Here is a 72089-nt window from a genome sequence, read left to right on the forward strand (position 1 = left end):
AAGGTTCTCAATTGGTGGAAATACAACTCATTGCGCTTTCCTGTTCTTTCAAGAATGGCTCGCGACATATTAGCAATTCCTATTTCAACCATTGCTTCCGAATCAGCTTTTAGTACTAGTGGGCGTATTCTTGATGGCTTTGGAAGCTCCTTGACTCCGATGACACTCCAAGCCTTGATTTGTACACAAGATTGGCTTCGTTGTAAGCATATCAACATTGAGGCTGATCTAGAGGAGTTGTCTAAACTAGAAGAAGGTACTAATTATACGCATAAACCATGAAGCACACCTTGCTATTACTGAGTACTAACCATTATATTGTGTTTTTCATGTAGGGGTTCTAGATCTCCCAGCCTCAAGGGAGAATGAGGATCTCTTTATCATTGACTGATGTGTCCTTGAAGCAACAAAGCTATTTTATTTTGGGTAATTAGGCTGATGGCAATTGTTGAAGGTTCAAACTACTTTTGGTAATTAGGCGGCTGGCATGGTAGTTTAAGCCTGAAACAATGTTGGTGAATATGTTGGTAAATAGTTGCCCTAGGGCAGCACTACACAACCTGAAAAACTGCAGTTATGCACATGTTCTGTACTGAACTAGTGACTAATGTGTAAATCTTCTATATATGCTTGTGTATTAATTATGATATGCTAAGGTACACTATGCTTGTTCTGCTCTATGCGTGATGGGATGAATATGACGGCCCTGATGGATGAATGTTGATGCTCTTTGCTCTGTACTAAGTTTGAACATGTACAGCCGTGTGAGCTTGGTTGTCTACTTGTCTCGTATATGTGAACCTGTGATGGCCCTGCCCCTGATGATTGAATGGTGAATTGCTGATGCTATTTACACTCAAGTTAGATCATGTACAAAATATTTACTCATCGAAATATGTAACCAGAACTTAAAAATTGTTGCCTTATTTTCAAATTCGCGTCAACTTTGGTTATTTTGGTATGTACCGAAACCATACCGAAATATTTTGGTATATACCGAAACCGAACCGTATTTTATTTTCAAACCGTATTTACCGAAGTATAAATACCGTACAAACCGATAAATCGTATTTACCGAACCATGTAAACTGAATAAACCGAACGCACAGAGTGACGTCCTCCTTCACTGGTCAAGGATCAACCCAAGACGAGTAGCTGGCCCGGACGGATGATGCAGCACGCTGCTGATAATATACTGCCGCACTGCCGGGCCACGTCGCCATCCGGAAGGAGCCAACTCGGGGGACACCATCTCTCTGATTGAGTGCGACAGGGTCTTCACGTACAAACGAAAAGAGAGGATCTGGTGGGTGGACACAGTGTCCTCCCTAATCTGCTTCATTGTCGTAGTCGTCTTCTTCTTGAACACCGTGCATTGCATTAACTAGTGGACTCTGCAATATCGCCGACCACAACACCAAGTACGGGTGGCAGGTTAGTGATCCATATGCTATCACTACCAGAGCCAACCAAGAACATAAGGGCATCTCCAGCCGCGCCCCCAGGAAGGTCTTCCCAGGCGTTTTTTCGCGCCGGCGCTGAAAAAACGGCCCAGTCGCGTCCCAGGAGCCCGATTTTCGCCGGCTTGGGCCGAAAACAGCGCCGGCAGACCCAACCCGAACCCGGCGCGCTGGGGGGCGCCCGGGGGCGCCGGGCGAACTGTTTTGGCGCGAAAAAGCCGCGGGCCCGCCGCGTCAGCGACACGGCTCTCTTCTCGGCCCTTCGTCGTCCTCATCGCCTTGTTTCCCGCGGCGAATCAATGCCAAAGCCGCCGCGCTGCCGCGCCGGTCAGCCTGCACCATTGATGCCTCACGGGCGGCGCAGTGAAGACCGGACGACGCGCGTCCCTCGCCCTCCCTCGCCCCGCCACGCGTACACACGGTGACACGCGCGCCTTGGCCTATATATGAAGCGCCCCGGCGCACTCGGCGACTCACACTCTCCCGCCGCCGTCGTTTCCTCCTTCTCCTCTCCTCTCTTTCGCCGTCCCCAGTTCACAGCCATGGCCGAGCGCTTCCCAGGCGACGGCGTGGCGGCGAACGGCTTCGGCTGCCGCCATGTTCACGAAGACGAGGCTCGCCTCCTTTACGAGGCCGAGTACCCGGTCCCGCCGGACATGCGGGTGCCCGGGACGTGGAGGATCAGCGCGGGCGGCGTGCCGGTGCCCCCGGTGCCGACCGGCGCGGCACGGCGTGCGGAGATCGCACGCATCCGCTCGAACCTGCCGCGTGCGGCGAGGGAGGCGCCACGGTACACCCCCGACAGCCCGCTTTGGGAACCGTACTTCCGCCGCCGTCAGGCCGAGCAGCTCGAGGCCACCAACGGCCTCGTGCCCTCCGGCAGGCTCAACGCCACCGGCGAGCGTCTGTGGTGGGGCGTGCCCAGGCGCACGTTGGAGGCTGTCCTCGAGCACATCGAGGGCGGCAACACGCTGCGCCTGGAGTACCCCGCTCCTCCTTCCTTCTCACGCCGCCGGGGGAGCTCATGGACCCCGAGGCGCATGGAGACCAGGGGGTCCTCTTCCTCGTCCGGCGGCTCGCCCTGCCTCCGCCCTGTCAAGCCGGAGCCCCAGGACACGCCGATCAGCGCGCGCACCCGCAGCTCCGGCGGCGCCAACGCCTCTCCACCAACCGGCCGCTTCGTCCTCGCCGAGCCCAAGCCGGAGCCCGTCCTCCCCGCGGAGTACGAGGAGATAGCCCGGCGCGGCTTCTCCGACGAGGACGCCATGCGGTGGGCGCGGGACGACTACTTCCGCGACGAGATGGTCCGGCAGCGCCGGGCCCTGGAGGAGATCGCCGCCCGCAAGCGTGGGCGCGAGGACGAGCACGGCGTCGTGGTCCTCGACAGCGACGATGACGACGACGCCACCGGACCGTCCAACCCGCCGCGTCAACCGGGGGAGGGATGCAGCAGGGACGGCGAAGGCGGTGACGACGACGACGACGGTGATGACGACGACGGCGGTGACTACACGCGGTTCTACCGCCTCCTCGGCATGTAGAACCGCGTGGGCGGGCGGCGAGGGAGACGGCGGGCGGCGAGGGAGACGGCAGGGGTAGCCCGCGTAGTTTTTCTTTTTTTGTAAAATATGTTTAAGTTTGAATGAACTCGCCGATGTTTGCGTTAAATTTGAGTCGTTTTTGCGCCGTGTTTGACTTTTTTGACTAACCGTGGGCGCCGCGACTGGGGGGCATCACGCCCCCAGTGCGCGGTTTAGCGCCGGTGCGCCCCCAGGGGGCGGTTTTTTGCCCCTCCTGGGGGGCCAACGGCTGAAGATGCCCTAACAAGCTAGCAAATGAGTTGGGGACAATTGCATTCATGGCAATAAAAACTAATTTATACTCCATGCGTCTCAAAATAAGTGTCTCAATCTTAGTATAATTTTGTATTAGAGCTAGTACAAAGTTGAGACACTTATTTTGGGACGAAGGGAGTACTCTATAAATCTTGTTTGGAGATGAAACTTGGACTCCCGGAAGATGCTCTCGAGCTGGCTTCGATCTATCATACTTGATTCGATGGCCTGCTTCAGTGGAAGGCAATCAGTCATGAAGATCACTCGGCCCATTCCAAAACCCTCGGCTAGACTAATAGCTTTCATGAAGGCCGCGGCTTCGGCATAGAGCGGCGCCGATTGGTGCATGAGGATGCCAGCAGCGGCAAATAGGACGTCGCATGTTGCATCCCTGGCAATACACCCAGCCTCCGGATCCCGTGGACACCATGAAAGAAGCATCGAAATTCAGCATGACCAAATCTTGTGGCGGGGGCTTCCATTTGCATGGAATGACAGCCGGGACTCGGGCATGAGGTGCATGGAATTGCAACCATTCAACTGTCAAAGTGGTGACCTGGCTCGCAAATTCTTGCGTTGTCATCTTCCTCTCACCATGTCTGATACGGTTCCTCTCCACCAGCGCCACAAAAGACAGACGACCTGAAGCTTCTGTGTGTTTGGTAAGGCTAGGACCTTCTTCAGCACTTCCAGGGGCGAAGATGCCCCCATAAGTTTGATCCGTTCACATCGAGGCCTATTTCGCGCCATACTGCCTTAACAAGCTTGCATCGAAAGAAGAAATGGCCACCATCCTCAAAGAAACAGTTGCATGCCGCACAACGTGTACCCAAAACAACACCTCTTCATTCAATGTTCATATGCAAAGGGTGACTGGTATGCCCAAATTGATACAAAAAGTGTCGGACGTTGCCCGGGCAGTTGGTCTTTCAAATACCAGACCAAACCTTCTTACGCTAGTCTAGCCGATCGCTTCCCTCTCCCTATGGTCTATTGCTTTGTTGTCTGACCATGTTAATGTGCACCCGGTACGTTGATTTCACAGAGAAGAGGCCCCGAGAATCATAGTGCCATGCAACAAAATCCTCATGCTGCCCAATGACGGGAATAGGGAGAATAAGATTTGCATCTTCGCCTTGAAAGGTGATGTAGGGTAGAACCCTAGATCCCCGATATTTCACGATTGGAGCGGATCCCGCGATGAACACAAAGAACACGAGGGAAAACACGAGGAGAGAAAACACTCAAACCAACAAGATTCAATTACACATGTGCTAGATCCTCGAAACACAAAGAGATATACGATCCACGATCAACAAAGGACGATACAAGTAGCACGTTCTTCTCCGTGAGGAGGTCTTGAAGGTCTTCCCGTGAGGGGTCTTGAATCCAAGATGGATCTTCTCCGTAGAGGCCGCGGTCTCTCTCGATGGAGTAGATCCGGATGGATGAGCAAACCTCTATCTCTCAAATGAGCTAAACCAATGTTAACCCTAATAAGAGCGAGGAGGAGGAGTATATATAGTCTAAGTGGGCGAAGGGGTACATGGGCCTCGGCCCAACACGCTGTGCACAGACAGACGTCGGTCGTCCGGCAGCTACCGGACGTCCGGTGACTAGCGAGGGTCCGGTCGTCCGGTATGTGTCGGACGTTCGACGTTTTGGCTCTGATCAGGCGACGTCGGATTTCCGGAGGCCGTCGGTCGTCCGGAGGTTCCAGACTTCCGAGAATTTCCCTTTTGTTGGGTGACACCGGATGTCCGGAGGGACTTGGTCGTCCGGTCGCTGGGGTGTGTCGGGCGTCTGGTCGGGGTCGGACGTCCGGCCGCTGTAGCGTTCGTTGGCTGGCTCTTCGGGGTGGTGGAGTCTCTAGGTGTCGGACGTCCGGTCCGGACCGGTCGTCTGGTGGTTGTAGGCTTTTGGCAACGCTTCTTCTTGTTCCTTGTACTTGGTGTCCTCGCCGCCTAGTCCATTGGGTGTAGCTGATCTGTGGCCTTCTACCAAGCACCTGATCACACATAGGGTTTCCGCTTGAGGTAGTAGCCATGTCTCATATGTAGAAAGTGGTAGTTCGGAGAGGAGCGAGTTCACCTTATCTTCGATAGCCTTTGCTTGAGCCCTTGTCATTGGTCCAAGTGGCGTCGTGGGAGACGTAGGTAGGTCCATGGGGATGACCATAGGATGCTCCGCATCATCTCCCCCCTTGCAAAAGATCTGACCTTGGATCGAAAGTTTCATCACCATGGTAGGGAGAGAGATCCTTGATGTTGAAGACGTCGCTCACGTTGTACTTGTCACGCGGGAGATCGATCTTGTATGCATTGTTGTTGTAGCGTGCTAGCACCTTCAAGGGTTCGTCGGCTCATGGTAGGAGTTTGGACTTGCGTTCATTGGGGAAGCGGTCTTTGTGAAGGTGTAGCCACACGAGATCCCCAGCGTCGAATATCGTGGGCTTCTTGTTGATGTTGAACTTGGTCGCGAGTCGTTGTACTTGGCGCTCGATGGTGTGCCGTGTATCTTCATGCATCTTCTTGAGGTAGTTGACTGATACGTCTCCAACATATATATAATTTTTTATTGTTCCATGCTGTTATATTATCATTCTTGGATGTTTTACAATCATTTTATAGTCATTTTATATCATTTTTTGGTACTAAACTATTAACATAGTGCCCAGTGCCAGTTGTTGTTTTCTGCATGTTTTTTACATCGCAGGAAGTCAATACTGTCATGGAATTGTCACGACAGATGCCCTAGCATGAGGACTTAGGTGTGGAGCCATCGCGATGTAGTTAGCTTGAAGGGGTTAAAAGAGACAAGGGACACAGAGAGTTTATACTGGTTCAGCCCCTCGCGATGGAGGCAAAGGCCTACTCCAGTTTAGGGTTGTATTGTTTGGGCTCGATTACCAGGGAGCGAATACGCTTGGCCTAGTTCTCGATCTCTTCTTTCTTGATCTAACTCGCCGCCGGGTCACCCCTTTATATACATAGGCTGATGCCCGACGGCTTACAGAGTCCCGGCCGGCTCATACACAACGTGTACGGCTCGGTGACAGAACTATATTTTCCTTATCATACAAGTTAACATATGGCAGTTTACGCCCGTGGGCCTCAAGTCGCCTTTGGGTCTTGGGCATTCAGTAAGCTTGCTTCGTGAACCGCCATCTTCAACATCTTCATGGGCCTTCTTGTTATGAACCGTCAGTGATATGAACCGGCCCCTCCTGGGCGGGTCATACCCAATAGCTATATCCCCAACATTAGGCCCCAGGTTGATGTGAACTTGTTCATATCAATCTTCAACACTTAGAAAAAAAATCCTTGCTCATCTGTCCTTGCGGGATCTTGTAACCCGCCATGACGTCATCTCCTAGCAATTGTGGTAACCCGCCGTGACGCCACCTCACATTAATATCACACGAGGCCCAAATCTTAATATGCCTTCACTTTTAATGTATCTTCGAAAATCGAAGCGTCTGTGCTGTCACATATCCATTTTTCAGTCTCCTCGATTCCCGTGCATGCCACTTATCCTTTCTGCCTTATAAACAAGGCCAGGGGTCCCTTTCACTTTCCCCCTTTGCCTTCTCGTCTCCATCTTCTTCCTCACGATGCCTCAGTCCCCGAGCTCCGCCGCCGCCGTCGACCTTCGCCACTGCCTCAACCACGACTGCTGCATCAACCTGAATCGACCAGAATCCGTCCGCGCGCCTCCGCTGTTCAACAACTCCGGTAAGTTCTTCTCCTTTCCTCACCGTAGATCCCATTAGGGTTTTCTCGAGTTCTTCGGAGTTCATCTCCATTCCTCTTAATTCATCCCTGTCCTTTACGATTTTGATCCAAACTTAGTGCTCCTCCTGTGCAACATTAGTTGTAGTACTCATTTTTGATACTTGAACACCTCCTCTGCATGAGAGATCCAATCTGGACATATGAACTGCTCAGCTGCCACAACTTAGGTTTAGAAATTTTTCCATTACTTGAACTGCCGTAGATCCAAAACTATAGCATCGGTGTGCGAAAGCTGTTTGTCAAATACTTAGCATTTTTTCCATTCACAGACCTGAAAATCGATAACTGTGTGGGCGACTTAACTCGTAAAACCGTAACCTGCCAGGACCATTAGTCCCCTCTTAAGCCGCCAATAGTTTACCTTTATAACTCCAATGCTATCCTCCGGCTTAACACATTTGTATGCATGTTTCATCATTGTTTACCCTTAAACCAAGCAGCCAGTTTAACCACATAATCTTAAACCGGCATAATCTTCTTTTCAGATCATCAAAAATGACTAAGACGTTCACTGCTTGCAACTGGGTCCCATCCCGGGTCACTAAGGAAGACCTGAACAACTTCGTTGCAACTGGCACCTTAGCCAAGAAAGAGGACATCCACTGGAGGGTCCGGGGTCTTGAAAATCCTCCTGAGCCCAAGGACGGAGAAGTGATTGTTTTCACTGATCACATGATCCAGGGGTTTAGCCCGGCCGGCTCAAAGTTCTTCCGAGACGTACTTCATTTTTTCCAACTTCATCCTCAAGACATTGGGCCCAACCCCGTGTCCAATATTTGCTTCCAAGTATTCTGTGAAGCTTATCTTCAAGAGGAGCCCACAGTTGAATGGTTTAGAGAGTTTTACTACTTAAAACGTCAGACAGAGTTTACTGACAGGCCTAGTTTGGAACTCGGTGGAGTTTCAATTCAGAAGAGAAAGGAAGCCGGTTTTCCTTATGCCAAGCCGCCCAGCCATCCCAAGGACTAGAACCAAACTTGGTTCTATTGTCAAAACACATCTCCAGCCGACAAGAATCCTCTGCCGGGTTACCGTGACCACCGGCTTAGCAACACACATTCACTTCCACCATGGATCAGCACCAAGGAGCGGGCCAAGTATGCGCCCACGTTTTCTAAGCTCAGAGCTTTCATGGCCAATGGCTTAACCGACATTGACCTTGTTCGGTGCTGGGTCTCTTGGAGGATCTTGCCATTAAGCCGTCACCCCAGCTTAATGTGCGAATATACTGGCGATTTAAAATATCCCCAACGCCACTGCGACATTCAACTATCTGACGCAGAAATCACTGAAGCCACCAAAGCGTTGCTGAACGAAACTTGGGCGGAATTCAGTAAAACGGGACTTAGTCCTTTCTGCACCTTCAACAAGTCGCCAGCTATAAGTGTTGCACGCCCTGCGTTTAATCTCAATCATATTTGTGTTAATATTGTCCACTTATGATCATTTAACCTCAACAGGCCGACTCTCCATTTTGGAAGAAGAAGCCGCAAGATAAGCCGGAAAACCGACCCGTACCAAGACCAAGGCCACAAAAAGGCCTGCCAAGAAGAAGACCACCAATCCCTCCGAGTTAAACTTGGATGACGACGGTGATCATGATGAGTCGAAGGTAGAACTTGACTCTCTTGGCTCATTTTTTGTACATCTCATTGACAATGATTGCTATCAGGAGGAAGCCGAAGCCAGCCGTGCGGGTGACGAAGAGGTAATTGTTCTTTCCTCCGGCTCAGAATCTGTACCAAAACAGAAAAGTCGCCAAGCAAGCCAGAAAGTAAGGTTTTCTCATCCTTTGGCTTATTTGGATCCCAACTTTATTTTGAAGAAGCAACAACATGAAGCTCGCCGCACAACCTGGAACAGTGGAAGCGGGATCCTTTCCTCCGTCTTACCAAACACCCCAGCTCCTCGCAAGCGTCGTCCAGGTTTCAACAAACTCTGACTTAACTTATCCTAGGGCCGGTATTTTTCGACAACCACTTAATCCTTCCAATTCAAATTATCAGGGGACGCCTGACTCTTCCTCTAGCGACTCAACGGGGACTCATGTCCCGGCCTTCAAACCAGTGCCTGGGTATGACGGTCAAATCTTTGCTTTCAGTTATATACTCAACTGTTGTATTAACATTATCTTGTGTTTCATTCACATGGCCATGGCAAAGCCCAGCAAGAAGACGAAGGTGACAAAAACTCCTGAAAACCCTTCTGAGCCGGAGCAGCAGTCAGCAGAGACCTCTCATCAAGCCCCTGAAGCCACAGTTGATGAACCGCCACTAGTTGATCACAATATTGACATTGACCAAATGGATGTTGACCCAGCCATCACCAATCCGCCGAGCCCCACTAAGCCGCCAAGCCCTATCAAGCCGGCTGAAGAAAAATATGATGATGTTACCATCATTGGGCATGGTTATGCATAGCTGGGCAAGCCTAATGTCTTGTCAAAGCACAACGCCAAAGAGGAGATTTTTGTTGCTGACAAAGGCAAGTGGTCAGCTAATCTGGACAGCTACACCCACTTTAGTGCCCAAGAGATTCACTCTGGGTACCTGAACCGTCTTTATGCAAGCCATGACTATGAAGCCGGCTTAGTAAACTTGATGAAGGAGCGTTTTGAGGTAAACACGATGACTCTCTTCATATAAATACACTTCCATTAGCCGCCAAGTTTATTGGACATAATAGAATAGAATGTGTTGTAAACTTCAAATAGCTTTATAGATCAATTCCAGTAGCCCCCAAGGGCCGGTTTATACTTTCAAGATAAACCAGGACTTCCAATAGTGGTTCTTCAACTTTGCATGCGTATCCCCCATGGGTCGGCTTAATCTGTCAAGATGAGCCGAGACTTTAGATCGTAATGATTTAATTTCACATCTGTAGCCCTCAAGGGCCGGCTTAATCTGTCAAGCTAAGCCGGGTCTCATTACCACATGTGTATAGAAACTTGAAGCATATAGCCCCCATGAACCGGCTATAAGCATCATATAACAACCCGGTCATCATAAAGTTGTCTTGAAAAAGAGCAAGGTGCATTAGCCCCCAAGTGCCAAGTAAAATACTTGTATTGTGCTTGGGACTTCCAAATAAGATGACTTTAACCCAGCTATTGTTTATATCCTGCAGGCTGAACTCACTGCCAAAGACTCCCAAGTCGCTGATCTTCAAGAAAACATCAAGTCTCAGCAATCTGAAACCTCCAAGGCGAAAACTGAACTAACCACCTCCTTGGCAGAGATAGAAAAGCTGAAGAAAGACTTCAAGATCGATCAAGCCGGCTGGGAGATAGAAAAATCAGCTCTGTTGAAAAGAGCAGAAGATGCTAAAGTAGCTCTTAAACCAGTGGCTGAAGAGCTCGCCGGTTTAAAACATCAAGTCAACGCCATGACTGCTGCCATCTTCGGTAAGTAACGTTATCTCAATTGTTGCTTTGAATGCATTGTAATCACTATGCACTCAACTTATAAATTTTTCTTGATTACGCAGGCTCCAGAGTTGCCCACCTTGGCTCAGATATGTGCAAGAAATTGAAAGCCGCCTACACGCTCATAGAACAACTATATACTGGCGCGCAACAAGCCATCTGCATAGCTGCTCACAAGAAATAGCCGCCAACTCTCATCAAGGATACTTTGGAGAAACTTTGTGTGCTACCCCCGCGGATTGAGGAACTGAAGAAATTAGCTGCAAGAGCTGGCGCACTCACCGCGCTAACCCGGGCCCAGGCATGGCAAGCAGATCTTGAACCGGCGGACTTAGCGACCGGCTTCCCGAGCGTGAAAGAGGACGGGTCTCTTTTTAGCGCAGAAGACTTCGCTTCAATAGCGAGGGAAATGCGTCCTCTAGCAAGCAAGCTGGCTGAAGATACCAATCTGTCACATTACCAGCCGGTTTACGACACTGATAACAAGAAGGTCAAGGTGCCGATTCATGATTCACATGACCTGACTCCTCCGATCCGTAAGCACACTTGCCCCTGATATTGACCCGTCAATACTTATAAGTGACGAAGCTGTATTTAGAGCTTTGACTGGGATCAACTGGGCCACTTCTGACTTCTAGCCAATGGGTGAAGAGGAGCAGGATGAACCGGTGCTGGATGACCCACAACCTTCAACTCGCCAAGGCCGAGACGAGTGAACCGCAGGCCGGCTTAGCATCTGCTCTCTGATACTTTGCCAAAACAATTATTCTTTTGGGCTATCAGTTGCCTTGTAATAGGCTAGCTTTAAACAATTATATATCATGCAATCACGCATGTTTGATCTGCATAACACTTGATGAGTTGTTTTGATCTTCTTTGATGATCCAATTTTTAATGCTCATATTCATTATCAATTTTGCCTAAGCATATTGTCCTAAACACTGCATACAAACAAAGTACAAGCACCTTGGCGGTTTACCCCAAGGCGGGTCAAAAAGCCCCATATAACAAACCACTGGTGACTAACGTCCATAACCAGGGCCAGTTTATCAATACCTCATATAATTATAACAAGATAAATATCATACCTGTGATTCTTATGTGTATTGCCGGCTTACCAGGCCATATGCAATAAGGGCAACAATCCCAGTACAAAGCGCAGCAGTCTGTGTAATTTATTCACGCTACGGACTTACAACTCCTTAACCAGCAAAGGGTAACACCCCCCAAAATTTGAGAGTACAGGACTCCATAGATATAAACATCATACACTGGCGACTTAGCATCCAAAGCCAGACCGGGTTATCAAAACACTGGATTTTATCCAATAAAGATCAAGGCATCATGACCTGAATCGAATTTTGACCATATATCAATATGGCACAAATATAAGTCAACAAAAATATTCAAAGGCAAAAGAAAACAGAAAATCAAGGCATTTAAAGGCTGCCAGGCCTCAAAATCAAGTGTTATTCAAGGGCTGCACAACCACTGAGTTACTCATTAATTCAAACCTGTAAGTCGGGCCTTGAAGGAAATATGCCCTAGAGGCAATAATAAAGTTATTATTTATTTCCTTATATCATGATAAATGTTTATTATTCGCGCTAGAATTGTATTAACCGGAAACATAATACATGTGTGAATACATAGACAAACATAGTGTCACTAGTATGCCTCTACTTGACTAGCTCGTTTATCAAAGATGGTTATGTTTCCTAGCCATGGACAAAAGAGTTTTCATTTGATTAACGAGATCACATCATTAGGAGAATGATGTGATTGACTTGACCCATTCCGTTAGCTTAGCACTTGATTGTTTAGTATGTTGCTATTGCTTTCTTCATGACTTATACATGTTCCTATGACTATGAGATTATGCAATTCCCGTTTACCGGAGGAACACTTTGTGTGCTACCAAAAGTCACAACGTAACTGGGTGATTATAAAGGAGCTCTACAGGTGTCTCTGAAGGTACATGTTGGGTTGGCGTATTTTGAGATTAGGATTTGTCACTCCGATTGTCGGAGAGGTATCTCTGGGCCCACTCGGTAATGCACATCACTATAAGCCTTGCAAGCATTGCAACTAATTAGTTAGTTGTGGGATGATGTATTACGGAACGAGTAAAGAGACTTGCCGGTAACGAGATTGAACTAGGTATTGAGATACCGACGATCGAATCTCGGGCAAGTAACATACCGATGACAAAGGGAACAACGTATATTGTTATGCGGTCTGACCGATAAAGATCTTCGTAGAATATGTGGGAGCCAATATGAGCATCCAGGTTCCGCTATTGGTTATTGACCGGAAACATGTTTCGGTCATGTCTACATTGTTCTCGAACCTGTAGGGTCCGCACGCTTAAGGTTTCGATGACAGTTATATTATGAGTTTATGAGTTTTGATGTACCGAAAGAGTTCGGAGTCCCGGATGAGATCGGGGACATGACGAGGAGTCTCAAAATGGTCGAGACGTAAAGATCTATATATTGGACGACTATATTCGGACTTCGGAAAGGTTCCGAGTGATTCGGGTATTTTTCAGAGTACCGGAGAGTTACGGGAATTCGCCGGGGAGTATATGGGCCTTATTGGGCCATACTGGAATAGAGGAGAGAGGCCAAAAGGAAGGAGGCCTGTGCCCCCCTTCTGGTCCGAATTGGACAAGGGGCACAGCCCCCTTTTCCTTATTCCTCTTCCCCTCTTTCCCCTTCTCCTACTCCAACAAGGAAGGAGGGAGTCCTACTCCCGGTGGGAGTAGGACTCCCCTTGGCGCGCCCCTCCTAGGCCGGCCGCCCCTTCCCCTTGCTCCTTTATATATGGGGGCAGGGGGCACCTCTAGGACAACAAAAATTGATCCCTTGGATCTCTTAGCCGTGTGCGGTCCCCCCCTCCATCATAGTCCTCCTCGATAATATTGTAGCGGTGCTTAGGCGAAGCCCTGCGACGGTAGAACATCAAGATCGTCACCACACCGTCGTGCTAACGGAACTCTCCCTCGACACTCGGCTGGATCAGAGTTCGAGGGACGTCATCGAGCTGAACGTGTGCTAGAACTCGGAGGTGTCGTAGTTTCGGTGCTTGATCGGTCGGGCCGTGAAGACGTACGACTACATCAACCGCGTTGTTCTAATGCTTCCGCTTTCGGTCTACGAGGGTACGTGGACAACACTCTCCCCTCTCGTTGCTATGCATCACCATGATCTTGCGTGTGCGTAGGAAAATTTTGAAATTACTACGTTCCCCAACAGTGGCATCCGAGCCTAGGTTTTATGCGTTGATGTTATATGCACGAGTAGAACACAAGTGAGTTGTGGGCGATACAAGTCATACTGCTTACCAGCAAGTCATACTTTGGTTCGGCGATATTGTTGGATGAAGTGGCCCGGACCGACATTACGCGTACGCTTACGCGAGACTGGTTCTACCGACGTGCTTTGCACACAGGTGGCTGGCGGGTGTCAGTTTCTCCAACTTTAGTTGAACTGAGTGTGGCTACGCCCGGTCCTTGAGAAGGTTAAAACAACACTAACTTGACGAACTATCGTTGTGGTTTTGATGCGTACGTAAGAACGGTTCTTTACTCAGCCCATAGCAGCCACGTAAAATTTGCAACAACAAAGTAGAGGACGTCTAACTTGTTTTTGCAGGGCATGTTGTGATGTGATATGGTCAAGACGTGATGAGATATAAGTTGTTGTATGAGATGATCATGTTTTGTTGAAGTTATCGGCAACTAGCAGAAGCCCTATGGTTGTCTCTTTGTTGCATAAGATGCAAGTGCCAAATAATTGCTTTACTTTATCGCTATGCGATAGCAATAGTTGCAAGAGCAATAGTTGGCGAGACGACCATGTGACGACACATTGATATAGATCAAGATGATGAAGATCATGGTGTCGTGCCGGTGACGATAGAGATCAGGACAGTACTTTGGAGATGGAGATCAAAGGCGAAAGATGATCATGGCCATATCATGTCACATATTTTGATTGCATATGATGTTTATCTGTTATACATCTTATTCTGTTTTGTTTGACGGTAGCATTTTAAGATGATCTCTCACTAATTACCAAGAAGTGTTCTCCCTGGGTATGCACCATTGCGAAAGTTCTTCGTGCTGAGACACCACGTGATGATCGTGTGTGATAGGCTCTACGTTCAAATACAACGGGTGCAAAACAGTTGCACACGCGGAATACTCAGGTTAAACTTGACGAGCCTAGCATATACAGATATGGCCTCGGAACACGGAGACCGAAAGGTCGAACGTGAATCATATAGTAGATATGATCAACATAGTGATGTTCACCATTGAAAACTACTCCATCTCACGTTATGATCGGACATGATTTAGTTGATTTGGATCACGTGATCACTTAGATGCCTGAGAGATGTCTGTCTAAGTGGGAGTTCTTTAGTAATATGATTAATTGAACTTAAATTTATCATGAACTTAGTCCTGGTAGTATTTTGCAAATTATGTTGCAGATCAATAGCTTGCGTTGTTGCTTTCATATGTTTATTTTGATATGTTCCTAGAGAAAATTGTGTTGAAAGATGTTAGTAGCAATGATGCAGATTGGATCCATGATCTGAGGTTTATCCTCATTGCTGCACAGAAGAATTATGTCCTTAATGCACCGCTAGGTGACATACCTATTGCAGGAGCAGATGCAGACGTTATGAACGTTTGGCTAGCTCAGTATGATGACTACTTGATAGTTTAGTGCACCATGCTTAACGGCTTAGAATCGGGACTTCAAAGACGTTTTGAACGTCATGGACCATATGAGATGTTCCAGGAGTTGAAGGTAATATTTCAAGCAAATACCCGAGTTGAGAGATACGAAGTCTCCAACAAGTTCTATGGCTGAAAGATGGAGGAGAATCGCTCAACTAGTGAGCATGTGCTCAAATTGTCTGGGTACTACAATCGCTTGAATCAAGTGGGAGTTAATCTTCCAAATAAGATAGTGATTGACAGAGTTCTCTAGTCACCATCACCAAGTTAGTAGAACTTTGTGATGAACTATAGTATGCAAGGGATGACGAAAACGATTCCCGAGCTCTTCATGATGTTGAAATCGACGAAGGTAGAAATCAAGAAAGAGCATCAAGTGTTGATGGTTGACAAGATCACTAGTTTCAAGAAAAAGGGCAAAGGGAAAGAAAGGGAACTTCAAGTAGAATGACAAGCAAGTTGTCACTCCCGCGAAGAATCCCAAAGCTGGACCAAAGCCTGAAACTGAGTGCTTACACTGCAAAGGAAATAGTCACTGGAAGCGGAAATGCCCTGAATATTTGGTGGATAAGAAGGATGAAAAAGTGAACAAGGGTATATTTGATATACATATTATTGATGTGTACCTTACTAGTGTTTATAGTAGCCCCTGAGTATTTGATACTTGTTCGGTTGCTAAAAATTAGTAACTCGAAACAGGAGTTACAGAATAATCAGAGACTAGTTGAGGGCGAAGTGGCGATGAGTGTTGGAAGTAGTTCCAAGATTGATATGATCATCATCGCACGCTCTCTATACTTTCGGGATTAGTGTTAAACCTAAATAAATGTTATTTGGCATTTGCGTTGAGCATGAATATGATTTGATCATGTTTATTGCAATACGGTTATTCATTTAAAGTCAGAGAATAATTGTTGCTCTGTTTACATGAATAAAACCTTCAATGGTCATACACCCAATGAAAATAGTTTGTTGGATCTCGATTGTAGTGATACACATATTCATAATATTGATGCCAAAAGATGCAAAGTTGATAATGATAGTGCAACTTATTTGTGGCACTGCCGTTTGGGTCATATCAGTGTAAAGCACATGAAGAAACTCCATGCTGATGGGTTTTTGGAATCACTTGATTATGAATCATTTGATGCTTGCGAACCATGCCTTTTGGGAAAGATGACTAAAACTCTGTTTTTCGGAACAATGGAACGAGCTACTGATTTATTGGAAATAATACATACTGATGTATGCGATCCAATGAGTGTTGATGCTCGTGGCGAGTATCGTTATTTTCTGACCTTCACAGATGACTTGAGAAGATATGGGTATATCTACTTAATGAAACACAAGTCTGAAACATTTGAAAAGTTCAAAGAATTTCAGAGTGAAGTGGAGAATCATCATAACAAGAAAATAAAGTTTCTACGATCTGATCGTGGAGGAGAATATTTGAGTTATGAGTTTGGCCTTCATATAAAACAATGTGGAATAGTTTCACAGCTCACGCCACATGGAACACCACAGCGTAATGGTGTGTCCGAACGGCATAACCGCACTTTATTGGATATGGTGCGATCTATGATGTATCTTACCGATTTACCACTATCGCGTTGGGGTTATGCATTAGAGACAGTTGCATTCACTTTAAAAATGGCACCATCAAAATCCGTTGAGACGACGCCTTATGAACTATGGTTTGGCAAGAAACCAAAGTTGCCGTTTCTTAAATTTTGGGGATGCGATGCTTATGTGAAAAAGTTTCAACCTGATAAGCTCGAACCCAAATCGGAGAAGTGCGTCTTCATAGAATACTCAAAGGTAACTATTGGGTACACCTTCTATCACAGATCTGAAGGCAAGTTATTCGTTGCTAAGAATGGATCCTTTCTAGAGAAGGAGTTTCTCTCGAAAGAAGTGAGTGGGAGGAAAGTAGAACTTGATGAGGTAACTGTACCTGCTCCCTTATTGGAAATTAGTTCATCACAGAAATCAGTTCCTGTGATTCCTACACCAATTAGTGAGGAAGCTAATGATGATGATCATGAAGCTTGAGATCAAGTTACTACCGAACCTCGTAGGTCTTTCAGAATAAGATCCGCACCAAAGTGGTATGGTAATCCTGTTCTAGAAGTCATGTTACTAGACCATGATGAACCTACAAACTATGAGGAAGCAATGATGAGCCCAGATTCCGCAAAATGGCTTGAGGCCATAAAATCTGAGATAGATTCCATATATGAGAGCAAAGTGTGGACTTTGGTTGACTTGCTCGATGATCAGCAAGTCAAGTTAAATAAATGGATCTTCAGGAAGACGGACACTGATAGTAGTGTTACTATCTGCAAAGCTCGACTTGTTGCAAAACGTTTTCGACAAGTTCAAGGTGTTGAATACGATGAGATTTTCTCACTCGTAACGATGCTTAAGTCTGTCCGAATCATGTTAGCAATTGCCACATTTTATGAAATCTGGCAAATAGATGTCAAAACTGCATTTCTTAATGGATTTATTAAAGAAGAGTTGCATATGATGCAACGAGAAGGTTTTGTCAATCCTAAAGATGCTAACAAAATGTGCAAGCTCCAGCGATCCATCTATGGACTGATGCAAGCATCTCAGAGTTGGAATATACGCTTTGATAAGTTGATCAAAGCATATAGTTTTATACAGACTTGTGGTGAAGCCTGTATTTACAATAAAGTGAGTGGGAGCACTACCGCCTTTCTGATAAATATATGTGAGTAACATATTTTTGATCATAAATGATGTAAATTTTTCTGGAAAGCATAAAGGAGTATTTGAATGGAGTTCTTTTAAAAGAAATACCTCAGTAAAGCTACTTACATATTGAGCATCAAGATCTATTGAGATAGATCAAGACGCTTGATAAGTTTTTCAATAAGTACATACCTTGTCAAGATTTTGAAATAGTTCAAAATGGAACAGTCAAAGAAAGAGTTCTTGCCTGTGTTGCAAAGGTGTGAAATTGAGTAAGACTCAAATCCCGACCACGGCAGAAAATAGAAAAGAAGAATGAAAGTCATTCCCTATGCCTCAGTCATAGGTTCTATAAAGTATGCTATGCTGTATACCAGACCCATTGTATACCTTGCTCTGAGTTTGGCAAAGGAATACAATTTTGATCTAATAGTAGATCACTGGACAGCGGTCAAGAATATCCTTAGTGAGGACTAAGGAGATGTTTCTCGATTATGGAGGTGATAAAAGAGTTCGTCGTAAAAGTTACATTGATGCAAACTTTTACACTGATCTAGATGACTCTAAGTCTCAATCTGGATACATATTGAAAGTGGGAGCAATTAGCTAGAGTATCTCCGTGCAGAGCATTGAAGACATAGAATATTTGCAAAATACATACGGCTCTGAATGTGACAGACCCGTTGACTAAACTTCTCTCACGAGCAAAACATGATCATACCTTAGTACTCTTTGGGTGTTAATCACATAGAGATGTGAACTAGATTATTGACTCTAGTGAACCCTTTGGGTGTCGATCACATGATGATGTGAACTATGGGTATTAATCACATACAGATGTGAATATTGGTGTTAAATCACATGATAATGTGAACTAGATTATTGACTCTAGTGCAAGTGGGAGACTGAAGGAAATATGCCCTAGAGGCAATAATAAAGTTATTATTTATTTCATTATATCATGATAAATGTTTATTATTCATGCTAGAATTGTATTAACCGGAAACATAATACATGTGTGAATACATAGACAAACATAGTGTCACTAGTATGCCTCTACTTGACTAGCTCGTTTATCAAAGATGGTTATGTTTCCTAGCCATGGACAAAATAGTTGTCATTTGATTAACGAGATCACATCATTAGGAGAATGATGTGATTGACTTAACCATTCCGTTAGCTTAGCACTTGATCGTTTAGTATGTTGCTATTGCTTTTTCATGACTTATACATGTTCCTATGACTATGAGATTATGCAACTCTCGTTTACCGGAGGAACACTTTGTGTGCTATCAAACGTCACAACGTAACTGGGTGATTATAAAGGAGCTCTATAGGTGTCTCCGAAGGTACATGTTGGGTTGGCGTATTTCGAGATTAGGATTTGTCACTCCGATTGTCGGAGAGGTATCTCTAGGCCCACTCGGTAATGCACATCACTATAAGCCTTGCAAGCATTGCAACTAATTAGTTAGTTGCGGATGATGTATTACGGAACGAGTAAAGAGACCTGCCGGTAACGAGATTGAACTAGGTATTGAGATACCGACGATCGAATCTCAGGCAAGTAACATACTGATGACAAAGGGAACAACGTATGTTGTTATGCGGTCTGACCGATAAAGATCTTCGTAGAATATGTGGGAGCCAATATGAGCATCCAGGTTCTGCTATTGGTTATTGACCGGAAACATGTTTCGGTCATGTCTACATTGTTCTCGAACCCGTAGGGTCCACACGCTTAAGGTTTCGATGACAATTATATTATGAGTTTATGAGTTTTGATGTATCGAAGGAGTTTGGAGTCCCGGATGAGATCGGGGACATGACGAGGAGTCTCGAAATGGTCGAGACGTAAAGATCGATATATTGAACGACTATAATCGGACTTTGGAAAGGTTCCGAGTGATTCGGGTATTTTTCAGAGTACCGGAGAGTTACGGGAATTCGCCGGGGAGTATATGGGCCTTATTGGGCCATACGGGAATAGAGGAGAGAGGCCAAAAGGAAGGAGGCCTGCGCCCCCCTTCTGGTCCGAATTGGACAAGGGGCGCAGCCCCCTTTTCCTTATTCCTCTCCCCCTCTTTCCCCTTCTCCTACTCCAACAAGGAAGGAGGGAGTCCTACTCCCGGTGGGAGTAGGACTCCCCTTGGCGCGCCCCTCCTAGGCCGGCCGCCCCCTCCCCCTTGCTCCTTTATATACGGGGGCAGGGGGCACCTCTAGGACAACAACAATTGATCCCTTGGATCTCTTAGCCGTGTGCGGTGCCCCCCTCCATCATAGTCCTCCTCGATAATATTGTAGCGGTGCTTAGGCGAAGCCCTGCGACGATAGAACATCAAGATCATCACCACACCGTCGTGCTGACGGAACTCTCCCTCGACACTTGGCTGGATCGGAGTTCGAGGGACGTCATCGAGCTGAACGTGTGCTAGAACTCAGAGGTGCCGTAGTTTCGGTGCTTGATCGGTCGGGCCATGAAGGCGTACGACTACATCAACCGCGTTGTTCTAACGCTTCCGCTTTCGGTCTACGAGGGTACGTGGACAACACTCTCCCCTCTCATTGCTATGCATCACCATGATCTTGCGTGTGCGTAGGAAATTTTTGAAATTACTACGTTCCCCAACAGGCCTCACATGACCAAATCGTCGTTTTAACTTTGACAAGTTCAGGGTCTTTAAAAGATTAACTGCCAAGAGCACGATGAGTCATTCCAGGATTACCTGGTCAGAGTGGCAAACTTACAAAGGCAGGATAACCCGGATTTTTGGTGAATACACCTGGCGTCCAAGCCTATTACGCGAGACAACAAAGCTTTTGTTCATTTAACAAAAAGCCCCCAAGTAAAATTGTGATCCGGATCAGTAGGGTAGTCACAGCTATGCTCAATGAGCAGGAAGCCCATAAATTTTTGTAATCAAGGCGTACAAGCCGGATCAAAAGGGTCATAGCTATGCTCAATGAGCAGGAAGGCCCCAAGTGACCTTTTGAAGTAAATAAAGACTCAGATGCTCAGAAATGAAATGACTGAGGCCCTGAATCATCAGGGATGCCGGCTTTATTATACTAATCATAATATATACACTGATAAAAGTATGTACATCACAAGAGCCAGTGGTTCAGGTGTAATAAGGCTGAAAATGAGCAATATTCCACGGCCGTGGGTCTCCTCCTCCGACGTGCGCGAGTCCTTGTGGTCTCGAACATCGATAAGGTAGTATGACCCGTTGTTCAGATTCTTGCTAACCACAAACGGTCCTTCCCAAGGTGGGGATAGATTGTGCATGTCGGTTTGATCCTGGATGAGCCAGAGCACCAAATCACCTTCTTGAAAAGTTCTGGTTTTAACCCGGCGACTGTGATAACGACGCAGATCTTGCTGGTAAATCGCTGAACGAGCCGCCGCAAGGTCACGCTCTTCATCCAACAGGTCAATAGCATCCTGACGTGCCTTCTCATTATCAGCTTCAACATAAGCTGCCACAGGAGGCGAATCGTGACATATGTCACTAGGGAGAACCGCCTCAGCTCCGTAAACCATGAAGAAAGGCGTGTAACCCGTAGATCTTTTGGGGGTGGTATTGGTACTCCAAAGCACTGAGGACAACTCCTCCACCCAACAACTCGGTGTCCTCTGCAAAGGGACCATAAGCCGGGGCTTGATACCTGTCAAAATTTCTTGATTAGCTCATTCAACTTGGTCATTAGACTGGGGGTGAGCCACTGATGATACATCAAGCCGGATCTGCTCTTGTTAACAGAATTCTTTTATTGCCCCCTTAGACAGATTAGTACCATTTATCAGTAATGATACTATGAGGATATCCAAAACTAAAGATCACCTTTTTGATGAATTGAACCGTCGTGGCTGCATCACATTTGCTGACCAGCTCAGCCTCAACCCACTTTGTAAACTTGTCAGCTGCTACCAAGAGATGAGTCTTTTTATCCTTAGACCTTTTGAAAGGCCCAACCATATCCAGCCCTCAGACTGCAAACAACCAAGTAACATGAATCATCCTCAATTCTTGAGCTAGCACATGAGCTCGTCGTGAAATTTTCTGACAACCATCACACTTACTGACCAGATCTTCTGCATCAGCATGAGCCGCCAGCCAATAAAACCCATGACGAAAAGCCTTATCAACGAGAGACTTAGAGCTGGCATGATGACCACAATCTCCTTCATGAATCGCCCTTAAAATTTCACGGCCCTCCTCAGGAGAAACGCATCGTTGAAACACCCCTATAACATTGCATCTGTGAAGCTCACCATTAACAATACTCATTGACTTAGACCTCTGGGTTATTTGCCTGGCCAAAGTTTCATCCTTAGGTAACTCGCCCCGGGTCATATAAGCCAAATATGGAACAGTCCGATCAGGGATAACATGCAGAGCCGCCACCAACTTTGCCTCCAGGTCAGGAACTGGCAAGTCCTCCTCTGCAGGCAACTTTACTGATGGGTTATGCAAAATATCAAGAAAAATATTAGTGGGGACTGGCTTACACTGAGACCCTAGCCAGCTTAAAGCCCCAACAGCCTCATTTTTCCTGCGATCAACATGCTCCACTTGATATCCTTTGAAATGACCAGCAATAGCATCAACCTCTCGGTGATAAGCCGCCATGAGTGGATCCTTTGAATCCCAAGTTCCTGACACTTGCTGAGCCACCAAATCTGAGTCGCCGAAGCACCGTACCCGGCTTAGATTCATCTCTTTAGCCATACGAAGACCATGGAGTAAGGCTTCGTACTCAGCTGCATTGTTAGTACAAGGGAACATCAACCTTAAAACATAACAAATTTTGTCACCTCGTGGGGAAGTCAATATAAATCTAGCTCCCTAGCCTTCCAACTGACTGGACCCATAAAAATGAATAGTCCAATATGTATTGCCCAGCTTATCCTCAAGCATCTGTAGCTCTATCCAATCATTGATAAAGTTCACAAGTGCTTGAGATTTTATAGCCGTCCGAGGCACATACTTCAAGCCATGGGGTCCAAGCTCAATGGCCCACTTAGCTACCCAACATGTGGCTTCTCTGTTTTGAATAATATCCCCTAATGGAGCAGAACTAACCACAGTGATGGGATGACCAAGGAAATATTGCTTCAACTTGCCACTGGCCATGAACACGCCGTAAACCAGTTTCTGCCAATGTGGGTATCTCTGCTTAGACTCAATGAGTACCACTAACATAGTAAACCGGCCTTTGAACCGGATACTCCTTGCCTGACTCCTTCCTTTCAACCACAACTGCCACACTGACAGCCATGTTGTTTGCAGCCACATATAACGTCAAGGGCTCCTTCTCAATAGGAGCTGCAAGAACCGGTGGCTCAGCCAGTTGTTTCTTAAGCGCCTCAAACGCCTCATTAGCAGCATCGCTCCAGACAAAGTCATCTATCTTCTTCATCATCTGATTCAAAGGGATAGCCTTCTCTCCCAGGCGGCTTATAAACCGGCTCAAAGCCGCAATACGACCCGCCAAGCGTTGAACATCATTGATACATGCCGGTTTGGCCAAGGAAGTGATATACTTGATCTTCTCCGGGTTAGCTTCAATGCCCCTCTCAGGAACCAGGAACCCCAATAACTTGCCTGCTGGCATGCCAAAAACACACTTGGCCAGGTTAAGCATCATTTTATAGACCCGAAGATTGTCAAAAGGTCACTTTCAGATCCTCAATCAAGGTCTCCTTCTTCCTGGATTTCACAACAATATCATCCACATAAGCGTGAACATTGCGCCCAATCTGGCCATGGAGGCAATTCTGAACACACCATTGGTAAGTCGCCTGGGCACTCTTTAGCCCAAAAGGCATAGACACATAGCAGAAGGCTCCAAAGGGAGTGATGAAAGTTGTCTTCTCTTGCTCCTTAACTGCCATCTTGATCTGATGATAACCAGAGTAAGCATCCAAAAAACTCAAACGCTCACAACCCGCCGTAGCATCGATAATCTGATCAATACGAGGGAGAGAAAAAGGATCAGCCGGACATGCTTTATAAAGGTCTGTATAATCCACACACATACGCCAAGTGCCATTTTTCTTAAGTACTAGCACCGGGTTAGCCAACCACTCAGGATGAAAAACTTCAATGATGAACCCTGCCGCCAAGAGCCGGGCCACCTCTTCACCAATTGCCTTGCGCCTCTCCTCATTAAAACAACGAAGAAACTGCTTGACTGGCTTAAACTTGGGATCCACATTAAGAGTGTGCTCAGCGAGTTCCCTCGGTACACCTGGCATGTCAGAAGGCTTCCATGCAAAGATGTCCCGGTTCTCACGGATGAACTCGATGAGCGCGCTTTCCTATTTCTGATCCATATTAGCACATATGCTAAACTACTTTGATGAGTCGCCAGGGACAAAATCAACCATCTTCGTATCATCTGCCAATTTAAACTTCAATAGGGGGTCATTCTCTGTGGTTGGCTTCTTCAAAGGCGTCATATCTGTCGGGTCAATATTGTCTTTATAAAACTTCAACTCCTCAGTGGCACAAGCCGACACAACACACGCAGCATCACCTTCTTCACAATACAGGGAAATTTTTCTATTACCATGCACCATGATGGTGCCCTTATAACCCGACATCTTAAGCTGCAAATAAACATAACATGACCGCGCCATAAACCTGGCATAAGCCGGCCGCCTGAACAAAGCATGGTATGGGCTTTTGATCTTTACCACCTCAAAGGTCAACTTCTCAGCTCTAGAATCATTGTCGTCTCCAAAAGCTATGTCCAGTGTTTTCTTACCCCTGGATACGCCGACTTACCGGGCACCACCCCATGGAAAATAGTTGAAGATGCCTTAAGATCTTTGTCAGTCAAATTCATACGACAAAAAGTTTCATAGTAAAGGATATTGATGCTGCTGCCCCCATCCATGAGCACCTTTGTAAGCTTATATCCTCCTACCCGTGGAGCAACCACCAATGCCAACTGACCTGGATTGTCAACCCGAGGCGGGTGATCCTCATGACTCCATACAATAGGCTGCTTAGACCACCTTAAATAACGAGGCACCGTCGGCTCAACAGAGTTCACCGCCCGCTTATGGATTTTCTGATCTCGCTTGCACAGGCTCGTGGTGAACACATGATACTGACCACCCACTACAAGAAATATGTCAACTTGTGACCTTGACTATTGGTCACCAAAAGGTCATTGTTTTTCATTTGCGACCCTTTTTTGACCAAAAACAGAAGGTCAAAAGCTGACGGTCGTAAACTGACTATAGCGACCTTCTCTGTGAGAAGGTCGTGGACGTTTACGACCAAAATATGCCTACTGTCTTGTTTTGGTCACTAGCAGCCTCCCCAGGCCACGTAGGCATCCAGCATGGCAAGCTGATGTGGCACAAGATTCAGCCCGGTCCAATTTGGTTTTCTACATGGGCCTAGCCCATTAATTCAACCCATTTATATTGTTTTCCTATGAATTTTTTGTCAGCTTCATGGACCAAGCCCAACATTGCAGCCTTTTTATTTTTGGCCCATGGTCTTCATTGCAGCCTTTTTATTTTTGGCCCATGGCCTTCATTGCAACATTATAGCCTTTTTATTTTGGGTCGTGGCCTTTTTAGTCCATAGATTTCTAGTTTTGCCCATTATATATTGGAGCTGGTCCCACACGTCAAATATTTCAACATTGCTCAGATTATTTTGATAAGTGGATCCCACTTGTGAGGTTTCCATTTCACACATTTTTAAATCACTATTTCAAACAAAACAGAACAAACATAATTTGTTAAATAACAGTAAATCTGTTCCGATGTCACAATTTATTACAGTCAAGCGGAATAAACAAATCTCTGGCAAGTGAATACAAATAACAGTAAATCCGTTCCAATGTCACAATCTCTATAGTATCACAATGCATCACAGCTTTGCACTTGGCTTCATGGATTTGCACTTCAAATTTGTCCTGGCTCTCCTGTAAAAGAGTGAACACAAAGGCTACCAGCATTAGTGTACTGCTGCTGAGGCCAGAACCAAACAATTGCAATGGCAACACTAATGTAAACAACAAAGTAGATCTACCCACTCGTACGTTCCAGCCTCACCTTTCCCTTCCTGATTTTGGACACTATCATGCAATACTATAAAGGGCAAATAAAACAATAGACTTGCATAGTGAAATGTTTGCTTTTACAGATCTTATAGAATAATTTGTTTATGCCAAAAATGCATCAGTTTGTACAATACTAGAAAGGGCAAATAAAACAACAGACTTGCATACGGCAAATAACACACATTAACCTGCTGTTGTTCTACACTTCAACTACCACATTCAAGCTCATGTTAGGCACCACCAACACTAACCTACAGGTACCAGCATGGTATATTGGTACAAGTGCAGGTCATGCAATGAACATCACTGTAATACATTCACCGATCTGAATTGTGATGAAATGCATAGGTCCAACCGATGACTACACAGCACCAACTACTTCAGACATTTGCCGGAGAAATGTTCATCTTTTTTATTCTTCAAAGATGTAAAAAGAAATGACTACACAACACCAACAACAATAGACTCTCACCCACCTAGAACTAGATCAACCAAGCATCCGTTTTTAAAAGCTCATTTTAAGATACTTCAACGACGAAAAATCTTAGTAGCATCTCCTTTAACACCATATGCTCAGTTGACAAAAGATTGACATGCAACTCCTCTACATTATATCACACCAACACAGAGAGATGCATATCTAGATGAGGAGAAAAAACACGTTGATGGCATCCTAGGCATCAGTTTTAAAAAAGCTCGATTTTAGATCATCAAAGACCAGAAAGGCCGCAACAGTCTAAATGTTTAACATCCTCTGCCCAGCATGACATCATCATCATCACAGAAATTCCCTAAACAGTCAGCTATCCATGCAGGAACATTAATTATCCTTAGAGCTAGAGGTGCATCTTGAAGGATGCATGCCAACAGCTAGCAAAGTGTAGCATATTGAAGCATGCTTGTCGTGTACCTTCCATTGGAGCAGCAACCCATAAGAAGCCCTTCATCGTCTGTCAACAATAGTGGATTCCCTGTAGTAAGCAACAACCAAGACAATGAGAGATTCAGGGCCTGCAGAGAAACAGAGTTCAGACCATAGCAAATAAGCATACAACTACAACAAACCAGGGCATAATTCAATTATAATCTGCATGACAATAACAGTAATACCAATTGTAGTAGTAAGTATACAGTTCTCTAAAATGAGTAGGTAACAAAGCCTCAAAGTATGCAGTGGACAAACTGGCAACCTATTAGTCCAGTATTTGATATACATGTCGCAGCAAATACATTATGCAAACAATAAAGACAAATTTGCAAGTGGGTTTTAGTAGCTGAAGCTTAGAAGTCAACCACTTAGTCCACTAACTAAACTAAGGACCAATTCAATTAGCAGCAGATATATAGCTACCAAACCATATTTTGCAAAGATGTCTCTCCCAGAAAACCATATCCCCTACTCTCGAGCATCCAACAAACAAAGAATAATTCTATAGAGGCAGTCATGTAGATAGATATTCCTTTACCTAAGGTTCAGGTAAGTGCAAGAAGCATGAAAGAAACATTTTCAGAGCATCATTACCCAGTCATACTCTCCGCGGACCCTTTCCACTCCATACTCCGTGCCTACATACACTCCAGCAACAACACCTATAGATTAACAAAAGAAGCATCCGAATGTGTCAGCAACAGCACCTGCAGATTAACAGATGTCTGAATCGGGAAGAACATGTTTGAATGGAGAAGACGGAAACAGGACTCAAGCGAACAAGACAGAGGAAAGGAGAGGACCTTCCATGGCCCTCCTCTTGAATCGACATCAGCATCGGCATCCCCAGCAGCTTCTCTCTCCATGGCCTCCTTCCTTCACTGCGCAAGGAGGGAGATGAGATGGGAGGGCAGCAGCTTCCGTCTCCATGGACTCCTTCCTTCACCACCAAGGGAGATGAGATGGGAGGACAGTGCCTGCACACGACCGAACGCACACACGCCTACATCAGATGAGATGCGGAGAGGAAAAAAACTAGAGATAGAAGAAGAAGAAGAGAATTAGAGGAGGGGTCTGACCTCCTACAGTCTCACCCTGGCCATATAGGGTTCCTGGATCCGTCGAGGAGGGAGGGAGGGAGCGAGGCCTGCAGCTTGTCGAGCGACTCCTGCACCTGGTCAGAGTAGCGGACGCCGACGAGCCACTGGTCCAGCTGGTGGTGGTGGTGCATCATGGCGGCGCCCTGGATCGGATTAGATCTGCCCCGCGAGGACGGATTTGAATCGGAACGCGAGGGCGGAGGGAGGCGGCGCAGGGGAGGAGGTCGTCCGCCACAGCGACCCCACGAGCCCCGCGAGCAGCGCCTCCAGCGCGATGACCAACCGCTCTAGGAACCGCTCGCAGTCGGTGGTGGCGGCCCGGTGGCTCAGCCAGATGCCGCCGCCGAGGACGACGAGGGAGAGGACGGTGGTGGCGACCATGTCCACGACGGCCTCCGTCTTGGGCCAGTTGGATCTGAGAGTGGGGAGGGGAGGGATCTGGATTGGGAGCGCGATGGGGAGGGCCGAGCGGTGACCGTATGGGAGGAACATCGGAGGAGTGGGGTGGGGGCGGCGACACGTCGAGATCCAGAGGGAGGGAGTGAGGTTGGGGGCGGCGGTGGGGGATCCAGAAGGAGGAGTGGTGTGCGGCGGCGGTGGATCCAGAAGGGAGAGAGGGAGAGAAGGTGGAGAAGGTTGCGGTGGGGAAGTGGGGGCGTGGGGGTTGTTAGGGCTAGGTGGGTGAAAGGGTGGGGGCGAGGGCTACCGTTGGATCCACGAGCATCCAACGGTGCTTGATGCATGATCCGCGTGAGATGGCTATGGCCCAATTAGAACGCAGCATGCGTGTATAACGTTATGACCATTTAGTATTGGACGTTATGACCATTCAAAATTGGTCGTGGTCAAAAAAAAGTGTAAAATCATGTCAGCATTTTAATTTTTATGTTTTGAGTGTCCAAAATGAATTTTTTTGTGAAGAAGCTATCAAATATTTGCACGAGGTGCATCTTGGAACTCCAAACAATGTTAATTTGGGGAGTTTTCACTTTCATTGCACAAAAGAGCCATTTTTCATTTTTCGAGTGCTCGAAATGACTTTTTTTGTGAAGAACCTACCAAATAATTATTGCAAAATTGGACCGAATTATTTTTCTAAAATACTAGGCCATATTTAATGCACAATTGACCAAATGGTTGGGTGTAAAAAGTTTTGATCCACCTCTGGTGAAAAAGACAATTTTCCGCCGATTCGGTTGGAAGCGGGTCAAATTTGAACTGCAACTACCTCATAGTTTGCTCTTTATTTTTTTCAAAAAATCATTTATAGGTACATAAGTGTCTATTTAATTAGAGAAACACCAAAAAAATATAAGATTCAACCACTAGCTAGGAACGGTCATTCCCGTCGTTTTGACCGCATTTTGAAATGGGCATAAAAAATTCAAAAAAAATCAAAAAATTAGAAAACCTTCGCATTGTGTCATTATATATGACCAAGTTTCCAGGAAAAATAATAAACTTGTAATACGGAAATTATTTTTAAAAAGTGTTCTCAGAAATGAGCTATCATGCGTGAAGATTCATGGCTTTCAAGCCAAATGATCAATCTTATGGTCACATTCATGGCATAGTTTGTTCAAATGATCTCATATTGTGCAAAAGGGTGCATATTGGAATGGCAAACAATGTTGATTTGGGGAGTTTTCACTTTCATTGCACAAAAGAGTCATTTTTCATTTTTCGAGTGCCCGAAATGAGTTTTTTTTGTGAAGAACCTACCAAATAATTATTGCAAAATTGGACCAAATTATTTTTCTAAAATACTAGGCCATATTTAATGCACAATTGACCAAATGGTTGGGTGTAAAAAGTTTTGATCCACCTCTGGTGAAAAAGACAATTTTCCGCCGATTCGGTTGGAAGCGGGTCAAATTTGAACTGCAGCTACCTCATAGTTTGCTCTTTATTTTTTCAAAAAATCATTTATAGGTACATAAGTGTCTATTTAATCAGAGAAACACCAAAAAAAATATAAGATTCAACCACTAGCTAGGAACGGTCATTCCCGTCGTTTTGACCGCATTTTGAAATGGGCATAAAAAATTCAACAAAAATCAAAAAATTGGAAAACCTTCGCGTTGTGTCATTATATATGACCAAGTTTCCGAGAAAAATAATAAACTTGTAATACGGAAATTATTTTTAAAAAGTGTTCTCAGAAATGAGTTATCATGCGTGAAGATTCATGGCTTTCAAGCCAAATGATCAATCTTATGGCCACATTCATGGCATAGTTTGTTCAAATGATCTCATATTGTGCAAAAGGGTGCATATTGGAATGGCAAACAATGTTGATTTGGGGAGTTTTCACTTTCATTGCACAAAAGAGTCATTTTTCATTTTTCGAGTGCCCGAAATGAGGGTTTTTTTGTGAAGAACCAACAAATAATTATTGCAAAATTGGACCAAATTATTTTTCTAAAATACTGGGCCATATTTAATGCACAATTGACCAAATGGTTGGGTGTAAAAAGTTTTGATCCACCTCTGGTAAAAAAGACAAATTTCCGTCGATTCACTTGGAAGCGGGTCAAATTTGAACTGCAACTACCTCACAGTTTGCTCTTTATTTTTTCAAAAAATCATTTCTAGGTACATAAGTGTCTATTTAATCACAGAAACACCAAAAAAATATAAGATTCAACCACTAGCTAGGAACGGTCATTCCCGCCGTTTTGACCGCATTTTGAAATGGGCATAAAAAATTCAAAAAAATCAAAAATTGGAAAACCTTCGCATTGTGTAATTATATATGACCAAGTTTCCAGGAAAAATAATAAACTTGTAATATGAAAATTATTTTTAAAAAGTGTTCTCAGAAATGAGCTATCATGCGTGAAGATTCAAGGCTTTCAAGCCAAATGATCAATCTTATGGCCACATTCATGGCATAGTTTGTTTAAATGATCTCATATTGTGCAAAAGGGTGCATATTGGAATGGCAAACAATGTTCATTTGGGGAGTTTTCACTTTCATTGCACAAAAGAGTCATTTTTCATTTTTCGAGTGCCCGAAATGAGGTTTTTTTGTGAAGAACCAACAAATAATTATTGCAAAATTGGACCAAATTATTTTTCTAAAATACTAGGCCATATTTAATGCCCAATTGACCAAATGGTTGGGTGTAAAAAGTTTTGATCCACCTCTGGTAAAAAAGACAAATTTCCGCCGATTCAGTTGGAAGCGGGTCAAATTTGAACTGCAGCTACCTCACAGTTTGCTCTTTATTTTTTCAAAAAATCATTTCTAGGTACATAAGTGTCTATTTAATCAGAGAAACACCAAAAAAATATAAGATTCAACCACTAGCTAGGAACGGTCATTCCCGCCGTTTTGACCGCATTTTGAAATGGGCATAAAAAATTCAAAAAAAAAATCAAAAAATTGGAAAATCTTCGCATTATGTCATTATATATGACCAAGTTTCCAGGAAAAATAATAAACTTGTAATACGGGAATTATTTTTAAAAAGTGTTCTCAGAAATGAGCTATCATGCGTGAAGATTCATGGCTTTCAAGTCAAATGATCAATCTTATGGCCACATTCATGGCATAGTTTGTTCAAATGATCTCATATTGTTTAAAAGGGTGCATATTGGAATGGCAAACAATGTTCATTTGGGGAGTTTTCACTTTCATTGCACAAAAGAGTCATTTTCATTTTTCGAGTGCCCGAAATGAGGTTTTTTTGTGAAGAACCTACCAAATAATTATTGCAAAATTGGACCAAATTATTTTTCTAAAATACTAGGCCATATTTAATGCACAATTGACCAAATGGTTGGGTGTAAAAAGTTTTGATCCACCTCTGGTAAAAAAGACAAATTTCTGCCGATTCAGTTGGAAGCGGGTCAAATTTGAACTGCAGCTACCTCATAGTTTGCTCTTTATTTTTTCAAAAAATCATTTCTAGGTACATAAGTGTCTATTTAATCAGAGAAACACCAAAAAAAATATAAGATTCAACCACTAGCTAGGAACGGTCATTCCCGCCGTTTTGACCGCATTTTGAAATGGGCATAAAAAATTCAAAAAAAAATCAAAAATTTGGGAAACCTTCGCATTGCGTCATTATATGTGGCCAAGTTCTCAGAAAAAATAACAAACTTGTAATACGGAAAATATTTTAAAAAAGTGTTCTCAGAAACGAGCTATCACGTGTGGAGATCAATGTCTTTCAAGCCAAATGATCAATCTTATGGCCACATTCATGGCATAGTTTGTTCAAATGATCCCATATTGTGCACAAGGGTGCATATTGGAATGGCCGATAATGTTGCCTAAGGAAGTTTTCATTTTCTTTGGACGAAAAAACCATTTTCCATTTTTCGAGTGCCCAAAGGGAGGTTTTTTTGTGAAGGACCTCCCAAATAATTGTTGCGAACTTGGACCAAATCAATTTTATCAAATACTAGGACATATTTAATGCAGAATTGACAAAATGGTTGGGTGCAAAAAGTTTTGATCCAACTCTCATGAAAAAGACAAATTTCTGCCGATTCCGCTGGAAGCGGGTCAAATTTGAACTGCAACTGCCTCATAGTTTGCTATTTATTTTTTCCAAAAGTCATTTCTAGTTACATAAGTACCTATTTAATCAGAAATACATGGTTTGGTGGTGGTACGTCGAGGTTTGGGCGGTGGCCGAGGGCCCCAACTCTAGAGCGCGTAAACTCGCATGCCCGCCGCGTGGTCACCGCGTGACCGTGGCGTTGCCATGTTTTCTGGGCGGCGTAGGCATGTCTAGTGGGTTGGGCACTCCCCAGGTAGGTGCTACAAAGAAAATTACAACATAAGATTCTCACGAGGAGACCGATCGCTACTCAAAGATGAATTATCAGCCAAGTGTTTGATTAGCGGTACGGGAAATGTACATGGCTAATGGGCATGAGTTTTGGCTGAGGATGATCAGTTACTAAGAAGACCGTCTTCACAAATTTTTAGCTCAAAAGGAGGAGCCTAGGTGGTACTTGCTTTGCAAACTACCACACTGGACATAAATACGAATGTTGAAGCTCAACTCAAAATAATGAATGGATTGAGCTGGCATTTGGTGGAGGATGGTTATTTGGGCATAGGAAAGCACTGTAGAAAATGGATACTATTCGGACATGCCAAAGTGGTACTTCCTTCACAAACTCTTGTTTTGAACAGAATAGGAAAATGAATATTTTTGAATTATTTTTGAACTAGGCAAGGAAGGTTTTTACATATTTGACGAAGATATGACCCAAAGAATTTATGAGATTTTTTTGGGAATTTTGGGAATGACAGAAATATAGGTTGCTTCACAACCTAGGGCAAAAACTGCCATAGGGACATGACATATAGGCAAAACTGATGAGGTGGCGCCTAGTCATAGCAACCCACCACAATTTACAAGGCTATGACCATCTATATTGGTCGTTAACAACTAGAAATAGGGCAGCGGACTAGCGCTATTTGCTTTATGACCTTTTCGTGTAAGGAAATTACGACCTTTCTGACCAAAATGGTCGCAATGGTTTAGGGTTTGGAGCCCCCCGAACAGCTTTTGGCCAATTGGTCTGAAATGGTCATAGATCTATGACCAATTCTTCCAGGGTCACTGACAGAAGGTCACTAGTTGACATATTTCTTGTAGTGACCATTCAGCTGCTTTGTATTACTCTGATAACTAGACTGTTGCTGCTGATTCCCTTGACTAGATTGCTGATTGAAACCACCTTGATTACCTTGGCCCTGAAAGCCAAAGTTTGAACCGCCGCCTCCAAAACTACGTCCATGAGAGCTGAACCCTGAACCGCCATGCGGGCCATGATTATTCTGAAAAAAGTTAGAGTTTCTATACTCCCTCATGATGAAGCAATCCTTCCACATGACTGGCCGTCTTATCCCGGGTTCCATGTTTTGGGCAAGGCTGATTCATCATGGCCTCAAGGTTGAACTTTGGCCCTCCAAACTGGGGTGCTTGCACTTTCCCCTTGCGACGTTGGTTATTACTCTGCGTGTCGCCGTCCGCCTTACGCTTACCATTACCACCTTGACCCGCCGTGTTATGCAGTCCCTTTGCATTGCCACCCGTCTTCCCCTTCTCAGTCTTCTCCTCATCAGACTCAGGATCTTTAGTGCTATCAGAGTCGGCATACTTGACGAGAGCCGCCATGAGCTCCCCCATATCATTGCAATTACGCTTAAGCCGCCCCAATTTCCGTTTAAGGGGAAGGAAGCGACAATTCTTCCCTAACATCAGGACTGCTAACCGGCGTTGATACCGCCCGATGAGTGTATAACAGCTAAAATCCGGCGCACCCTGGTTGTTGACTCGCCTTCACCTTGAACGCATGAATCCAGATCCAGAATTGACATAGGCTTCTTGCATGTGTCTTTAAAATTTTGAATAAATCGCCTTTTCAACTCCGCCCATGACCCAATAGAATTAGTGAGCAGGCTTTTCAACCAAGTACGAGCCAGCCCATCCAACATAATGGTGAAATACTTAGCACATGCAGCATCACTGACATCCAGCATCTCCATAGCCATCTCATAACTCTCAATCCAAGCTTCTGGGGGCTAATCCGCCGTGTAGTTAGGCACCTTACGGGGGCCCTTGAAATCCTTAGGTAAGCACTTGTTGCATAGAGCCAGCACTAAACATGGCACACCCAAGGTTCTAGAGGTCACTCATGCCTCCATAAACGCTGATGGATAAACCGGAGATTGTTGCTGAGCCGCCAACTGAGCTGCCAGCTTTGCTTCATGTCGCGCTCGGCCCTGGTCCACCAAAGCATGAGCATCATTACCAGCACGCGGCGGGTCAGGCCTACAGGGTTGATTGCCGTTCACTGCTTGACACGGTTGGTTCATCAATATTCCTGCTATAACTTCGGCTTGGACATGGTGTTGAATGGATACGATCACGACTATATGAATAAGCCGCCTACTGGGCCACATCCATCGAAAGAAGCTCTCCGGCTCTCCGTATTTCCATTGTCGCTGGCGACTCATTGTGAGCTGGGAGAGCTGCCAGTCGAATAGCCGCAGCTATCATGTTATCCAAGGGGTTAGAAAAATGCCCGAGGGTGTCGGAACATGTTGACGAGGGGTCAAGTTCAAACGTGGGGGGGGGGGGGTCTGTAGCACGTGCTGAATCGGTTCTCCAGCCGCCGCTGCCTCAGCGGCCCGATCCACACCAGGCGGGTTACTGGTTCTTGCCCTAGGCGTGTTGAAAAGATTCCTCACATCGTAAGCCGGGGGTAATCGACTCACATGCCTTCTGTTAAAGACCATGTTTGATGCGTCCTGGTCCAGGCTTAAGCGGAAGCTCTCTGCCTGAATCCGTTCCGCCTCCCTCTGCAAGGAGGCTCGCTCCATTGCCATCCGGGTGTTCCCCGTGTTTAGCTCCTCCTTGGCTTGGGTTATCTCATCTCATAATTTTGCAACATCTGCGTTGTGCTGAGTTTTGATTCGCCGGGTTAACCTCCGCTGTCAACAACGTTGCCAGGGCATCCAATAGATCAGATAAAACTTGAGCCGGCGGGCGCACAGGACCTCCTGACCCGGGAGCCGTCGTCGTTGCTGACCCAGAGATCATTGCTGCTGCCGTGGAAGAATCATGTCCTGGCTGTGTACCGGCCATGAAGATCGCGACCCGATGTGGCGGCTCATAGGGGTCCGGAATATTGTCACCATCGAAACAGCCCCCAAGCCCACCATCCTGCACCTGATAGTTGGAGTTGGTCTCACCAGTTGAGGACTCATCGCCTGAGTAGACAACCGTCTCACCACCAGGTTCAGATCCTCCTTCCAACTCCGCTCCGTGAACGAAACCAACAAAGACATGCTTCGGGGCGGCTTGAACCTTGGCGGGTCGCGCGCGCCGAGCGATTTCGACAATGTCGGTGCAGATGTCCGGCTCAGCTTCCGGCTCACCAATGAAGATGTGGATTCCGCCAAAGGGGACCCGGTACCCATGCTTGATTGAGTCGGCCTCGGGGCCCCAGCCCTCGTCATCAATGTAGAGCTTTCCGCGACGACTCTTAGTCATCCGGCCCACAGCGTATCCCTTGAGCCCTGCGATGCTGCCCTTCAAGAACTCAAAACCACCGTGCACTGGCCCCATGGTGGGCACCAACTGTCGTGGAATTGTCATGGCAGATGCCCTAGCATGAGGACTTGCGTGTGGAGCCATCGCGACGTAGTTAGCTTGAAGGGGTTAAATGGGACAAGGGACACAACGAGTTTATACTGGTTCAGCCCCTCGCGGTGGAGGTAAAGGCCTACTCTAGTTTAGGGTTGTATTGCTTGGGCTTCGATTACCAGGGAGTGAATGCGCTTGACCGAGTTCTCGATCTCTTCTTTCTTGCCCTAAACCGCCGCCGGGTCACCCCTCTATATACACAGGCTGATGCTCGATGGCTTACAGAGTCCCGACCGGCTCATACACAACGTGTCTGGCTCAGTGACAAAACTACACTTTCCTTATCATACAAGTTAACATATGGCGGTTTACGCCCGTGGGCCTCAAGTCGCCTTTGGGTCTTGGGCCTTCAGTAAGCTTGCTTCGTGAACCGCCATCTTCAACATCTTCCTAGGCCTTCTTGTTATGAACCGCTAGTGGTATGACCCACCCGGCCCCTCCTGGCGGGTCATACCCAATAGCTATATCCCCAACAAATACCAAACGGAGTCCAAACGCGGCGAAACTTTTTGTGGATTTTTTGGGCCAGGAACGCACTTGAGGGGAGCTCCAAGGGGAGCACAACCAACCAGGGCGTGCCTGGGTGACCAGGCGCCCCCCGATGGGTTGTGCCCTCCTTGTTGGCCTCCCGCACCACCTCTTTGCTCTATAAACTAGACCATTACTGGCGCGCGTTGCCGCGCCCATCTATTTTTGCGATAGAATGATAAGAATTCCATAACTACAAGGACATACATAGAAATTATCATACATGCTAAATAAATGCATATATTGTTGGTAATGGATAAAGGGAGAACGTTACATTTGAGAGAAGATACATGATAAAAATAGAGGCCTTATAATCATCATCGTGTGAATGTGAGCAGATAAAAGCTAGAGCTATACCACAGATTCAGTGTTTTTTTAGAATATATCTACTCATATATGGTTCAATTTATATACAAATGCACTAAGAGAAAGTTCTGATCACAATGTAACCTACAGCTAGACTGCATATGAATCATTTTGACTTGGTACGTACACATGTTCCCAGTAATACTGCACCTCTCGGTTCATCTTTTCCTTTTCACAAATAGTGAATGTAACTTCGCAGGGAATAACAAAAGCTCTATGCTGCAGAGCCTGCAAACATGAATAATTTAAAAAATGAATTACTTATCAAAATAATCCAAAGCGATTGATCTATGGATCAACATCTGAACAGAATCAGATTGTTTGATGTATGTAGTACACAAAGTTGACCATTGTGTGTACTACATCGCACGGACCGCCAATATGTTTAACCCGGAGGATCAGTGATTGAGTCTGTATAATCAGCAACCTGCAACAAGACATGGACAAACTGAAAAAGATAATGCACGCGATAAACAATAGAAAATTGGCCAAACCATAGAGGGGCAACAAACCTCACTAACAGTATATACTTCGTTGAGAGAAGATACAAGCCAAGCAAAGTTGTGTACTCCTCACAAGCATTACCGTCCCTGAAAATAACACGAAACAACATGCATCAATACTCCAATGACATACATCACACAAACCAGACCAAATTTCCGGGAATATGAAAATGTGTAGCTTGCAGGTTCACAGTCGCAACAAGTAGGAAATGATGATCCGTATATCAGCAAAAATACAGATGATAAGAAAACCAGCACCAGCTCTGTTTATCAGTCAAACAAGCCTGACTCTTACCTACTCCCTCCGTTCTGAATTACTTGTCACACGTATGGATGTATCTAGATGTATTTTAATTCTAGATACATTCATTTTAGCGACGAGTAATTTGGAACGGAGGGAGTATATATCAAGCAATCGCATGGGTTTGGGGAAGCCCTGATTCTCTCCATGGTGGTGGGCAGAATTGTGTGGCGGCTGACTTGGATGGTGCACATCGCCCTGGCGAGGAAGAGCAGGTCTACCACAAGAGTAACATCGGTGATGTTGTTTACGCTGGCACGTTGTCTTCGCCGCTACCCGTGGACATCTAACATATAAAGCCTGCTAGGCTACCCGCCAACCTGAGGCCTCCGCGCGCGCGAAGCTCGTTGGCCGTGCGATCTTTTTACTGTAGCAGTGTTTTGGCTGCTGGCAGCAGCCCCGCCGTTAGTTTTTTTCCACTTCCGGCTAGCAGTCCACCCCGATGACCATTGGGCCCGGGTGTATGTGGGGTTGCTTGTTTGAGAAGGTGGGTATCTGAGGTCCCGTCGCTCCAGAAAACGAACACGGTGAAAATCCTAGCCTACAGAGAGCCTCATCTCATCCCCAATCCCCTGCCTCCTCTTCTCCCTCAATCCCTATCCTCTCCTTCTCCCAAATCCGCCGCCTCCTCTTCTCCTCCCCAATCCGCCGCCTCCTCTTTTCCTCCGCAATCCGTGAGCCCTCACCACCAAGAAGCCACGGGTGCGCCGCCGCTGGAAGAAAAAAAGAAGAGGAGGTGGCACGGGGACCAGCGGCGGCGACGGCCTGGGAACCACCCTGGAGCAGGTGGAGATGCGGGGCGGCGATGAAGGCGTGTGAGAAGATGGCCTGAGCGTCCTCGTCAAGGGCAGTTTTGGCTACCTCCTCCCGCCTCGGCTTGTTTTTCTCTCCTCCACCGTTGCTACTTCCTCGCTGCTCTCCAATGAGTGTCTCTGTCTCCTCTTATCATTGCCATTTTCTGATTGTATTGAAATTAATTCAAAAGAAAATCAGTTTGTTTGCTGCCAGTTAGTTTGATCTATTCATGTTTTCTTGTTCCCCATAGGATTGGGTTTGTCCGCTTGGTGGAGCAGGCAGGGAGCAAGTAGGCAAATATGGGAGAAGGAGAATGACCCTGACGAGATGGCTGCCATAGGGTCGTGACCTTCTTTAGCATGCACATCGGCACCGTCCCCGCGTCCGCAGCAGGGGGACGACAATGGCTGCAAGTGACGGCACAGGAGCCCATCTTAGTCGAGCACCCTCCCAGGTTCGTGTTTCTCCCTATAGTTCTCTTAATTTTCTTGCACACATTTTTTTAGGTTTGCATATATTCTTGCATATGTGCATTTTTTTAGTTTTGCCTCACTGCACAAGCCTTGACTGGGCCATGTCCTTTATGAACCTCCACAGGGAACCCCCACAGTTATTTTGTTCTTTTGATTTAATTGAGTTCAGTAGATTAGCAAAGGGTCTTTTGATTTTGTTGAGTTTAGTATATTAGTAAAGGGTCTTTTGATTTCGTTGGCCATATAGGATTTTACTACTGTTATGGCAAAAGAAGGCTAAAGCTGGGAAAGACAACAATGTCAGGAGCCGGCCGAGGTAAAGAGACCTAAGTTGACAAGCAGGGTTGTGCAGTTATTTTTCTCTGCTATTCATTGAGCATATCAGGAGATTGATAGACAGTGTGAGAACTGGTACATAAAATAATTTCTTCTGAATCACATAGTGGTTCCTAACATTTAGCATTTCTAAAATTTGCCATTTTTAGCTAGATCCAAAATGCAGAGAGGCAAGGTTTATTTTCCTGGAGGTCCTATATTGCAGCTGGTGCTATTTTGTTATGTCAAATTGTGTATTTTTCCAGCTTCCCTTCCTCATGTATGAGGTGAGTACTAATTTCACTTCATTTCCCCGCCTATGATTAATCCTCTTTGTAACCCCAATAGGGTTCTTATTTATTGTCTATATGTATTTACAATATTTGATTACGACCCCAATGAGGATAAAGCGATTTTAATATTTTTTGTGGGTGTGTGCAGCTTGTCTATGGTGGGATGGGGATTCGGAGGATAAATGTTATGGCAGTAAGGAGGTCAAGCGTGAGACGTCACATGTCAAGGGGATTTACTATTTAGTCTCTTCTAATCAGGTGAAGAGATACTGCTGGTTTAAACGGAATCCATACTTTAACATGATTTCTCCCAATTCAACAAAGTCAGGTACTACTCATGTTCTTTCATGGTATGGCTTATGTGACTACGAAGTATAATACTTTCTGTTATTTCTTTGATCCCCCAATACAGGTACTACTCATGTTCTTTCATGGTATGGCTTATGTGACTATGAAGTATAATACTTTCTGTTATTTCTTTTATCCCCCAATACTGTTAGCTTTCTAGATAAATTCAAAATTCACTGACCTGGAGATCTCTCACTTAATTTGCAGCTATGGAGCTACTCGAGGCAGCAGAACATTATCCCACACGGAGATGGGGATGGCCATGCCCGTGCTGATGCCGTCGGCCGTCGGTGAGAGCATCACCGTCAACAACGGCTCCAGCTACCTCTCCAGGAGCTTCTCCATGAGCTCCTCGGGTGACACCAACTCCAACATCATGTTCTTCATGCCCGGAAGCAAAAAAGCGAAGGTGCTCATCGACAGCGACGATGGCATGGTCACCAGCCTCAGCAAAATCGAATCCCAAGTAGGACAAGCTTCACATGTATACACTTCACATCCATCCGCACTCTGCTCCCCGTCAATTGTTTAATGCTACAGTTCTAACCTTGGACCAAATTCAGTTTGGCATGTCAACCACGTCTTTAGACATGTCCGGCATGGACGACTATCTGCAGCTGCAGCAATACTTCATCGCCTACACAGTCTGCACCAAGCGTGGCTGCGCCACTCACCCACGAAGCATCGCTGAGAGGATTAGTTAATTTCCTACAACATTTTTGGTGTTTGTCTTGGTGAGACATGTTTGTACTGAATATTTTTCTTTCTTATGCTGTTTAGGAAAGAAGAGCAAGGAATAGCAAGAGGCTAAGGAGGCTGCAAGACCTCGTGCCCAATATGGACAAGGTAACTAAATCAGTTGAATTGATGCACACTGTCAATTCTGTCACCATAAAGTTGGGTGCCATCTGGCATCTGCAGAGTATCAAAGCTTCTTCTAGATCAAATAAAGCTAATCCAGAATCAACCATAGTCAATGCAAGAAGGTTATACAGGGCAGATGATATTTCATCAGAGAGGTTTGTCACTTTGCCTTATTTGTCCAGGGCCTACTATTCACTTCATTATTGTTGATCCACATCATTACTGTCATACTACTATGATTCCCAATAACCTTTTGGTTTGTGCATTTGGTATTTAATATTTCTTTGTTGTTTGATCCAGGTATACTACAGTGAAAATATAATAAGTGTGCCAGTTTGTGATGGTTGAGGGGAAATGTGAGGTTATAGCAAAGAATGACATTCCAAATTCAAATCTTCCGGTAGTGGTTGAGCATGCCTTTTACTGTGAACATTTATATGATCCTGATGCTGGAGCTCTTAAGCAGGTTAGTTATTGCCAACATTCATCTTTTGATTTCTCCAGTTTTGCATTTATTTTGTGAGAAACTGCTTCAGGTAGTTGACTGAGCATGTCTTTTCTTTTAACCAGCTACCGACAAATGTTAAGCTCATGACCTTGACAAGGAAGGCGCATGCTGCAAAAAAGAATGAAGGCAAGTAGATTTGTGATGATGAGCAAGCTGGTTCAGACAAACAGAACGCAACACCAGAGAACTGTCTTGCAACCCTTGATATTTTTGCTGGCTGTGGAGGTTTGTCTGAAGGGTAGTAGCTATCTGGTAATTATATTTCCATCTGCATGTTTATTATTAGATGCTTGCTGGTAGATAGAACAAACTTGACCTCCACATACTTTCTGATCATTTGACAGTACTGGCGCACCATGTACAAATTGGGCAATTGGATATGAAGAACCTGCTAGGCAAGCATTTGGTGAAAATCATCCAGAGGCAGTGGCATTAGTGGAGAACTGCAATGTGATTCTAAAGTATGCAACCCCCCTTTTTCTCCTTTGGACGTACTAAACCTATTGTTACTGTATCTCCCAACTCATTTGTGACTCGGGTTTGTTTCTTGAAGTATTCTCAAAGCTGCATCTCCTCTCTTCAGGTTGTGGTCAGGGAGGCAAAGCGAAGGGCAACCTCCGGAGTGTCGCGGAAGAGTGGTGTGAGTAGAGGGTGTCGCGGAAGAGTGTCACGCAAATAAGTGGGTGGGGGAAGGAAGCAGAGCAGGCAATGCCCCTATTTATATTTGGCGTTGGCATGTCCAGATCGATGGGCCAAAGCTCATTGTGAGTTCCTCCTCCTTCACTCGATTTCTTCTTCCATGCATGCACAGCTTTGTCTATATTTCTGTGGTATAATATGTTCTGAAACAGTGTGCTATTATTGAACTATGTTACTCTGTTTCTTTTCTGAAGTAGGAAGTGATGAATCGAACAAGGAGGAAGGGTAACACGATGACGTGTTTGGTCTTCAGCCATTTCTTTACTAAGAAACCCAGGTTAGGATTGTCTAAATGTCCAGAAGCTCAATCTTACTACTAAATGTAGTTATTCGCTTCATTAGTGGAATGGCTATCTTCTATCGTCAGATCTATGATACAAGACTAAGTTTTTCTATGATTTGTATTAGTGTGATCCATACATTAAATGGTGAAGGATTACTACTACTATATCAGTTTAGGTCTAATCTAGAGTTTAGACTTCCATTTTTTGCGGGGATCTAGAGTTTAGGCTTGACTAATCTTTATAGCAGTTTGTTCATGTGAAAATTATGACTGATACAAACTAGATGTTATTATATAATATCGGGACAAGATACTAACCTACCATTATGCAAAAAAGAAAAACATAATACTGATCTGCCGCTAACAAACGATGTCACAACTTAGACAATCTCTGAGGTCGAATTTCTGTTTTCCAACAATGGGTTTTTCATTTCTATCCTACTACTTATAGCTGGATTAATGCATTTATCTCTCTCTATCTCCGTTTCTGTTGTTACTTACTGCCCTTTTAAGTTTTCTATTCCCAGTTGGTTTCATTTTTTATTTGCTAACATCCACAAAAATGAATATCCACTTTATTTTTTTATTCCCGGAGTGCCGAAGGTGGAGCGGCGACGAGAGCTGGCCATTTGTTAACAGTCGCAGACACGCGTGTACCCTGCTCGCTGGCCGTTGCAAACTGAACGGCTATATGCATTAAATGGCCATACACAAAGCTAGCTTGCACAGTAATCGGAGGAGTTGAACTAGGTTGAGCTGCTGCTTCATATGGCCTGGAACGCCAGGCCGTCTTCTGTGTTGTCGTCGCGGGCACCACGGGACCGTCTTGGCCTTCTTCCGTGTCACCATCGAGAGCTAGCAGGAAATGTGTGTCGAGAGGCACATGAATACACCCGTGGATTGTTTTTCAGCGTGCTCAGTTTTAAAAAACGAGTTATGCAGTTCTTTTTTAATACAGAGAAAAAATGATAATTTTGCAAGTACTACAGTATTAAGATCACTGTTTTTAATACTGTAATTTAAACCACAGTTTTTAGTGGTAGCCAAACAGCTCACTGTAATTAAAACTGTGTTAATCTCAAAAACTGTGTTATTCTCAAAATACATAGAAAGTACTTTGCTATCAAACAGGGCTACAAGTGCAGATTTCCTTGAAGATAGTATATTTTATAATTGTATTGCCAACGTGCTTCCATAGTTTTATCACCACAAAATAATTCTAGCTGCTTCCATAGTAAGGTAACAATAATCTGTGTTATAGCAGAATATAGATGTAGTGTGCTTGTCTCAATATAATGCAGAGTTTAGAAATGAACTAAAATCTGTGAGCAGGAAGTAATAGGCTTATTTTCCAGTTAGAAAAATATATGTACTGTAGCATCATGTATTCAGGTAATCCCTTGTATTTTTTCACCAGGTTCATGTTTTATATATTGTCCATACACCCACGTAAACTAAAGTTTGTAGTGTCAGCACTAAACAGGGGCACAACTTAGTATGGGTAGAAAAATAAGAGCTTGTGAAAAGAATAGTATCTCTATTACAGGATAAGAATGACTCTTTGGTTTTATGCTGATGTGTGAAAGCACCCCATTATCATGCAAATAGTACCAGGTTTAGAGCCTTGATTATGGCGGCTATAAACCCAAAACAATCCATCTTATTATTTAGTATACAAAGCGCGTTCTGGTGGGAATGACTCCAATTAGAATTCTAGCTGTCGGCATATATCTGATTGGTCCTGGATTGAAAATCTCAATTGTCAGGACTTGCTTGTATGCATTCCTAAATAGTGTAAAGCTTGCTGCTCGTGAGGTGTCAGCCATAAACATGTATTATGGCCATTGTTTATACGGTGAAGTGCCTAAAAAATAGAGTTACAGTAGGGTTTTTACCCTACTGTGTTTGCTAAAAAAAGTGCCTAAAATTCAGTGACCATAGCTTTCCACTTTAGCTCATAAACTGGATGGCAAAATAGAGTTTGCCCATTTCATATCTATGTTGTCTTATTAGGAAAATAGAGTTTGTTTTATAGATGATGCTTAATATGTTTCATCGACTGGTATGCTCTAACTTTAGCTCATAAACTGGATGGCAAATGCTAATTCTGATGGAGCTTTTGCCACTTATTGTTTTATGGTTGTCTAGACAGCTGATGGCATGCTTCTTTTTGTGAATTGTCAATTCTTTTGTACAGGGTCCCTCGGCTACTTATGTTTTGCCAGACAATGAGAGTATGTAGATAGCATGTATGGTTTTTACATTGCTTTGCGCAGGTTGAGATGCATTACATGATGTTTTCCTTTTACATTTATGAGTATTATAGAGTCCTTTCTTTTTCCACAAGGGGCAGTAGTTGTGTCATTTGATTCGAAGGACAAAGAGTTGATCACAAATGGGTAGCATTCAGGATATATACACAAAAGAGTATAAAACCAAATTATATGATGTAGTTGACAACTATTTCTATTAACTTCTCCTGTACACAATGTTCACGAGTTCATGTATTAAGTACATTTTATTGTGTCACTTGTGTTTACTCTTTTTTTAATGCAAGTTTACAGCTACTCGGAATTCCTAATTGTAGACTCAACTTTCTTGACCTACCGATGATCTAATTTGTGGCATTATTACCTTAATAAAATATTTGCATTTAATTTTCTTTTTATATAGGGGTATAAGTTCTTATCAAATGTACTCAAATACACGGTTACTGAAAAATGCAAATATTTTCAAAACGAACATGGTTTTAAATAGGTCTTTGCGCCATTTGGCGCAACTGGTCATCTAGTTGAACATATAAAGGATGAGCTAGTGCGCCCAACTAGCGGCATCAGCCACGTCTCCTTTTATTCCCCTCATAGTGCCTCGCGATTTACTGTAGCGTTTCGGCGAGGACAAGTCCCGAGCGCTCTCCTCTTCCTTTCCCCTCGCTCGCTTCCTCCTCCCTCACCTGCAGAACCCTAGCCGCCTCCTCTCATCTCCCCTAGCCGCCTCCTCTCCTCTCCCCAGCCGCAAGGGAGCGTTGCGCGAGCTGCCCCGTGCTCGACGTGCACGTCCTCGGCCCCCGTGCCCCTCCGCTCTCTCCTCCCCCTCTGTAGCGTTTCGGCGAGGACAAGTCCCGAGCGCTCTCCTCTTCCTTTCCCCTCGCTCGCTTCCTCCTCCCTCACCTGCAGAACCCTAGCCGCCTCCTCTCATCTTCCCTAGCCGCCTCCTCTCCTCTCCCCAGCCGCAAGGGAGCGTTGCGCGAGCTGCCCCGTGCTCGACGTGCACGTCCTCGGCCCCCGTGCCCCTCCGCTCTCTCCTCCCCCTCTGTAGCGTTTCGGCGAGGACAAGTCCCGAGCGCTCTCCTCTTCCTTTCCCCTCGCTCGCTTCCTCCTCCCTCACCTGCAGAACCCTAGCCGCCTCCTCTCATCTCCCCTAGCCGCCTCCTCTCCTCTCCCCAGCCGCAAGGGAGCGTTGCGCGAGCTGCCCCGTGCTCGACGTGCACGTCCTCGGCCCCCGTGCCCCTCCGCTCTCTCCTCCCCCTCCCTGTCTCCAACGGAGCCGAGTCTCTCCGGCGGCGGCGGCGCTCGATTTGATCTGCAGGAGAGAGAGAGAGAGAGAGAGAGAGAGAGAGAGAGAGAGAACATGAGAAGGGGAGAGATAAGGAAGTAGAGGAGGGACGCCACCATGGGAGAGCAGGGGCAACATGGTCTTCGTGGTGGGCATGGAGGAGCATAGGAGGATGCTGGTGCGGGGTGGGGTCAGAGTAGCAGGAGTTCCAGGTGAAGCTCGCGTCATGGTGGAGTGGAGGAGCTCGTCGTACATCGCCACCATCCCCAATCTAGGTTGCTCCCCCTCCTCCTTCCCCAGGTATTATCTCAGTTCTTTGATTCTGTGATTTTGATTTCTCAATTTGTGTTTTTTCAGATCTGAGATATAAAAAGAAAAGAAATAATCTCGTGGAATTTTAGATCTGCAATAGAAACGAAGAGAAATAATCTTGTGGAAGAGCCTGACTAAAAAGAAAGGGGTGAATCATCTGTTTCTCCCATCCATGTTTGTTTTTGCAAATTTTGTTAAGATGCAGGTTGGCTATTCTTCCTTGTTGTCAGAATCTGAAGTATTTGACCATCTGTAGCCACTTCTATCATGTGTCGTATCCTTACTCTATTTCAAGTTAGTTGTTGATTCAAACATGTCAATGAAAGACAATAATGTTAAATTGGTTCCCCAAAGGCCAAGGTGGTGATGATCACTTTGTGCTTCTTTTCCTTTCGTTAAAAAATGATTCCTCTGGTTGATGTTGACGTAGGTTTTTATGGTCATGTCAACCGGTACTCCAACTGGCACTGAGATGAGGTAATGGTGTGGGAATTGGGGCTGCAAGGACGTGAAAATGGCCTAGAAGAGAGTTAGCAATGGCATGCGTCCTCAAGTAATTTCTTGCCAATGGTATGCTGCAGATATGATCTATCCTGTTAAATTTTGTTTTATGTAACTGTGATGGGCTGTGTATCTTGCTTTTCTTTTGTTACTGTAGTGCACATCTTTAGGCATTACCTTGTGATCACTAACATGTGATTTGTTTATCTTCTAATCTGTTAATAGGGAAATAAATTTTCATTTATGTATTTTTTTCTAATAAGAAAAATAATTGATCAGGCCAGAGGTTTGGAAACCATGTACTGAAGTACTGGATAAAAATAAAAAAAACAATATTCTGCACATTTCCTGAACAAGCCATTTGGGGATACTTATTTTGGCTATATAGCTCACTGTATCGTCTGACCCCAACCCTTTATCACTAGCAAAAGAAGATGAGTAAGTTTCAGTATAGTCCAAGTAGGCCACCCCACTGTTATTGGTTTTTATGGTCTTTTGGCATGTAAACACTTAGATTGTATCTGGCATGGTTTACAAGTTAAAATCGTGTCCTGATGCTCTCTTAGTGTTCTGAAGTGACACATGATAATATGCTCCTGTCTTGGTATATATGGAAACAAGATACCGGCAGCTTTTACGTTTCCAGAATGTTTATTACTCCCTTTGTAAAGAAATATAAGAGTGTTTAGATCGCTACTTTAGTGATCTAAACGCTCTTATATTTCTTTACGGAACTGCCACACCCTCACACAGGTTCTTGGTACTCTCTGTAACCTGCAGATGATGGGTGGCGAATCCGGCAACCACAGATCCATTCCCCTGCATAACTTTCGTTTTTTCATTTGATTTGGTACAAGGCCTACTCAGAATGGGTTCCCTGATCTCAAAATTGTCAGTTTTCTTGCCTTTAGTTTATAGGTACCTTAACAAATACATGTATTTACCATATTGGCAGTCAGCACCATACGGCATTCATTCTTCAAGATCTCATATTTGAGGTTAGCAATTCGAAGTAATGTGAGAGCTTGCATGTTTATAGTTCTAACTAGCTTTTAGTTTAGCGTAGGATAAATCTTTCATGAATAGTTGGCTTTTTTTTGCTGGCTGTGCATGACACTGCAATTTTTTCATAATTTTCTTCAAAAATTAACTATTTTCTTATCTCTGACAATTAACTGGTTGTTGCTCCTAGCCGTTGGCAAGTCTGTCGTCCCTGACCACCCTGTCAGTCATCTATACAACTGTGGTTCATGCCTGCGTGCTATCCGCTCCTAAATTCTCACACCATGTCAAGTATTTAGAAGTGATGATCATTGTGGTCTTTAGTTGTCATGGCTGTAATCCTAGCGCATGGGCTTTTGCGGGCTGGTCCAACCGGAGTTTGTTGATGGTAGGGGCTGCGCTCCGGCGACCGTATGGCTGTAGAAGGGATGCAAATGGAAATAATTTTGAGATGCATAAACTTCCGTCTTTGAATCAGAAACAGAAAATTGTTAGTTTTCTCGTTTCTTAGTTATGCTACCCTGCTGCATGTAGGTTTTACAGTGAAAAGCTGAAGAAGTTGTGACGACAATGAAAGGACTGAAAGATTTGCTCAAAGCAAAGACATCTAGCCGAGATACATGTGGTAAGAATCTTCAAAGATTGACTTCTTTTCACCTGCTATTGAGATGTGTACTTGCTCATAGGTCACAACTCAAGTTACTTCCTTACCTGCACATACAGTAGTGATAAAGTCGACATGATTTTTGTGAGAACATATTTTTTTAATATGACAACATTCTACCTGCCCTCTATTCTCTTTCATGATATTTTTTCTTTTCATACATTTTGTAGGAACGAAGAGGAGGGATCTTATGTAGAATATGCGACTTCCTTGGTGCTGAAAGTGTGCTATTAAGTCTCAGTTGCTCCTGCAAAATAGGATCTTAATAAATAAAGGATATGCATCGCCAAGCAGTTTGTTGTGTATTTTTTCCCCTTCCAACCTTATTGATATGCCTGTTGCTCAAGGTGTTTTTACTTGTTTACATGATTAACAAGTGAATATAAATTTGAAACACAAGTTAATAAATTTAGCGCAGTCCTTGCTGAAATCCGTATTATTATATGTTGACTTTCCTTTGAATAATATAAGCTGGTCTTGTTGCCGCAAATGATTGGATACGCTTAATTATTTTTCATGCATACAAGTTGATTTGGTTATCCTGTAATACATTATTACATTTAGTTAAAAATTTATGTTTGTAATTCAGATAGGAAACAATGGTATGTGATAATGCCCTTGCTTCTGACAGGGCCTCTTTTTTTAGTCATTCATATATGTGTGGGAGGGCTGGCTGTCCACCATTTGATGATAGTAGAATAGTTGTAATTATGACAAGATGAGGGGCAGTAATTTTTCTGTGTTTTCTTCCCGTTAATTCTGAAATACCTTTGACATGAAAATGTTTCCTGTTTTTTGTCTAACCCGTCGTAAGTTTGTCTCGTGGGTCCATCCATATGAGAACCTTCTCAGTGGGTGTCAAATGGTTGAGTCTCGGTATGTTCTTTTAAGTTCAATTGAAAAGTTCTTACGTGATATTTTAACTGAAACTTAACTATGTCATGGATGGTACTTCATTTGATATTTTAACTGAAACTTAACTATGACCAGACCTTCGTCTTGATTCTTAATGCCTTCTTCGTTTTAGTCTCCATCTACATGTGCAATTCATTATTTTCCTAGAGATGTCTATATAACTGTATCATACATTTTTCCTGCTATGTAAATAACACTTCCCTTGGCTTTGGCGGAGGTGGTGCAGGATTCGTCGCACGCCAAACAGAGCACCCGAGGAGAAGAGGAGAATGCTATGAAGAGAGGAAATGATATGTTTTTTGTTTTGTTTTAAGAGCAAGATAAGAGTTGATATGTAGTCCCCTGACTTCTATACTGATCCACAACACTTCAAGTATATACCAACATCGTATGCTACAAAAAAAGCAAAGCAATCTCTTTTAGTTCTTGTTTCAAATTCGTTTTCGCACCAATTGGCGCGACAGGTCATCTAGTATCTTCAAAGGTTGATGGGTAGATAGGCAGGGGGAGGGGATGTGAGAGGTTGGGAGGGATGCGCACACCCGTATCATCGGAAGCGAATTAGATGCAACGTATATCAAGAGATGGCGGGAGGTGCGCATTAGCTGCCATGAATGGGTACTGAGAACTGATGCTTCAGTTTCCACGCCGGCGCATATGAAAATAAATTTCTACTCAACAATGGTATTTGATGCTTTCCATCACTCCCTGCTGCATCAACTGCACTTTACCCGTATGATTAGGCAGTTTCCCATCGCCTCGCTGAGCGCATCACCCGACCGGCCCCACTTTGCCCGTGTTTGCTGGATCGAACCATTACCTCTGTTCTCTGTCTCGAATCGGTTCGTTGACCTTCCTCTGGAGGTAATATCACTCGAAGTCATTGAACTTGCGCCGCACGTTCAGTTTGGTGCTAGAACTTTGAAAATACGATTTTCTGGTCACATAACTTAACTCAAGCGTGCAGATACGGTCACACTACGCATATGCGGGCGTATACATGTGTATGGCCCCACTTGTCAGTGACTGATGGCGCTGGGCGCGATGTATTTTTTACGCAGAACACTCTGAAAATAATTATTTTCCAAAACGATCAACCACAACGACATATTTCTTTTGCACAAAACACCCTCAAATTATTTTTTAAAGAAAAACAGGACCATGATACTGTACATATATGTATTTTGTCTAATATGGATAATCAACATATATGTACTTCACGGGGACTCATGTGGAGCTTAATTGAGCTGCGGGTACTACGGCCCATTTTGCGCGCACTATTTTTTAAAAGATAATTTTTAAGTAATAAAGGTACATTCACATATTTGTGTGTTAAAAAATATTATATATACAAATAATGATTAGTAGATAAAAACATTTAAATATACACTTGCGGCTTATATTTAGTTAATATGGACATTGATAATATTTATTAGATAAATATTTTTTAAAAATTCAAAAGAATACACTTGAGGCTTATATTTAAATTATAAAATATGATGAACACAAACATTTACTAAATATTTATGACTATTCACTTGTGTAAATTTTTTATTCATGACTTATATTCAACAAAGTTATATAACTTACATATTAGCCACGACTGAATATTCTTTTAACAGTTCAAATTTTAAATTATTAATATTTTTAATTATACAAACATTGAACTATACAAAATGTGTGTATATATAATTATTGAAATGTTTGTATAATTAAAATAATATTTCTGAAAACCAAATATGCAATACGCACATTTATATAGTACACATGTTTATATATATTTTAAATACCTCAGATAAAATGGGCCGCAGTCTCCATAGCCTATTTAAACTTCACATGCATCCTCGTTTAATATATATAAGTTCCTGATCCATTTTAGACATCCAGATCTGACCGGTTGTAGTGTCTAGATGGTATTGATTTAAAAAGTTGGTTGTAGGTTCAAGTCCTAGTAGATTCTTTTCGGTGTTAAATTTTTGCATTTGCATTCTCGGGTTAAAAAATAGTTGCTCGTCTGTTCGAGTCCTAGCATGCCATTTTTGTTGTTAAAGTTCGCATATATGTGCAGTATTGTGGTCCTGTTTTCTGTAAATAAAAGAAGTTTTAATGTTCGCATATATGTGTAGTATTGTGGTCCTGTTTTCTGTAAATACAAGAAGTTTTAATGTTCGCATATATGTGCAGTATTGACTTATTGCGGGCCTGTTTTCTATAAATAAAAAAAGTTAAGGTGTTTTCTATAAAAATACATCGTTGCGGTTCACTTCTTTCAACAACAACAACAACAACAACAACAAAGCCTTTAGTCCCAAGCAAGTTGGGATAGGCTAGAGGTGAAACCCATAAGATCTCGCAACCAACTCATGGCTCTGGCACATGGATAGCAAGCTTCCATGCACCCCAGGTCTCTCTTAACGGACTCCTCCCATGTCAAAATCGGTCGACCCCGCCCTCTCTTGACATTCTCCGCACGCTTTAACCGTCCGCTATGCACTGGAGCTTCTGGAGGCCTGCGCTGAATATGCCCAAACCATCTCAAACGATGTCGGACAAGCTTCTCCTCAATTGGTGTTACCCTAACTCTATCTCGTATATCATCATTCCGGACTCGATCCTTCCTCGTGTGGCCACACATCCATCTCAACATACGCATCTCCGCCACACCTAACTGTTGAACATGTCGCCTTTTAGTCGGCCAACACTCCGCGCCATACAACATTGCGGGTCGAACCGCCGTCCTGTAGAACTTGCCTTTTAGCTTTTGTGGCACTCTCTTGTCACAGAGAATGACAGAAGCTTGGCGCCACTTCATCCATCCGGCTTTGATTCGATGGTTCACATCTTCATCAATACCCCCATCCTACTGCAACATTGACCCCAAATACCGAAAGGTGTCCTTCCGAGGTACCACCTGGCCATCAAGGCTAACCTTCTCCTCCTCACAGCTAGCAGTACTGAAACCGCATATCATGTACTCGGTTTTAGTTCTACTAAGCCTAAACCCTTTCGATTCCAAGGTTTGTCTCCATAACTCTAACTTCCTATTTACCCCGTCCGACTATCGTCAACTAGCACCACATCATCCGCAAAGAGCATACACCATGGAATATCTCCTTGTATACCCCTTGTGACCTCATCCATCACCAATGCAAAAAGATAAGGGCTCAAAGCCTAAACAATTCACTTCTTTCACAAATAAAAAAATTCAGGGTGTCCTGTGTAAAATACGTCGCGCCTAGTGCCGTTCGTCACTGACGAGTGGGGCCATACACATTGATATATCTGTATACGCGTACTATGACCGTATCTGCACGCTTGAGTCAAGTTAGGTGACCACAAAACCGTATTTTCGAAGTTTTAGCACCAAACTAAACATGCAACGCAAGTTCTATGACTACCGGTGATATTACCTCCTTCCTCTGCAATAATAGGCTGACCGATCCAGCTCTATCTCGCTCGGAGGTCGCTCGATGTTTTGGTCAGCGGCACCAATGGTGGGAGTGCCATAGTCTTGGCATGAGAGGTCGGACATGAAGGAGGTCCTTATGTCGTCGGAGCCCAACGCCGTTGCCACGGGAGTAGTGCATCGTCCCATCGTCCGCGGCAAACCCTATTTGGCGCTGCAGGCGCCAGTTATAGTGCATTTTTGCTAACAGGCGCTTGCAGCGCTCCCCGCACTGGGCCGGCTCATCTCACATGTTTTTATTCTGGTTTAATGCGCAAAAAAATGGGTGCTGGCGAGATTTGAACCCGCGACCTGTAGTGCAAGTTGCATACGCATCAGCCAACAGGGAAAGAAAACAAGTCATGGCAACCTTCCTTTGCGTCTTCTATACTTTGCCAGGTGGTGTTTTTTTTTCTTTCCTGTTATGCGTTTTTCTGGACCGGTTTTTTGTATTGTTTTTTTCTGTTTCTTTCCTTTCATATTTTTTTCCTTTTCTCTTTACTATTATGCACAAACTAATTCAAATTAGGTGAACTTTTTTCAAAATCGGTGATTTTTTTTCAACTTTGATAAATTTTTTGTTCAAAATTGAGATTTTTTTAAACATCAAAGAACTTTTTTTCAAAACCTGTGAACTTTTTTCCCATATGGACGAACTTTTTTACAATACCGATGAACTTTTTCCAAATTGGACGAACATTTTTCCTAAATGGATGAACTTTTTTCAAATTCAATGTTTTTTTTTCCAAATTCGGTGATTTTATTTTCAAAAATTGATGACCATTGTTTAAAAAACGGTGATCTTTTTTCAAATCCGATGAACTTTTTCAAATCAGTGAACTTTTATCAAATCCCATGAACTTTTTTTCATTTTCGATGGACTTTTTTGTAATTCGTGAATTGTTTTCAAAATTTAACAAACTGTTTTTATTAGAATAATTGATATTTTCCATATAATTTCCAAATAACTAAAAAATCTCAATGGTATAGTAATGGCTGAGTAATAAATAGCACGGGTGCATTAGGTCTAAAGCAGTTCGCGTTGATTTTGATCGCTAGCGCTCTAAGCTGCTATGGTTAAGCTAAGCAATTACAAGCAAGTGCGGCGTGGGATCGATACCCCGTTCTGCCAATTTTTATGGTGTTTTTTTCGGGAACGAAACTGCTCCTGGGCCGACCGTAGAAACGGGCCACAGAGAGCGCGCTGTAGGCACCACTTTCACATTCGGGCGCCTACAACGCCGAATAGGAGCTCCCATCGTCCGCCGCCATGCTAGGGTTGCGACCTTGCGAACAGAACAAGGGGTGGACCGTGGAGAGTCCAGCTTTTTGGATGCACGTACAAAGACAACTCAGACCCATTAGGCCCAATTTAACAGCGGATGCCCGAAATTGTCGCGAGAGCAGCGGCCCGTCACGGTAGCGCTTGTTCGTAGCGAGCGAACCGAGTGTACGTGGGGTTCACCCTTAATCAGACGACTAAAAACGCTTAAAAGTGCTGATCGGACGGCTAGAAATGCTAATAGCCTGAGAGGGGAGGAAAGATGCTCAGTTATAATGTATCTAAAAACCCCAATATTCCAGAAACCCTAGGGGAGTCGACGAAAATCAATTCCAGCCACCGCAGAGTCCAGAACCACCAGATCCAATCTAGACACCATCTCGGAGGGGTTCATCATGTCCATTGGTGCCTCTCTGATGATGCGTGAGTAGTTCTTTGTAGACATACGGGTCCGAAGTTAGTAGCTAGATGCCTTCCTCTCTCTCTCTCTCTCTCTCTCTCTCTCTCTCTTGATTATCAATACAATGGTCTCTTGGAGATCCATATGATGTAAGTCTTTTTGCGGTGTGTTTGTTCGGATCCGATGAACTTTGAATTTATGATCAGATCTATGTTTTTATCCATGAAAGTTATTTGACTCTTCTTTGATCTCTTATATACATGATTGATTACAGCCTCATATTTCTTCTCCGATATTTGGGTTTTGTTTGGCCAACTTTATCTATTTATCTTGCAATGGGAAGAGGTGCTTTGTGATGTGTTCGATATTACGGTGCTTGATCACAGTGATAGAAGGGGAAACGACACTATGTATTGTTGCTATTAAGGATAATAAGATGGGGTCTATTTCTACATAAATAGATCTTATCTACATCATGTCGTTCTTATTGCATTACTCCATTTTTCCATGAACTTAATACACTAGATGCATGCTGGATGGCAGTCGACGTGTGGAGTAATAGTAGTAGATGCAGACAGGAGTCGGTCTACTAATCTTGGACGTGATGCCTATATAATGACCATTGCCTGGATATCGTCATGAGTATTTGAAGTTCTATCAATTGCCCAACAGTAATTCGTTTACCCACCGTTTGCTATTTTTCTCGAGAGAAAGTCACTAGTGAAACCTACGGCACCCGGGTCTCTTCTCATCATATGTTCCTTTGCGATCTATTTTTATTTGCTTTTTTATTTCCAGATTTATTAAACCAAAAATACATAAATACCTTGCTGCATTTATTTATTCCGCGATCTATTTATCCTATCTACCACAACTATCTCACGTTATCTTGCCTACTTGAGGCGCCATACCCGAAAGAGACTGACAACCCCTTTAACACGTTCAGTTGCGAGTATTTGTTATTTGTGTGCAGGTGCTGTTTACATGGTGCTAGGAGGTTCTCCTACTGGTTCGATAACCCTGGTCTCTTCAATGAGGGAAATACCTACCGTCTCTATACTGCATCATCCCTTCCTCTTTGGGGAAATACCGACGTAGTTCTAGCAGACATCAAAAGGAATTTCTAGCGTTGTTGCCGGGGAGGATCTTCAACATCAACCAAGTTCCTAATCACAAATCTCATTTCTTCGCAATTTACATTATTTCCATTTGCCTCTCGTTTTCCTCTCCCACACTTCACAAAAATTTGCCATTTTATTCGCCCTCCTTTTCGTTCGTTGTTTTCTTGTTAGATCTGTTTTTAGTGCAATCTTGTTGTGAAGTCATCATGACTCAAGAGAACACCAAGTTGTGTGATTTCTCAAATACCAACAACAATGATTTTATTAGCACTTCGGTTGCTCCTCCCGCCACTAGTGCAGAGTCTTGTGATATTAATACTGTTGGAAATATGCCCTAGAGGCAATAATAAATGGTTATTATTATATTTCCTTGTTCATGATAATTGTCTATTGTTCATGCTATAATTGTGTTATCCGGAAATCGTAATACATGTGTGAATACATAGACCACAACATGTCCCTAGTGAGCCTCTAGTTGACTAGCTCGTTTATCAATGGATGGTTATGGTTTCCTGACCATGGACATTGGATGTCATTGATAACGGGATCACATCATTGGGAGAATGATGTGATGGACAAGACCCAATCCTGAGCATAGCACAAGATCGTGTAGTTCGTTTGCTAGAGCTTTTCTAATGTCAAGTATCATTTCCTTAGACCATGAGATCGTGTAACTCCTGGATACCGTAAGAGTGCTTTGGGTGTACCAAACGTCACAACGTAACTGGGTCGCTATAAAGGTATACTACAGGTATCTCCGAAAGTGTCTGTTGGGTTGACACAAATCGAGACTGGGATTTGTCACTCCGTATGACAGAGAGGTATCTCTGGGCCCACTCGGCAATGCATCATCGTAATGAGCTCAATGTGACCAAGTGGTTGGTCACGGGATCATGCATTACGGTACGAGTAAAGTGACTTGCTGGTAACGAGATTGAACGAGGTATTGGGATACCGACAATCGAATCTCGGGCAAGTAACGTACCGATTGACAAAGGGAATTGCATATGGGATTACTTGAATCCTTGACATCGTGGTTCATTCGATGAGATCATCGTGGAACATGTGGGAGCCAACATGGGTATCTAGATCCCGCTGTTGGTTATTGGCCGAAGAACTGTCTCGGTCATGTCTGCGTGATTCCCGAACCCGTAGGGTCTACACACTTAAGGTTCGGTGACGCTAGGGTTGTAGAGATATTAGTATGCGGTAACCCGAAAGTTGTTCGGAGTCCCGGATGAGATCCCGAACATCACGAGGAGTTCCGGAGTGGTCCGTAGGTAAAGATTTGTATATAGGAAGTCCAGTTTCGGCCACAGGGAAAGTTTCGGGGGTCACCGGTATTGTACCGGGACCACCGGAAGGGTCCGGGGGTCCACCGGGTGGGGCCACCTATCCCGGAGGGCCCCAGGGGCTGAAGTGGGAAGGGAACCAGCCCCTAGTGGGCTAGTGCACCCCCTTGGGCCTCCCCCTGCGCCTAGGGTTGGAAACCCTGGGGGTGGGGGGCGCTCCACCTGACTTGGGGGGCAAGTCCTCCCCTTTGGCCGCCCCCCCTTGAGATTGGATCTCTAGGGGCCGGCGCCCCCAGGGCCCCTATATAAAGAGGGGGGAAGGGAGGGCTGCACACCCAAGCCCCTGGCGCCTCCCTCCCCCCGTAACACCTCTCCCTCTCGCTGAGCTTGGCGAAGCCCTGCTGAGATCCCACTGCTTCCACCACCACGCCATCGTGCTGCTGGATCTCCATCAACCTCTCCTCCCATTTGCTGGATCAAGAAGGAGGAGACATCTCTCCCAACTGTACGTGTGTTGAACGCGGAGGTGCCGTTTGTTCGGCGCTAGGATCATCGGTGATTTGGATCACGACGAGTACGACTCCATCAACCCCGTTCTCTTGAACGCTTTCGCTCGCGATCTACAAGGGTATGTAGACGCACTCCTCTCTCTCGTTGCTAGATGACTCCATAGATTGATCTTGGTGAAGCGTAGAATTTTTTTATTTTCTGCAATGTTCCCAACAGTGGCATCATGAGCTAGGTTATGCGTAGTTTCTATGCACGAGTGGAACACAATTTTGTTGTGGGCGTAGATGTTGTCATTTACTTGCCACTACTAGTATTATATTGTTTCGGCAGCATCGTGGGATGAAGCGGCCCGGACCGACCTTACACGTACGCTTATGTGAGACAGGTTCCACCGACTGACATGCACTAGTTGCATAAGGTGGCTAGCGGGTGTCTGTCTCTCCCACTTTAGTCGGATCGGATTTGATGAAAAGGGTCCTTATGAAGGGTAAATAGAAATTGGCATATCATGTTGTGGTTTTGACGTAGGTAAGAAACGTTCTTGCTAGAACCCTTTTGCAGCCACGTAAAAACATGCAACAACAATTAGAGGACGTCTAACTTGTTTTTGCAGCATATGTCTTGTGATGTGATATGGCCAAAAGGATGTGATGAATGATATATATGTGATGTATGAGATTGATCATGTTCTTGTAATAGGAATCACGACTTGCATGTCGATGAGTATGACAACCGGCAGGAGCCATATGAGGTGTCTTAATTATTGTATGACCTGCGTGTCATTGAATAACGCCATATAAGTACTTTACTTTATTGCTAAACCGTTAGCCATAGTAGTAGAAGTAATCGTTGGCGTGACAACTTCATGAAGACACGATGATGGAGATCATGATGATGGAGATCATGATGATGGAGATCATGGTGTCATGCCGGTGACGATGATGATCATGGCGCCCCGAAGATGGAGATCAAAAAGAGCAAAATGATATTGGCCATATCATGTCACTATTTGATTGCATGTGATGTTTATCATGTTTTTGCATCTTATTTGCTTAGAACAATGGTAGTAAATAAGATGATCCCTCATAATAATTTCAAGAAAGTGTTCCCCCTAACTGTGCGCCGTTGCGAAAGTTCGGTGTTTCGAAGCACCACGTGATGATCGGGTGTGATAGATTCTAACGTTCACATACAACGGGTGTAAGACAGATTTAGACATGCAAAAACACTTAGGTTGACTTGACGAGCCTAGCATGTACAGACATGGCCTCGGAACACAAGAGACCGAAAGGTCGAACATGAGTCGTATAGAAGATACGATCAACATGAAGATGTTCACCGATGATGACTAGTCCGTCTCACGTGATGATCGGACACGGCCTAGTTGACTCGGATCATGGATCACTTAGATGACTAGAGGGATGTCTATCTGAGTGGGAGTTCATTATATAATTTGATTAGATGAACTTAATTATCATGAACTTAGTCTAAAATCTTTGCAATATGCCTTGTAGATCAAATGGCCCACGCTAATGTTGCCCTCAACTTCAACGCGTTCCTAGAGAAAACCAAGTTGAAAGACGATGGCAGCAACTATACGGACTGGGTACGAAACTTGAGGATCATCCTCATAGCTACCAAGAAAGCATATGTCCTAGATGCACCGCTAGGTGAAGCACCCGTTTTCCTAGCAACTCAAGACGTCATGAACGCCTGGCAGTCGCGTAGTGATGATTACTCCCTGGTTCAGTGCGGCATGCTTTACAGCTTAGAACCAGGGCTCCAAAAGCGTTTTGAGTAGCACAGGGCATATGAGATGTTCCAAGAGCTGAAAATGGTTTTCCAAGCTCATGCCCGGGTTGAGAGATATGAAGTCTCCGACAAGTTCTACAATTGTAAGATGGAGGAGAATGGTTCTGTCAGCGAGCACATACTCAAAATGTCTGGGTTGCACAACCGCTTATCTCAACTGGGGGTTAATCTCCCGGATGACGCGGTGGTCGACAGAATCCTCCAGTCACTCCCACCTAGCTACAAGAGCTTTGTAATGAACTTCTATATGCATGGGGATGGTGAAAACCATTCCTGAGGTATATTCAATGCTTAAATCAGCGGAGGTGGAGATCAAAAAGGAACATCAAGTGTTGATGGTCAGTAAAACCACTAGTTTCAAGAAAGGCAAGGGTAATAAGAACTTCAAGAAGGACGGCAAGGGAGTTGTCGCGCCCGGTAAGCTAGTTGCCGGGAAGAAGCCAAAGCATGGACCCAAACCTGAGACTGAGTGCTTTTATTGCAAGGGAAGCGGACACTGGAAGCAAAACTGCCCCAAGTACTTAGCGGACAAGAAGGCCGGCAACACCAAAGGTATATATGATATACATGTAATTGATGTGTACCTTACCAGTACTCGTAGTAGCTCCTGGGTATTTGATACCGGTGCGGTTGCTCATATTTGTAACTCAAAACAGGAGCTGCGGAATAAGCGGAGACTGGCGAAGGACGAGGTGACGATGCGCGTCGGGAATGGTTCCAAGGTCGATGTGATCACCGTCGGCACGCTACCTCTACATTTACCTACGGGATTAGTTTTAAACCTTACTAATTGTTATTTAGTGCCAGCTTTGATCATGAACATTGTATCTGGATCTCGTTTAATACGAGATGGCTACTCATTTAAATCCGAGAATAATGGTTGTTCTATTTATATGAGAGATATGTTTTATGGTCATGCCCCGCTGGTCAATGGTTTATTCTTAATGAATCTCGAACATGATGTTACACATATTCATAGTGTGAATACCAAAAGATGTAAGGTTGATAATGATAGTCCCACATACTTGTGGCACTGCCGCCTTGGTCACATTGGTGTCAAACGCATGAAGAAGCTCCATGCTGATGGACTTTTGGAGTCTCTTGATTACGAATCATTTGACACATGCGAACCATGCCTCATGGGCAAAATGACCAAGACTCCGTTCTCTGGAACAATGGAGCGAGCAACCAACTTAATGGAAATCATACATACTGATGTGTGCAGTCCAATGAGCGTTGAGGCTCGCGGAGGCTATCGTTATGTTCTCACTCTCACTGACGACTTAAGTAGATATGGGTATGTCTACTTGATGAAACACAAGTCTAGGACCTTTGAAAAGTTCAAGGAATTTCAGAGTGAGGTAGAGAATCAACGTGACCGAAAGATAAAGTTCTTACGATCAGATCATGGGGGAGAATATTTAAGTCACGAATTTGGTACGCACTTAAGGAAATGTGGAATCGTTTCACAACTCATGCCGCCTGGAACACCTCAGCGTAATGGTGTGTCCGAACATCGTAATCACACTCTATTGGATATGGTGCGATCTATGATGTCACTCACCGATTTACCGCTATCATTTTGGGGATACGCTCTAGAGACATCTACATTCACTTTAAATAGGGCACCGTCTAAATCCGTTGAGACGACACCATATGAATTATGGTTTGGGAAGAAACCTAAGTTGTCATTTCTAAAAGTTTGGGGATGTGATGCTTATGTCAAGAAACTTCAACCTGAAAAGCTCGAACCAAAGTCGGAAAAATGCGTCTTCATAGGATACCCTAAGGAAACCATTAGGTATACCTTCTACCTCAGATCCGAAGGCAAGTTCTTTGTTGCCAAGAACGGGTCCTTTCTGGAGAAAGAGTTTCTCTCAAGAGAAGTAAGTGGGAGGAAAGTAGAACTTGATGAAGTATTGCCTCTTGAACCGGAAAGTAGCGCAGCTCAAGAAAATGTTTCTGTGGTGCCTGCACCGGATAGAGAGGAAGTTAATGATGATGATCAAGGTACTTCGGATCAAGTTTCTACTGAACTTTGTAGGTCCACAAGGATACGTTCCACACCAGAATGGTATGGCAACCCTGTCCTATAAATCATGTTATTAGACAACAGTGAACCTTCGAACTATGAAGAAGCGACGGCGGGCCCAGATTCCAACAAATGGCTTGAAGCCATGCAATCCAAGATAGGATCCATGTATGAAAACAAAGTATGGACTTTGACAGACTTGCCCGATGATCGGCGAGCGATAGAAAATAAATGGATCTTTAAGAAGAAGACGGACGCAAATGGTAATGCTACCATCTATAAAGCTCGACTTGTCGCTAAGGGTTATCGACAAGTTCAAGGGGTTAACTACGATGAGACCTTCTCACCCATAGCGAAGCTTAAGTCCGTCCGAATCATGTTAGCAATTGCCGCATTCTACGATTATGAGATATGGCAAATGGACATCAAAACGACATTCCTTAACGGCTTTCTTAAGGAAGAATTGTATATGATTCAGCCGAAAGGTTTTGTTGATCCTAAGAATGCTAACAAGGTATGCAAGATCCATCGCTCCATCTATGGGCTGGTGCAAGCATCTCGGAGTTGGAACATTCGCTTTAATGAAATGATCAAAGCGTTTGGGTTAAAGCAAACTTATGGAGCAGCCTGCATTTACAAGAAAGTGAGTGGGAGCTCTGTAGCATTTCTCATATTATATGTGGATGACATACTATTGATGGGAAATGATATAGAACTTTTGGACAGCATTAAGGCCTACTTGAATAAGTGTTTTTCAATGAAGGACCTTGGAGAAGCTGCTTACATATTAGGCATCAAGATCTATAGAGATAGATCGAGACGCCTCATAGGTCTTTCACAAAGCACATACCTTGATAAGATATTGACGAAGTTCAATATGGATCAGTCCAAGAAGGGATTCTTGCCTGTGTTGCAAGGTGTGAAATTGAGCTCGGCTCAATGTTCGACCACGGTAGAAGATAGAGAAAAGATGAGTGTCATCCCCTATGCCTCGGCTATAGGGTCTTTTATGTATGCCATGCTGTGTACGATGTAAACCTTGCCGTAAGTTTGGTAGGAAGGTACCAAAGTAATCCCGGCATGGAACACTGGACATCGGTCAAGAATATCCTGAAGTACCTGAAAAGGACTAAGGATATGTTTCTCGTTTATGGAGATGACGAAGAGCTCGTCGTAAAGGGTTGCGTCGACGCTAGCTTCGACACAGATCTGGATGACTCTAAGTCACAAACCGGATACGTGTATATTTTGAATGGTGGGGCAGTAAGCTGGTGTAGTTGCAAGCAAAGCATCATGGCGGGATCTACATGTGAAGCGGAGTACATGGCAGCCTCGGAGGCAGCACATGAAGCAATCTGGATGAAGGAGTTCATTACCGACCTAGGAGTTATTCTCAATGCGTCGGGGCCGATGACTCTCTTCTGTGACAACACTGGAGCCATTGCCCTTGCCAAGGAGCCGAGGTTTCACAAGAAGACCAGGCACATCAAGCGTCGCTTCAACTCCATTTGTGAAAATGTTCAAGATGGAGACATAGATATTTGTAAAGTGCACACAGATCTGAATGTCGCAGATCCATTGACTAAACCTCTTTCGCGAGCAAAACATGATCAACACCAGAACTCTATGGGTGTTCAATTCATCACAATGTAACTAGATTATTGACTCTAGTGCAAGTGGGAGACTGTTAGAAATATGCCCTAGAGGCAATAATAAAATGGTTATTATTATATTTCCTTGTTCATGATAATTGTATATTGTTCATGCTATAATTGTGTTATCCGGAAATCGTAATACATGTGTGAATACATAGACCACAACATGTCCCTAGTGAGCCTGTAGTTAACTAGCTCGTTTATCAATGGATGGTTACGGTTTCCTGACCATGGACATTGGATGTCATTGATAACGGGATCACATCATTGGGAGAATGATGTGATGGATAAGACCCAATCCTGAGCATAGCACAAGATCGTGTAGTTCGTTTGCTAGAGATTTTCTAATGTCAAGTATCATTTCCTTAGACCATGAGATCGTGTAACTCCCGGATACCGTAAGAGTGCTTTGGGTGTACCAAATGTCAGAACATAACTGGGTGGCTATAAAGGTATACTATAGGTATCTCTGAAAGTGTCTGTTGGGTTGACACGAATCGAGACTGGGATTTGTCACTCCGTAGGGCCGAGAGGTATCTCTGGGCCCACTCAGTAATGCATCATCATAATGAGCTCAATGTGACCAAGTGGTTGGTCATGGGATCATGCATTACGGTATGAGTAAAGTGACTTGCCGGTAACGAGATTGAATGAGGTATTGGGATACCGACGATCGAATCTCGGGCAAGTAACGTACCGATTAACAAAGGGAATTGTATACGGGATTACTTGAATCCTCGACGTCGTGGTTCATTTGATGAGATCATCGTGGAACATGTGGGAGCCAACATGGGTATCCAGATCCCGCTGTTGGTTATTGGCCGGAGAACTGTCTCGGTCATGTCTGCATGATTCCCGAACCCGTAGGGTATACACACTTAAGGTTCAGTGACACTAGGGTTGTAGAGATATTAGTATGAGGTAACCCAAAAGTTGTTCGGAGTCCCGGATGAGATCCTGGACGTCACGAGGAGTTCCGGAATGGTCCGAAGGTAAAGATTTGTATATAGGAAGTCCAGTTTCGACGACCGGGCAAGTTTCGGGGGTCACCGGTATTGTACCGGGACCACTGGAAGGGTCCCGGGGGTCCATCGGGTGGGGCCACCTATCCCGGAGGGCCCCATGGGCTGAAGTGGGAAGGGAACCAGGCCTTGGTGGGCTGGTGCGCCCCCCTTGGGCCTCCCCCTACGCCTAGGGTTGGAAACCCTGGGGGTGGGGGGCGCTCCACCTGACTTGGGGGGCAAGTCCCCCCTTTGGCCGCCCCCCCTTGAGATTGGATCTCTAGGGGCCAATGCCCCCCAGGCCCCCTATGTAAAGAGGGGGGAGGGAGGGCTGCGCACCCAAGCCCCTGGCGCCTCCCTCTCCCCCCGTAACACCTCTCCCTCTCGCTGAGCTTGGCGAAGCCCTGCCGAGATCCCCGCTACTTCCACCACCACGCCGTCATGCTGCTGGATCTCCATCAACCTCTCCTCCCCTTTGATGGATCAAGAAGGAGGAGACGTCTCTCCCAACCATACGTGTGTTGAACGCGGAGGTGCCGTCCGTTCGGCGCTAGGATCACCGGTGATTTGGATCACGACGAGTACGACTCCATCAACCCCGTTCTCTTGAACGCTTCCGCTCGCGATCTACAAGGGTATGTAGATGCACTCCTCTCTCTCGTTGCTAGATGACTCCATAGATTGATCTTGGTGAATCATAGAATTTTTTTTTCTGCAACGTTCCCTAAGAAATACTGCTTTGCTGAATCTTGTTATGAAAGATCAATTTGCTGGTACTCCTAATGAGGATGCCATGTCCCATCTTAACACATTCGTGGAATTATGCGATATGCAAAAGAAAGAAGATGTGGACAATGATGCGGTGAAGTTGAAATTATTTCCGTTTTCTTTGCGAGATCGCGCAAAAATTTGGTTTTCTTCTTTGCCTCGCAATAGTATCGATTCTTGGAACAAGTGCAAGGATGCTTTTATTACTAAGTATTTTCCGCCTACAAAAATCATTTCCCTTAGAACCCAGATCATGAAGTTCAAGCAACTTGAACATGAGCATGTTGCACAATCTTGGGAAAGGATGAAATTGATGCTAAGGAATTTCCCAACTCATGGGTTAAATCTTTGGATGATCATACAAAATTCTTATGCAGGGTTGAAGTTTGTTTCTTGTAATCTTTTGGATTCAGCTGCGGGGGGTACTTTTATGGAAATTACTTTGGGTGAAGCTACTAAATTTTTAGACAATATTATGGCCAATTACTCATAATGGCATACCAAAAGAGCTCCTACTAGTAAAAAGTCAATTCGGTAGAAGAAATTAATTCTTTGAGTGAAAAAGTTGATGCTCTTATGAAGTTGGTTGCTAATAAAAGTGCTCCTATTGATTTTAATGATGTACCTTTGTCTACTTTGATTGAGCAAAATAGTGATGCCATAGATGTGAACTTTTTCTCGCGAAACAATTTCAATAAGAATGCTTATAGAGGTAATTTTAATCCTAGGCCTTTTTCTAGTAATTCCTCTAATAATTATGGTTATTCCTCTTATAATAATAATAGAAACACCTATGATCTTGAGAATAATATTAAATAATTTATGAATACTCAAAAAGCTTTTGATGCTTCGATAGAGGAAAAGTTGAATAAAGTTGATGATATGTCTAGAAGTATTGATAGAATTTCTCATGATGTAGAAACTCTCTGAAATTTTTTGTTCCTAAAGTTGAAGAATCAATTAAATCTCTTTATGTTTCTATGGATGAAATGAAGAAAATAACCGCTATGTTTAGAGCTAAAAGAGAATTTTAGAAAGAGCATTTTCTAGTGATTACTTTCATAAAAGTGATGAAGATCTTAAAATGATTGGTGTTTCTTGTATTGGTTCTTTGTTTAGTAAAATTAAGATTGATGAAAAAGGGACTGGAGAAGAGTCAACTTTAGTTAGAAGGCATCCCTATGATTCAGAGGGTGAAAATCTTGTTGAGAAAATTGATAAAGTGGGTTTGAAGAGGTCAAAACTTTAACTAGTGATGTGCCCACTATTTTGGATTACAAAGACTTTAATTACGATAGGTTCTCTTTGGATGATTGTATTTCTTTGTTGCAATTCATGATAAATTCACCCCATGCTTGTGAACAAAATAAAGCTATCACTAAACATATTGTTGATGCTATGATGAAAGCTTTTGAAGAAAAGTTGGAATTAGAAGTTTCGATTCCTAGAAAATTACATGATGAATGGGAACCTACTATCAAATTCAGGATTAAAAATTATGAGTGTTTTGCTTTATATGACTTGGGTGCTAGTGTTTCTACAATTCCAAAATCTTTATGTGATGTGCTTGGTCTTATTGATATTGAAGAATGCTCTTTAAATTTGCACTTGGCAGATTCTACTATTAAAAAGCCTATGGGAAGAATTAATGATCTTCTTATTCTTGCAAATAGGAATTATGTGCCCATAGATTTTATTGTTCTTGATATTGATTGCAATATGTCTTGTCCAATTATACTTCGTAGATCGTTTTTATGTACTATCGATGCCGTGATTGATATGAAAGAAGGCAATATTAAATTTCAATTTCCACTAAGGAAGGGTATGGAACACTTCCCTAGAACAAGAATTAGGCCACCATATAAATCAATCATGAGGGCATCTTATGGATCTAGAACTAAGGATGACAAAACTTAGATCCTACGCGTTAGGCCTAGCTAGGGGCGTAAAACGATAGCGCTCGTTGGGAGGCAACCCAACTTGTATCTTTTTGCCTTTTGGTTTAATTGCTGTTTTCAATAAAATACACAAGTCCCGAGCGCTCTCCTCTTCCTTTCCCCTCGCTCGCTTCCTCCTCCCTCACCTGCAGAACCCTAGCCGCCTCCTCTCATCTCCCCTAGCCGCCTCCTCTCCTCTCCTCAGCCGCAAAGGAGCGTTGCGCGAGCTGCCCCGTGCTCGACGTGCACGTCCTCGGCCCCCGTGCCCCTCCGCTCTCTCCTCCCCCTCTGTAGCGTTTCGGCGAGGACAAGTCCCGAGCGCTCTCCTCTTCCTTTCCCCTCGCTCGCTTCCTCCTCCCTCACCTGCAGAACCCTAGCCGCCTCCTCTCATCTCCCCTAGCCGCCTCCTCTCCTCTCCCCAGCCGCAAGGGAGCGTTGCGCGAGCTGCCCCGTGCTCGACGTGCACGTCCTCGGCCCCCGTGCCCCTCCGCTCTCTCCTCCCCCTCTGTAGCGTTTCGGCGAGGACAAGTCCCGAGCGCTCTCCTCTTCCTTTCCCCTCGCTCGCTTCCTCCTCCCTCACCTGCAGAACCCTAGCCGCCTCCTCTCATCTCCCCTAGCCGCCTCCTCTCCTCTCCCCAGCCGCAAGGGAGCGTTGCGCGAGCTGCCCCGTGCTCGACGTGCACGTCCTCGGCCCCCGTGCCCCTCCGCTCTCTCCTCCCCCTCCCTGTCTCCAACGGAGCCGAGTCTCTCCGGCGGCGGCGGCGCTCGATTTGATCTGCAGGAGAGAGAGAGAGAGAGAGAGAGAGAGAGAGAGAGAGAGAACATGAGAAGGGGAGAGATAAGGAAGTAGAGGAGGGACGCCACCATGGGAGAGCAGGGGCAACATGGTCTTCGTGGTGGGCATGGAGGAGCATAGGAGGATGCTGGTGCGGGGTGGGGTCAGAGTAGCAGGAGTTCCAGGTGAAGCTCGCGTCATGGTGGAGTGGAGGAGCTCGTCGTACATCGCCACCATCCCCAATCTAGGTTGCTCCCCTCCTCCTTCCCCAGGTATTATCTCAGTTCTTTGATTCTGTAATTTTGATTTCTCAATTTGTGTTTTTTCAGATCTGAGATATAAAAAGAAAAGAAATAATCTCGTGGAATTTTAGATCTGCAATAGAAACGAAGAGAAATAATCTTGTGGAAGAGCCTGACTAAAAAGAAAGGGGTGAATCATCTGTTTCTCCCATCCATGTTTGTTTTTGCAAATTTTGTTAAGATGCAGGTTGGCTATTCTTCCTTGTTGTCAGAATCTGAAGTATTTGACCATCTGTAGCCACTTCTATCATGTGTCGTATCCTTACTCTATTTCAAGTTAGTTGTTGATTCAAACATGTCAATGAAAGACAATAATGTTAAATTGGTTCCCCAAAGGCCAAGGTGGTGATGATCACTTTGTGCTTCTTTTCCTTTCGTTAAAAAATGATTCCTCTGGTTGATGTTGACGTAGGTTTTTATGGTCATGTCAACTGGTACTCCAACTGGCACTGAGATGAGGTAATGGTGTGGGAATTGGGGCTGCAAGGACGTGAAAATGGCCTAGAAGAGAGTTAGCAATGGCATGCGTCCTCAAGTAATTTCTTGCCAATGGTATGCTGCAGATATGATCTATCCTGTTAAATTTTGTTTTATGTAACTGTGATGGGCTGTGTATCTTGCTTTTCTTTGTTACTGTAGTGCACATCTTTAGGCATTACCTTGTGATCACTAACATGTGATTTGTTTATCTTCTAATCTGTTAATAGGGAAATAAATTTTCATTTATGTATTTTTTCTAATAAGAAAAATAATTGATCAGGCCAGAGGTTTGGAAACCATGTACTGAAGTACTGGATAAAAATAAAAAACAATATTCTGCACATTTCCTGAACAAGCCATTTGGGGATACTTATTTTGGCTATATAGGTCACTGTATCGTCTGACCCCAACCCTTTATCACTAGCAAAAGAAGATGAGTAAGTTTCAGTATAGTCCAAGTAGGCCACCCCACTGTTATTGGTTTTTATGGTCTTTGGCATGTAAACACTTAGATTGTATCTGGCATGGTTTACAAGTTAAAATCGTGTCCTGATGCTCTCTTAGTGTTCTGAAGTGACACATGATAATATGCTCCTGTCTTGGTATATATGGAAACAAGATACCGGCAGCTTTTACGTTTCCAGAATGTTTATTACTCCCTTTGTAAAGAAATATAAGAGTGTTTAGATCGCTACTTTAGTGATCTAAACGCTCTTATATTTCTTTACGGAACTGCCACACCCTCACACAGGTTCTTGGTACTCTCTGTAACCTGCAGATGATGGGTGGCGAATCCGGCAACCCCAGATCCATTCCCCTGCATAACTTTCGTTTTTTCATTTGATTTGGTACAAGGCCTACTCAGAATGGGTTCCCTGATCTCAAAATTGTCAGTTTTCTTGCCTTTAGTTTATAGGTACCTTAACAAATACATGTATTTACCATATTGGCAGTCAGCACCATACGGCATTCATTCTTCAAGATCTCATATTTGAGGTTAGCAATTCGAAGTAATGTGAGAGCTTGCATGTTTATAGTTCTAACTAGCTTTTAGTTTAGCGTAGGATAAATCTTTCATGAATAGTTGGCTTTTTTTTGCTGGCTGTGCATGACACTGTAATTTTTTCATAATTTTCTTCAAAAATTAACTATTTTCTTATCTCTGACAATTAACTGGTTGTTGCTCCTAGCCGTTGGCAAGTCTGTCGTCCCTGACCACCCTGTCAGTCATCTATACAACTGTGGTTCATGCCTGCGTGCTATCCGCTCCTAAATTCTCACACCATGTCAAGTATTTAGAAGTGATGATCATTGTGGTCTTTAGTTGTCATGGCTGTAATCCTAGCGCATGGGCTTTTGCGGGCTGGTCCAACCGGAGTTTGTTGATGGTAGGGGCTGCGCTCCGGCGACCGTATGGCTGTAGAAGGGATGCAAATGGAAATAATTTTGAGATGCATAAACTTCCGTCTTTGAATCAGAAACAGAAAATTGTTAGTTTTCTCGTTTCTTAGTTATGCTACCCTGCTGCATGTAGGTTTTACAGTGAAAAGCTGAAGAAGTTGTGACGACAATGAAAGGACTGAAAGATTTGCTCAAAGCAAAGACATCTAGCCGAGATACATGTGGTAAGAATCTTCAAAGATTGACTTCTTTTCACCTGCTATTGAGATGTGTACTTGCTCATAGGTCACAACTCAAGTTACTTCCTTACCTGCACATACAGTAGTGATAAAGTCGACATGATTTTTGTGAGAACATATTTTTTTTAATATGACAACATTCTACCTGCCCTCTATTCTCTTTCATGATATTTTTTCTTTTCATACATTTTGTAGGAACGAAGAGGAGGGATCTTATGTAGAATATGCGACTTCCTTGGTGCTGAAAGTGTGCTATTAAGTCTCAGTTGCTCCTGCAAAATAGGATCTTAATAAATAAAGGATATGCATCGCCAAGCAGTTTGTTGTGTATTTTTTCCCCTTCCAACCTTATTGATATGCCTGTTGCTCAAGGTGTTTTTACTTGTTTACATGATTAACAAGTGAATATAAATTTGAAACACAAGTTAATAAATTTAGCGCAGTCCTTGCTGAAATCCGTATTATTATATGTTGACTTTCCTTTGAATAATATAAGCTGGTCTTGTTGCCGCAAATGATTGGATACGCTTAATTATTTTTCATGCATACAAGTTGATTTGGTTATCCTGTAATACATTATTACATTTAGTTAAAAATTTATGTTTTGTAATTCAGATAGGAAACAATGGTATGTGATAATGCCCTTGCTTCTGACAGGGCCTCTTTTTTTAGTCATTCATATATGTGTGGGAGGGCTGGCTGTCCACCATTTGATGATAGTAGAATAGTTGTAATTATGACAAGATGAGGGGCAGTAATTTTTCTGTGTTTTCTTCCCGTTAATTCTGAAATACCTTTGACATGAAAATGTTTCCTGTTTTTTGTCTAACCCGTCGTAAGTTTGTCTCGTGGGTCCATCCATATGAGAACCTTCTCAGTGGGTGTCAAATGGTTGAGTCTCGGTATGTTCTTTTAAGTTCAATTGAAAAGTTCTTACGTGATATTTTAACTGAAACTTAACTATGTCATGGATGGTACTTCATTTGATATTTTAACTGAAACTTAACTATGACCAGACCTTCGTCTTGATTCTTAATGCCTTCTTCGTTTTAGTCTCCATCTACATGTGCAATTCATTATTTTCCTAGAGATGTCTATATAACTGTATCATACATTTTTCCTGCTATGTAAATAACACTTCCCTTGGCTTTGGCGGAGGTGGTGCAGGATTCGTCGCACGCCAAACAGAGCACCCGAGGAGAAGAGGAGAATGCTATGAAGAGAGGAAATGATATGTTTTTTGTTTTGTTTTAAGAGCAAGATAAGAGTTGATATGTAGTCCCCTGACTTCTATACTGATCCACAACACTTCAAGTATATACCAACATCGTATGCTACAAAAAAAGCAAAGCAATCTCTTTTAGTTCTTGTTTCAAATTCGTTTTCGCACCAATTGGCGCGACAGGTCATCTAGTATCTTCAAAGGTTGATGGGTAGATAGGCGGGGGGAGGGGATGTGAGAGGTTGGGAGGGATGCGCACACCCGTATCATCGGAAGCGAATTAGATGCAACGTATATCAAGAGATGGCGGGAGGTGCGCATTAGCTGCCATGAATGGGTACTGAGAACTGATGCTTCAGTTTCCACGCCGGCGCATATGAAAATAAATTTCTACTCAACAATGGTATTTGATGCTTTCCATCACTCCCTGCTGCATCAACTGCACTTTACCCGTATGATTAGGCAGTTTCCCATCGCCTCGCTGAGCGCATCACCCGACCGGCCCCACTTTGCCCGTGTTTGCTGGATCGAACCATTACCTCTGTTCTCTGTCTCGAATCGGTTCGTTGACCTTCCTCTGGAGGTAATATCACTCGAAGTCATTGAACTTGCGCCGCACGTTCAGTTTGGTGCTAGAACTTTGAAAATACGGTTTTCTGGTCACATAACTTAACTCAAGCGTGCAGATACGGTCACACTACGCATATGCGGGCGTATACATGTGTATGGCCCCACTTGTCAGTGACTGATGGCGCTGGGCGCGATGTATTTTTTACGCAGAACACTCTGAAAATAATTATTTTCCAAAACGATCAACCACAACGACATATTTCTTTTGCACAAAACACCCTCAAATTATTTTTTAAAGAAAAACAGGACCATGATACTGTACATATATGTATTTTGT

The 72089-nt window shown here is 44.2% G+C and overlaps 2 long non-coding RNA genes across 47 annotated transcripts; both read left to right on the forward strand.

Moving 5' to 3' along the window:
• Positions 1 to 38389: 38389 nt before the first annotated feature.
• On the forward strand, positions 38390 to 49035 carry LOC123162277 (uncharacterized). Of its 46 annotated transcripts, XR_006481160.1 has the most exons (18): positions 38397 to 38909; positions 39027 to 39230; positions 39497 to 39565; positions 39735 to 39851; positions 40006 to 40207; positions 40413 to 40671; positions 40769 to 40904; positions 40986 to 41224; positions 41370 to 41535; positions 41640 to 41829; positions 41922 to 42038; positions 42161 to 42341; positions 42471 to 46574; positions 46857 to 46996; positions 47708 to 47777; positions 47883 to 47925; positions 48464 to 48554; positions 48764 to 49035. It is a non-coding gene; the product is annotated as an uncharacterized lncRNA (long non-coding RNA). The 46 variants fall into 46 exon arrangements; XR_006481151.1 differs by having other exon boundaries at positions 38393 to 38909; positions 42471 to 46631; positions 47708 to 47925; XR_006481157.1 differs by having other exon boundaries at positions 38394 to 38909; positions 47708 to 47925.
• A 17927-nt stretch (positions 49036 to 66962) lies between these two features.
• Positions 66963 to 70427, forward strand: LOC123162280 (uncharacterized). The gene is made up of 4 exons (XR_006481168.1): positions 66963 to 67786; positions 67868 to 68392; positions 69855 to 69945; positions 70156 to 70427. It is a non-coding gene; the product is annotated as an uncharacterized lncRNA (long non-coding RNA).
• Positions 70428 to 72089: the final 1662 nt, after the last annotated feature.

Source organism: Triticum aestivum, chromosome 7B (genome assembly GCF_018294505.1).
Source record: "Triticum aestivum cultivar Chinese Spring chromosome 7B, IWGSC CS RefSeq v2.1, whole genome shotgun sequence".
In the NCBI taxonomy this organism is placed as follows: domain Eukaryota; kingdom Viridiplantae; phylum Streptophyta; class Magnoliopsida; order Poales; family Poaceae; genus Triticum; species Triticum aestivum.